The following is a 72089-nucleotide window of genomic DNA, read 5'->3' on the forward strand; positions in this document are numbered from 1 at the left end:
ATGGCTATGTGGAGCTTTGTTATATTATCTCTGCTTTTGTGTATCTTGGAGATTTTTCATAATTAAAGTTTAAAACAACACACAAAAAACAATACCCATGTTGTGGGAAGACATTGAAATAAAAAGATACACATTAAAATGGTACCTATAAGGCAGAAGAAAGGAATGGGGGTTGGAGATGGTGAATAAAAGGGAAAGGAAAATAGAGAAACTATTTGGTGTTCCATCAGGAAGGCCCAGAAAACTCAGGATGCCCCCAGTGGAGCCTGGGATGCATAAGGGCAAAAGCGGGGGGGGCGGATGTATGTTTGCAGGCAAACAGGATCTGCACAGCGCCCATGTTGATTTCCTCACGGAGCCTTCTTCCAACCACCAAGGCTTGGTCAGGCTCCTCCTGTGAGTTTCTGCAGCAAGTGGGTCGGGTGGCAAGGGCGCAGGAGTGGGGAGGGGTCTTTGTTGGCACCTCTTCACAACATCTTAAGATCTGCTGACTGCATGGTCTTCCCCGGCAGACTGGGAGTTACAGGGTGTGGGGCTGTGTGTTGTGTTTTGCACAGCAGTGCATCCCTGGCACGTGGTACAGGGTCCACCACACCAGTGTACTCTACAACTTCCGTTGATTGAAAAACAATAGCCAAGGCTTGTTGAGCATTGTCTCATTTTTATGTTCACAAACAACGCTATGAAGTAGGAAATAGTACTTTCCCCATTTGGTCAACAAGAACATGGAGGCTCAGAGAGGTTAAGAAACGTGTTCAAAGTCACACAGCTAAAGCTCGGCAGAGCAGGGCCCAGTTGGACCATCTGCCATTGGAACCAATACCCTCAATCACTGTACCACACTGTCTTGAGGGAGAGAGTGAGGCCACTTGTGTTACAAGAAGCAAACACACCTGCAGCACTTTGCAAGCACCAGAAGACACTCCCAAACCAAGAGCTAAAGGTGGTGGTAAGGCCCTGGGGTACAGGCATGGTTGAGAAGGAAAGAGCCTGATTAGGGAGATGGGAAACCAAGGGAAAGAGCTTGCTAAAGACAGCAGTGGGAGACCAGCACGTGATTGCAATTGAACCCAAGCACATCTTCTTCAAATTGCTGTGGGGCTGAGATGGTAGGCTGAGCCCAGCCCTCCCCCTTGGTGTGTCTCTTCCCTTCTAGGTAGTTCTTAATCAGCACTTCTGAACTGGGGGTGGCTTTGCCTTCCAGGAGACATTTGGCGATACCTAGGGGGAGAGTGTGTGACTAATGGCATCTAGCGGGTAGAGGCCAGGGGTGCTGCTAAACATGCAATGGTGCCCAGGGCAGAGGACAGTCCCCACAAGCAAGAATGACCTGACCCGACGTGTCAACAGCACCAAGGTTGGGAAACCCTGCCCTGACTCTATCAATCACTCTTAACCTGTAAGAAAGTTCTGACAATTCACCCCCTCTGCTTCCTACAGTCCCCCTCTCTCAGCTTCCAGAAGCTCTAAATACAAGGACTTGGCCAAGACAGGGTTTGTCAGAAAAACCCGAGTGAGGGCTGGGTCTGGGGAGCTTCACACGTTGGTGGCATTTCTCTTGATGATTCATTACAGCCCAGCGTTGGGGCACCGTGCTGCCTTCTCATGCTGATACTTGGGCCTAACAGTGTGCTGGTTAATGTTTAACAGCCGGCGCTCTGCGAAAACAAGCCATGGTTTGCAGCATTTGACGACTTCCATGGTGTAAATATTCTAGCCTCTGCCAATTTCAAGCTACTGTGAGACTTGCAAAATTCCCGAAAATGGATCAATCAAGTGAGCTGGTAGGAGCCAACTCTCACATGCCACTGCTTGGTCCCACCTTCAGATCTTCCATTTTCTCTATTAAGCTACGCAAACACTGACCTACTGAACCAGTGGCTTAACAAATCAAAGTTTATTTCTCACTCAGACTCCAATACGGGTATTCCTGATACAGCAGCTCAGGACCCAGGCTCCTTCTGTCTTGCAGCTACCTTCCCCTAGGGCAGTGGCTCTCAAACTTCAGTGTGCATCAGAATCAGCTGCAGAGGTGAAAACGTGCTTCCCCAGAGTTCTGACTCAGCAGGTCTAGGGTGGGGCCTGAGGATGTGCATTTTCTTACAAGCTCCCAGGTGATGCTGATGCTGCCGGACAGGGTACACATGCTGAGAACCGCCGCTCTAGGGCAATACCTCTTAACCTTGGCTACAGAGAGGGATCACCCAACTCCTGATGGCTGGGTTCCACTTCCTGAGCTCCCGATGTAATGTGTCTAGGAGGCAGCCTGGTCCTGGAGATCATTAAAGCTCTCCAGGTAATTTCATTGTGCCGCCAAGGAGGAGAACCACTGCTTTAGGGCCTTACTGTCACTTCCTCCATGCGCAGGTGGTTGTGGAAAGAGAGTGAGGACTTTACATGGAAGCGTTTATGGGCCTGGAAGTGATCTATTGGAGCCTGGCTGCATCTCACATGGCAGGCTGGGAAGTGTGGTTTCACTGGGAGCTCAGGAGGAAAGGGGGCATGGTTTGCTGAAAAACTAGTGAGTTGCTGCCGTAGCTACTTCCTACCTGCTGCTTTGGAACAAGTACACCTGGAGGGATGCCCACACACGTGGATCCACGAGTCTCTGTGAGCCGAGATGAGCGTGTAGGAGTCCCTGGCTTTAGGGTACGTCCGGATAAAATCCACCAATGGCAACATGGGGCGCTTTTATGTCCTTAGAGGAAGGCAGCCTGATGTGGTAGAAAGAATCAAGGCTTACACACCTGTGCTCCCTTCCTCAACCGCCTTTTACAATTGACAAATCTCTCCGAGCCTCAGAGTCCCTTCTCTGTAAAGTGGGAACAGTATCTATCCATCTGCTTCAGAGGATTAAGTGAAATTAGTATAAAGCCCAAAGAGTGCTGTAGGCATATAGTATCTGTCCCATAAACATCAGTTCCCTTTCCTTTAGAAAATACTGCCCTGTTAGCACCAGAGATAAGGGAACTGAAACAGGTGACCTGCCGAGACTCTGGGTCTCTCCCCCAGCACACGCATGTGTGGTGAAGCACTGGCTGTGAGTGTTTCGCTCTCTGTTCTTTGGGAGAGAAACCCTCACAGAACTCATTATAGTAAAGGATGAAACTATATTTCTGGGACAGTATTTTGTTGGCAATCATGTCCTCACATGTCTGTCATTTTAGGAAAAAATTAAAACCCTGCAACTAGTTTTAAAGGGAGCAATTATTTCCACTACAAAAAGATTCTTTGCGTTACTCAACAACCCCTTCAAATAGCTTTGCTTTCCTGCGCACAAATTAAGCACACCAGGGCAGCCAGGAATGCTGGAAGGGAGGGATCCTTCCTTTCTCTAGAAGGCAGAGCTGGGAAGGGCAGTCATCAACGCAGAGCCTGCAGGACGTAAGGGACCCGCCATCCTTCAGCTCACAGTTCTGCCACAGCCTGGGAAGCAGATCTGCCACTAGCCTAACGGGAGAGGCAGCACAGAGATGGCCGGGATTAGAGCTGCCTGCCTTCATGCTGCCCAGTTATGCAAACTGCAGGTTTAGTTACCCAGCACCTCCTGGGGGCAAATCCATTTGAGTAACTGTTCAACAGTGTGTGCTTAATTTCCAAGAAACTTTCCACGATCTTATGTTTTAGCACCAACTCTAACCTTCCCTATTCTTTGTTTTCCATAAAAACTGCCCTTCTCCAGTTCTTGGCCCCGGCACTAGCCTTCTGTCACAATGCCAACACATCCGTAGCACTTGCTAAATATGGGCCAGGTACAGAGTCTTAGGAGTCTGGGCTCCGAGCTCAACTGTCTGGGTTCAAGGCAGACTCGCCCACCTCTGCCACTTCTTAGCTGTGTGACTTCAGGCAAGTGACTCCACTTCTCTGAGCCTCAGTTTTCTCATTTGTAAAATGGTTGTAGTTTGAGCCATTGCCTAGCCCACGTAGCTATTTCTATTCCGGGAAAACCAAGTCTGCTCTCCTAGGTTTGTCTTCAGGGGACACTTGGAGCACAGTGCAGATGCGCTGGTGGGCGAGTGTGGGAAGTGAGTTACCCTTTAATGAACGCTGATTAAGAGTCGGGCTCTTTTCATTTAATCTTCACAGCACCCTCATATGGTAGGGGAGGCAGTTGCCTCCATTGTGCAGGCAGAAAGAGAGGTTTGGAGAAAGTCCGTTACTTGTCCAGATCTCCCATTTAACAAGCTGAGGAAACAGACTTCCCAAACCGCTGCTGAGACCACTTCTCTCTAGGCACACAGGCTGAGAGGGACAAGGAATAAAAAAGAAACCCGGGCTTCCCTGGTGGCACAGTGGTTAAGAATTTGCCTGCCAATGCAGGGGACATGGGTTTGAGCCCTGGTCCGGGAAGATCCCACGTGCCGCGGAGCAACTAAGCCCATGCGCCACAACTACTGAAACCTGCACTCTAGAGCCTGTGAGCCACAGCTACTGAGCCCGAGTGCCACAACTACTGAAGCCCACGTGCCTAGAGCCCGTGCTCCACAACAAGAAAAGCCACCGCTCGCTGCAACTAGAGAAAGACTACACGCAGCAACAAAGACCCAAACACAGCCAAAAATAAAATTAATTAAAAAAAACCCAAACAAACAAAACAGAAAAAAAGAAAAGAAACCCAGCTCCTGAAACTCTCTGAGCCCAGATGCCAGGCAGCCTCACAATCAAACGCAAGCCCACCCAGGAGGCTCTTCACCTCTGCAGCTCTGCGCGCCCGGGTCGGCCTCCCGGAGGGCAGGGAGCAGGAGACCCACCAGCTAAGCCTTGCCTCTTCTTCTCAGCTACACGAGATCGTGGCAAGTCTCTCTGTCTCTCTGACCTTCTCTTTATTTACGACACATCAAATGATTTTATTTTATTTATTTTTTATTGAGGTATAATGAACATATTATTAGTTTCAGGTGTACAACATACTGGTTCAGTATTTGTATGTATTGTGAAACGATCACCACAATAAGTCTAGTTTATTTAGCCTTACATAGTTACAATTTTTTTTTCTTGTAATGAGAACTTTTAAGATATATGATTAGCAACTTTCAAATATGGTCTACAATATTATTGACTATAATTGCCATGACATTTCTTTTATAACTGGAAGTTCATATCTTTTGACCCCTTTCACCCATTTCACTGCCCCCCCTCCCCCACCTCTGGCAACCACTAATCTATTCTCTATCTATGAGCTCTGTTCACTGTTTTGTTTTGGTTTGCAGATTCCACATTTAAGTGAGATCATTTGTCTTTGAGTCATTTCATGTAGCATGATGCCCTCAAGGTCCATGTATGTTGTTTCAAATGTCAAGATTCCACTCTTCTTTATGTCTGAGTCATATTCCATTTGTGTGTGTGTGTGTGTGTGTGTGTGTGTGTGTGTGTGTGTATATCAAAGGACGCTTAGGTTGTTTCCGTATATTACCTACCAAGTTGATCCTTGAACAATATGGGTTTGAACTAACTGTGTGGGTCCACTGACATGTGGATTATTTTTGCTAAATATGTGTACAGTACTATACCATCTGTGGGTGGTTGAATCCATGGATGTAGAGCCTTGGATACAGAGGAGGAACTGTGAAGTTTTATTCGGGTTTTCAACTGTGTGGGGAGTTGTCACCCCAAACCCCATGTTGTTCAAGGGTCAAATGTGGTGCTGCAGTGAACAAGGTTATGCATTTATCTTTTCAAGTTAGTGTTTTCATTTTCTTTGGATAAATACCCAGGAGTGGAATTGCTGAATCATATGGTAGTTCTATTTTTAATTTTTCGAGGAAACTCCACACTGTTTTGCATAATGGCTACACTAATTTACATTCCCACCAACAATGCACAAGGGTTCCCTTTTCTCCACATCCTTGCCAACACTTGCTATTTCTTATCTTTTTGATAATAGCCATTCTAGCAGGTGTGAGGTGATAACTTATTGTGGTTTTGATTTGCATTTCCTTGATGATGTTTCAGTGATGTTGAGTACCTTTAATAGTACATATAGGCCATCTGTATGTCTTCTTTGGAAAAACGTCTAGTCAGGTCCTCTGTCCATTTTATGATTGGATCATTTGTGTTTTTGCTATTGAGTTCTTTTTTTATTTTGTATATTAGCTTCTTATCAGATATATGATTTGTGAATATTTTCTCATTCAGTAGTTTCCCTTTTCCATTTTGTTGATGGTTTCCTTCGCTGTGCAGAAGCTTTGATGTAGTCCCACTTGTTTATTTTGCTTTTGTTGCCTCTGCTTTTGGTGTCAAATCCAGTAAATCAGATTGATGTCAAGGAGCTTACCACCTATGCTTTCTTTTAGGAGTTTTATGGTTTCAGGTCTTTTTCAAATATTTAATCCATTTTTAGTTAATTTTTGTGTGTAGTATAAAATAGTAGTCCAGTTTCATTCTCTTGCACGTGACCATTCAGTTTTCCCAACACCATTTGTTGAAGAGACTGTCCTTTCCCTACTGTATACCATTGGCTCCTTTGTTGCAAATTAATTGACCATATATGCATGGATTTATTTCTGGGCTCTCTATTCTGTTTCATTGATCTATATGTCTGTTTTCAATGACAATACCATACTGGTTTTATTACTATAGTTTTGTAATGTAGTTTGAAATCAGGACACATGATTCCTCCAACTTTGTTCTTCTTTCTCAAGATTCCTTTGGATATACCAGGTCTTTTGTGGTTTCTTGCAAATTTTGGGATTATTTGTTCTATTTCTGCAAAAAATGCTATTGGAATTTTGATAGGGATTGCATTGAATCTATTCATTGCTTTGGGTACTATGGACATTTTAACAGTATTAATTCCTGCAATCCATGAGCATGGAATATTTTTTCATTTATTTGTGTCTTCTTCAATCTCTTTCATCAGTGTCTTATAGTTTTCCATGTACAGGTCTTTTACCTTCTTAGTTAATTTTATTCCTAAGTATTTTATTCTTTTTGATGCCCTTGTAAATGGAACTGTTTTCTTAATTTCTATTTCTGATAGTTTATAAGTGCATATAAACACAACAAATTATTTTATTTTATTTTATTTTTTTTTGCGGTACGCAGGCCTCTCACTGTTGTGGCCTCTTCCGTTGCGGAGCACAGGCTCCGGACGTGCAGGCTTAGCAGCCATGGCTCATGGGTCTAGCTGCTCCGCGGCATGTGGGATCTTCCCGGACCGGGGCACGAACCCGTGTCCCCTGCATCGGCAGGCGGACTCTCAACCACTGCGCCACCAGGGAAGCCCAAACACGACAAATTTTTTTATGTTGATTTTGTATTCTGCAACTTTATTGAATTTGTTTATCAGTTCTAACAGTTTTTGGTGGCATTTTTAGGGTTTTCTATGTATAGTATCATGTCATCTGCAAATAGTGACAGTTTTACTTCTTCCTTTCCAATTTGGATGCCTTTTTTTTTTTTTTCCTAATTGCTCTGTCTAGAACTTCCAATACTATATTGAATTAAAACGGCAAGAATGGGCATCCTTGTCTTGTACCTAATCTTAGAGGAAAAGCTTTCAGTTTTTCACTGTTGAGTATGATGTTAGCTGTGGGCTTGTCATCTACAGCCTTTATTATGTTTAGATACGTTCCCTCTACACCCACTTTACTGAGAATTTTTATCATAAATTGATGTTGAATTTTGTCAGATGCCTTTTCTGCATCTATTGAGATGATCGTATGGTTTTAACTCCTCATTTTGTTAATGTGGTATATCACATTTATTGATTTGTGGATGTTGAATCATCCTTGAATCCCTGGAAGAAATCATCCTTGATCATGGTGTATGATCATTTTAGTATTGTTTAATTCAGTTTGCTAAAATTTTTTTGAGGACTTTTGCATCTATGTTCATCAGGGTTGTTGACCTGTACTTTTCTTGTGGCATCCTTGTCTGGTTTTGGTGTCATGGTAACACTGGCCTCATAAATTATGTTTGGAAGTATTCCTTCCTCTTCCATTTTTTGGAGGAGTTTGAGAAGGATTGGTATTAATTCTTCTTTAAATGTTTTGTAGAATTCACCAGTGAAGCCGTTTGGTCCTGGACATTTATTGGGAGGTGTTTGATTACTGATTCAATGTCCTTACTAGTAATAGGTCTGTTCAGATTTTCTATTTCTTTATGAGTCAGTCTTGGTAGGTTTATATTTTTAGGAATTTATTAATTTCTTCTAGGTTGTCCAATTTGTTGGAGTATAATTTTTCATGTCTTTTATGATTCTTTGTATTTCTGTGGTATTGGTTGTAATATCTCCTCTTTTATTTCTGATTTTATTTATCCAAGTCCTCTCTTTTCTCTTGATGAGTCTAGTTAAAGGTTTACCAATTTTTTTAATCTTTTCAAATAACCAGCTCTTAGTTTCATTGATTGCTTTTTTTTTTAGTCTCTATTTCCTTTATTTCTGCTCTGATCTTTGTTATTTCCTTTCTTCTAATAACATCAGGCTTTGTTTGTTCTTGTTTTTTGTTTTTTTTGTGTTTTTTTTGGCTGCATTGGATCTTTGTTGCTGTGCACAGGCTTTTCTCTAGTTGCTGTGAGCAGGGCTATTCTTCATTGCAGTGCGCAGGCTTCTCATTGCAGTGGCTTCTCTTGTTGCAGAGCATGGACTCTAGGCATGAGGGCTTCAGTCGTCATGGCACATGGGCTCAGTAGTTGTGGTGCGCAGGCTTAGTTGCTCTGCAGCATGTGGGATCTTCCTGAACCAGGGCTCAAACCCTTGTCCCCTGCATTGGCAGGCTGATTCTTAACCACTGTGCCACCAGGGAAGCCCTGTTATTCTTTTTCTAGTTCCTTGAGGTGTAGAGTTAGGTCATTTATTTGAGACTTTTCTTATTTCTTGATATAGTGATTTATTGCTATGAACTTCCCTCTTAAAACTGTTTTTGCTGCATCTCATAAGTTTTGGTATGTTGTATATCCATTTTTATTTGTCTCAAGGTATTTTTAAATTTCTCTTGATTTCTTCTTTGTCCCATGGTTGTTCAGTGGCATGTTGTTTAATCTCCACATATTTGTGAATTTTCCAGTTTTCTTCTTATAATTGTTTTCTAGTTTCATACCATTGTGGCCAGAAAAGATGCTTGATATGACTTCAATCTTCATAAATTTATTAAGGCTTGTTTTGTGGCCTAACATATGATCTATCCTGGAGAATATTCCACGTGCACTTGAGAAGATAGTTGCTTTTGGATGAAATGTTCTGTATGTATTTGTTAATTCTATCTGATCTAACATGTTGTTTAAGTCAGTCTTTCCATATTGATTTTCTGTCTGGATGATCTAGCCATTGATGAAAGTGGGGTATTTAAAGTTCCCTACTATTATTGTATTGCTGTCTATTTCTCCCTTTAGGTTTGTTAATATTTAGGTGCTCCTATGCTGGGTACATAAATATTTACAAATGTGTTGTCCTCTTGTTGGATTGACCCCTTTATATAATGTCTTTCTTTGTCTCTTATTATAGTCTTTGTTTTTAAATCTGTTTTGTCTGATACAAGTATAGCTACCTAAACTTGCATGGAATATATTTTTCCATCACTTTACTTTCAGTCACTTACATCTGAAGTGAGTCTCTTGTAGGCAGCATACAGATGGGTCTTGTTTTTGTTTTAAATCCATTCAGCCACTCAATGTCTTTTGCTTGGAGCATTTAGTCCATTTGCATTTATAATAATTATTTATAGGTATGTACTTATTGCCATTTAGCTAATTGTTTTCTGGCTGTTTTGTAGTTTCTCTGTTCCTTCTTTGTTCTCTTCTTTTATAATTTGATGATTTCCTTTAGTGCTGTGCTTAAAGTCCTTTATGTTTTGTGTACCTAGGGCAGGTTTTTGCTTTGTGGTTACCATGAAGCTTACATACAAAAATTATAACAGTCTATTTTAAGTTGATAATAATTTAAGTATGAATGCATTCTAAAGCTCTACATTTTTAGTCTCCTCCTCTTGTATTTTATGTTTTTGATGTCACATTTTACATCTTTTTATTTTGTATATCCCTTAACTAATTTTTGTATTTATAGTCATTTTTACTACTTTTACCTTCTAACCTTTATACTAGCTTTATAAGTGATTAATCCACCATTTTTACAACATTAGATTATTCTAACTTTTACTATATGTTTACCTTTACTAGTGAGATTTATACTTTTATATGTTTTCCTGTTATAATTAGTACCCTTTTCAGCTTAAAGAAGCTCCCTTAACATGTCTTGTAAGCCAGTTTTGTGATGATGAACTCCTTCAGCTTTTTCTTGTCTAAAGAACTCTTCATCTCTCCTTCAATTCTGAACGACAACTTTACTGGATAAGAGTATTCTTGTTTAGAAGTATTTCTTTCAGCAATTCAAATATATCATGCCACTCCCTTCTGGCCTGCAAAGTTTCTGCTGAAAAATCTGTTGGTAGCCTTATGGAGCTTCCCTCGTACCAACAAATTGTTTTTCTCCTGCTGCTTTTAAATTCTCTCCCTGTCTTTAACTTTTGACATTTTAATTATAATGTGTCTTGGTGTGGGTCACTTTGGGTTCATCTTATTTAGAACTCTCTGGGCTTCCAGGATCTGGACGTCCATTTCCTTCCACAGGTTAGGGAAGTTTTCAGCCATTATTTCTTCAGATATATTCTCTGCCCCTTTCTCCCTTTCTTCTCCTTCTTGGACCTCTATAATGTGAATATTAGTCCACTGGATGTTTTCCTATAAGTCCCTTAAGCCATTGTTGTTTTTGTTTCCTGTTTTTTTCTATTTGCTGCTCTGATTGGGTAGGTTCCACTGTCCTGTCTTTGAGTTCACTGATCCTTTCTTTACTTCGTCTAGTCTACTGTTGAACCCCCCTAGTGTTTTTTTTTCGGTTCAGTTATTGTATTCTTCAGCTCTGTGACTTCTATCTGGTACTTTCTTATATCTCTTTGTTGAAGTTCTCACTGTGCTCATCCATTCTTCTCCCAAGTTGGGTGAACATCTTTATGACCATTATTTTGAACTCTTTTCAGGTAAATCACTTATCTTTATTTCCTTAAGAACTTTTTCTGGGATTTTATCTTGTTCTTTCATTTGGAACATATTCCTCTGTTTCTTCATTTCCCTTGACTTTCTGTTGACTTTTATGCATTAGATAAAACAGCCACCTCTCCCAGTCTTGAAAGAGTGGCCTCGTGTAGGAGATGAACCTTATTGTTCAAACTTTCCCTAGCTCTCGGTTGTCTCTCAAACTTCTGTGATTGCCTAAGCAGTCTATTTTTAGTGGCTCCCAGTAGTTAAAGGTATGCCAAGACCTGTCAGTGTCCCAAAGGAAAGTATCTCAGCACCTAGATTCAGGCTGACTGGAAGCCAGACCCTCAGGCAGCAGATTTTTTTAAAAATTTATTTATTTTTGGCTGCATTGGGTCTTCATTTCTGTGCGTGGGCTTTTTCTAGTTGTGGCAAGCGGGGGCCACTCTTCATCACAGTGCGCGGGCCTCTCACTATCGCGGCCTTTCTTGTTGTGGAGCACAGACTCCAGATGCGCAGGCTCAGTAGTCGTGGCTCACGGGCGTAGTTGCTCTGCGGCGTGTGGGATCCTCCCAGACCAGGGCTCGAACCTGTGTCCCCTGCATTAGCAGGCAGATTCTCAACCACTGCGCCACCAGGGAAGCCCCAGGCAGCAGATTTTAAAGTATGCAAATACTATACAGTCCTGTGGGACTACAAACGTAAGTCCCACTGGCCATTAGAGCCAGGCGATGTGGAAATGTCCTCTGGGTAGCCGTTGCAAAAATGGGGGTGCTAAATGATTGTATAAGTTCCTTTCTGGGAGAAACCAGTTACCTGGAACAAGGCAGAAGGAGAGCACAAAGATGGCCTCCATCGTCCCTCAAATGCACCTTAGTGGGCTCCTAGATGTGTGCCAGACCAGAAGTCTGCTCCTCAGGCTGAAGCTCCCGGACAAGAAAATAGGCCTCTTCCTCAGAGCGACTGGGTGTATATTTCAGTCTGCTGTTTGTGCTGTGCCGTGGGGTGGTAGCCAGCCAAACGCATTCTCTCTGATTGTTATAGGCCTGTGAAGCTCAAGGATGCAAGCCTTTCTGGCCATGAGAGCCAGGCCATCAGGGAATGTGCCCTGGGCACCAGACCGAAAACCTGGGGCACCTGTCACGTGCAGAAGCTCGCCTCCAGGAGATACTGATGCTCTGAAGTATGCAGATGGAGGATGTAAAGCCAATGCCCGTCTCCTGAGATCTCTGGAAAGGATTTCTGTAGGACCTTAGATGTGTGTCTAATTAGAACCCTCAGGCCACAGCCTATAGGCTTCTTTCATAGGAAGACTGGGCTCCTTGGACTGTTGCCTCATGCCATGCCCTGGAGGTGGTGGCTGTTTAAAAACTCTTTCTCCCTTGGTTAGAGTTTTGTGGGACCCTTGAGCATAAGTCTCAATGGCCACCAGAGCCAGGTGGTCTAAAGTTGTTCCTTGGGTGGCAGCCACAAAAATCAGGGTGTTGGAGGGGAGGGTACAGGTTCCTTCCCGGGAGATACTAGCAAGCTGGCAGAGGAAGAGCGCAGATGGTGCCTGCCAGCAGCCTTCATCCCTAGGAAGAACCCTGCGGGCCCTTAGGTGTGTGTTAAATTAGATGTCTGCCCTCAGGCTGATGCTTTAAGGCAAGCAAATACGCCTCTTTCACATAAGGTCTGGACGCCTCTCAGTCAGCTCCACGCTGTTCTCTGGGGTAAGTGAGTCCAAACATATGAGCCCTTTAAGAGCTGTTTCTCCATTCATTATAGCCTGTGAGTCTTGTGGACACAAGCCCCGTTGGCTTTCCAAGCTAGACGTTTTGCGGGCTTGTCTCTCAGATGCAGGTCTTAAAGTTGGGGTGCCTTTGCTCCTCAGGGAGAAGCTCTGGACTTTAGATTCCTTCCTGATTGTGGGTCATCACACTGAGGGTAGAGTTTACGGCCAGATTGTGTCTCAGCCTTTCCTCTCTGCTTCAATGTGCTTTGCCTGATGTGTAGGAGTTGCTCAGCTAGTTTTTAGGGTTTTTTTTTTTTCAGAGGAAATTGTTCCATATGTAGCTGTAGGTTCGGCATGTCTGTGGGAGGAGGCGAATTCAGGATCTTCCTACGTCGTCCTCTTGAGCCGGAACCCGCCCTTCTCTTTAAATAGGGAGTGTTGGCCACTGTGCTAAGTGCCAACTTCTCTTTTTAAGGCGCTGAACTGAGCACCAGGGATAAAATGGAAAAGAACAGACCAGCTCCCAGACCTCATAGGGCTTATAGGTTAGCAGGCAAAAATGGATGTTAGATTATTACATAATTGAGTAATAAATAGAACTGTGAGTTCTATGAAGCAGCAGAGTACTAATCAGCTACCTAATAGGAGATTCCAACCTAGTTGGAGGGTGGGAAGGGTCTCTTGTGAGATTATTTGAGGCTCAGGACAGGGATTTGAAAGCTCTGGAACCCAGGCAGGTCCGAGGACCTGTGTCTCTTTCAGTGTCTGTGTGTAGATCTCCTCACCTTGTTTACCTCTTGTGTCACTTGCCGTGGTCTCCTAGTCCATTTCTGGCCATCCTAATTCCCTCCGTGACTAAGGGTTATGTCATGAGGGTTAAATGCCACTGACAAACAGTAATTGGTATACATTTAAGTGCTCAATAAATTTGTCTATCAGGAGGAGTTTGGTCATAGAGGGAGATGGTAGATAGATTCAGAAGGGAAATGTGAGAATTCGTTTAGAATGAACAGTTTCGAGGAAGATAACAACTGAAAGGGGTGTCCTCCTTCCCATTCAGCTGCTAGAAAAAGAGGTTTTTTTTTTTTTTTTTGTGGTACAGGGGCCTCTCACTGCTGTGGCCTCTCCCGTTGCGGAACACAGGCTCCGGAGGCGCAGGCTCAGCGGCCATGGCTCACGGGCCCAGCCACTCCGTGGCATGTGGGATCTTCCCGGACCGGGGCACGAACCCACGTCCCCTGCATCAGCAGGCAGACTCTCAACCACTGCGCCACCAGGGAAGCCCCATGACTCATTCTTAATACTCTCTGATTTCCAACTTCAGAGTCTTGAGAGATGGAGAGAGACCCTAACTCAGATCTCTGGCAAGCCTGGGCATGGATTTCCTTTGGGTGGTATCAGTTCTGATCCAGAAACAGAGACTCAAGAGATGAGGGTGAAATGTTAAAAATATGGCTGCTTGGGCAGCAGAAAAAAAAAGCCTGGTAAAGAGCATGCTTTAATTCATTCAACAGGCACTGATTGTGCCAGATGTTGGGGTGGGTGTGGCCTGATCCACACACTCAGGAACTCTAGTTCCCTGATAAGGGAACAAACCAATAAACAGAGGCCTAGGGGCTAACAGTAAGGTGTGCAAAAACGAGGGCCCATTGAACCTTTCCCAGGGAACAAAGGCCTGAATAGTATCTGCAAAGGTGAGTCGGTTAGCCAGGAGAATGCAGGTTGGGCCAAGGTTGGGTTGGAAGGGGGATGCCAAGGGGACTTGTAGGATGGCAGGGGAAGCAGTGTGGGGCACATTTGTACTGCCCAGGAGTTTGGATGGCCGAGCAGAGATGGGTTTCTGTGCTGAGGTCAGGGATGAAGACATGCATTGGCGAGAGGCAGCCAAGGGGAGTTTGGAAGATGGCGTAGGGCAATGGTTCTTAGATTTTGACGTGCATCAGAATCACCTGGAAGGCTTATTCAAACAGATCCCTCGTTCTCTCCCCACCCCCCCAGAGTTTCTGATTCAGGAGGTCTGAATTAGAATGCACTTTCTAGTAAGTTCCCAGGTGGTGCTGGCCTAGAAATGACACTTTGAGAGCTGCTGAATTAAAGGCAGAAAGTAAGGAGACCAGTCAGGAAGCTGTTGCCGATGCCCAGATGTGAAAGGCAGTGGTGGCAGAGAAAAGGATTTATGGTGCCAGCCGCTGTGCTAATCCCTTTACATATAATCTCACATAATCCTTTTAACAACTCTGAAACACCACCCTTATGCTAGAGTAAGTGAAGCACAAAGAGACTAAATTCCGTGCCTGTGGTCGACAGGGCCACTGTCCAGGGTGTTAAGACACAAAGCCCAGGCTCTCAGCCACCACACTGGAACCAGCAGTGGCTGGTGACCGGCAGGGTGGCGGGGCCACAGCAAGGTAGGGGAGAGAAGCCTCCCGTGACTTCCAGGGTTCTAAAGTGGCAACAGGGCGACAGATGTCTTTGCCTAGAGCATGTTCATTGTGAGGGACCTCAGACTCGGGTTTGTTACTGGGGTTAAGACTCTATAGGGTGCTGTGCTCTTTCTGAAAAAATACAGATGTCCAGGAGACAACTGGATTTATGGGTCTGGGGCTCAGGAGGGAGGACCAGATTGGAGAGTTGGGAAGCATCATGGAGGTGGTCCGTTGTGAAACCCCAGGAAGAATAGGAGGCGGGAGTGGGTGAGGACCTCCCGAGCAGCCAAGGGGCAGGTGGAGATGAGGGGAAAGGTGAGCAGAGGGCAGAGGTGATGTCGGAGAGACACGGCGGCTGTTTCAGGAGGCGTGTGATGGAGTCACAGGTGCTGCAGAGGCCAAGGAAGGACCGGGGCGTGCCCAGTGGATTAACAGTCAGATCAGTGACGACCTCAACCAGGACAACTTCGGTGGACCAGTGTTAATGGGAGCTGGCAGGAGGCAGAGGGACGAAGTGATGGGCACTCTCCTTAGAAGCTTGTCCATCAAAGGAAGGAGGGTGAGAGCTAAAGCGATAAGGAAGCAGTAAGGATGTTGGAAATGGCAAGAGCTCAGATTATCGACGTGGCCAAAGGGGCAGGTGGTCGAAAGTGTTGGGAGGGCATCACAGAGGGTGACCAAGAGGGCATGACCCTGGGGATGTCTGGAGGGCATTGCAGGGGAGGGGAGGGTGGGAGTCAAGGGGGCTCAGCTGCGTATTTGTGGGGTAGACCGCTTCCATTGTTCTGGAGCAAATCTTAGCTCCTCCGGACGGGGCTGAAGTTAGTGGGTGAATGTAAAGGCGTATGAGGAGGCCCGGGCACCTACTCTTGCTGCGTGTAGGAAGCCTGGAGAAATCTGGCCCTTTGAGGCCTGGCTTTGGTGCCAGCTTTGCCCGTTGCTTATCTGCGGCCTCTAGATCAAACGTTTGGCTTGTAAAACTTTTTATTCAAGGGATTGTCAAACAGAGAAAGGGCAGAGGTATTCTGGTGGAAAGACGGCGGGAGGTTCCGCTCTGCCCTTGTCCTGCTCTGCCTTCCCCGCCGTGTTCCCAGAAGTCCAGGGCTGCAGAGGCCTGGCCAGAAAGCTATCCGGGGTCACCTCCAGAGTCTACGGTCTCAGGCTGCTTCAAATGCCTCTAGGTAGGGAATACCCATGACCTTCATCAGGGGTGTGTTCACTGGTCAGCTGTCAGGCGTGCCAGGGAACAGACGTGCAGGGAGTAGAGGAGAGGCCAGCAAGCCTCTGACAAGGCTGCGCCAGTCTAAGCACGTGGGGCAGCCTCATTCTTGCCCTCAGAGCTATGTCCTCAGGGAGGACTCAGGAACCACCGGCCCTGAGCCTGAGATCTGTTAGTTCTTAGCTTTATCCTAGTTTCCTTATGTTCGGCTGAACAAGTGTCTCTTTAAAAATGACTTGCCTACAGGCACAGAGATCATCCTGGAAGAAAGTGCCCCGAGAAAGAAGGGAAGACTGGTGGGTTGGACTAAGGCGGCACAGACCACCTGGCCCTCCCAGTGCCCCTAGCAGGAGAGGCTGGGGGTAATGACTGGCTGGGATGTGGGCGTCAGCCGTTCCCTTCCCATCTGCACAGCTTGGAAGTGAGCACAAGAGGCATGAGCTTTTCAGAGAAAAAATACTCGAACCCAATCTATGACCACCTGGCAGGCCATGATCATTGGTGCCCGAAGTAAGGACTCCTCATTGCATTGGCTTGAAGCAAGGACAGCCTTCAAGTACAGGTAGTTAACAGCACGCAGGATGGATTACTGAGCGATGGGACTTGAGGGGGCCTTTTACACTCACTCTTTGGAAGCCGGAGGTATACTTGACCTTGAAGTAAACAGATCTTTCACCTTTTTTTCTTAAGTAGCTTCTGGAAAATAAGCGCTCTGAAATGGAGCCATTCGATGCTAAATTAGGAACGAGTTACGTGGAAGGGAAGCTCTTTGTGATGTCCTAACAGACTGTGCACAATAGGTAGGTTTCTGCTTCTCAGACAGATCTTCGTCTAGAGACACTTGAGGCTGTCGTGGTGGCGGTGATGATCTAAGAGACCACAGGTGGGGCTGTGACCGGGACGGGAAGAGGAGGCCCTCCCCTGAGGGTCTGAAAATCCTTCTCGTGAAGGGTGTGTCCGTCAAGAAGCAGATGTGAAGGCAGCAGGGGGAGTTCCAGCCATACCACCCGCAGTGGCCCACGGGAAAATGGGGAGGTAAGCTCACCTACTCAGACCACGAAAGCACGGGCAGAAAGCTTCCCCTTAATCTGTGGTCCTTAAACTTGAATGTGAAATCAGAATCACCTGGAGACTTATTAAACAGATGGCTGGTTAGCTTCCGGTTCAGTGGCCCCGGCTTCGCTGTGCTAACAAGTTCCAATGATGCCGATGAAGCCCCTGGCCAGGGACTCGTGTGCTGGGAACCACGGCTCCAGACCGATCACATAAGACAATCTGGACCATGGAAGTGATGAGGGCATGAGACCAATTCCATTATAATAGCCATCTTTATTTGTAAAAATCCAGATATAAAATGTATTCTTTCAGTCTTTCCGAGTTTTCCTTTTTACAAAAACAACAAGGCACATAAAAACCTTCCCCGATGTTGTTCCCACAGACGGATGTTTCTCGGGCAGCCCTCCCCCCTCCCCCCCATATAGCTACATGCTTCATTCCGGGACATCTCGCTTCTTCCCCCACATGCTTCGGTGCTTTCCTACCAGGGTAGAATTCCGAATTCCGAGACTGAAGTACACAAAGAGGGGGTGGGTGGTGGGTGCAGAGTGTGTGGCGTGATGCTCCCCGGCGTGCAGGAGGGGGTCTAGTAGTAGGTCTCCTTCTCTACCCAGCCTGGGGGAGGCCACAGAAAGAGAGAGAGATAAGCGACAGTGAGTCTTCCTCCTCGGGAGGGGGCAGAGGGAAAGACAGAAAGAATGGACCTCAGGGGAACAAAGCCAATGGCGGGGTGGGGTGTTTGACCCAAATTCAATCTGGGCCCTCAACTGTATTTATTTAACTGCTTTTAAGAGTAATGTGTTAATTGGAAAGATGGTTTCGATTTCTGACCACGTTTCCACTGCATCCTATTCGGTTTGTATTTGGTCAGTTCTGAAACCTCAACTGAGATCTCCATTCTGAAGATGGGCTGTGACTCAAGTCACTTTACAGTTGGCTTCCAATGGACTTAGCCAAGCAGACTGACTGTGGAGGAGCCCAAACACTTCAAAGGAAACAGAGCAAAAGCCAGCGGCCCCACAGGCACCCCTCCGCAGCCCGCACCCCCAACTACAAATGCCTGTTCTTACCGCCAGGGCGTCGCCTGATGATGAGCTTTCGGACTTCGTCATACACGAAGATGAGAAGAGAGTAGGGGAAGGCACAGAACCACCAGGTAGGTCTGGAAGTAGAAGCAAGTGACAATTTATACGTGTACGCGCAACTCAAAGGAAAAAGAAACCGCACGTCAGCATAGTGATCATGAACTAATCAGCCTGAAAGGAGGAGCCAAGTACAGTCATGGGTAGCCGGCCGAGCACGGACGCAGAACACATGATGAAAACAGCCCGCTGCTGCGCGCTCAGGGCCTGGAGCGGCAGAAGAAAGCGGACTGCCACCTTCAGTTGGGTTTTCCATGAGAACTGGTTTGTAGGTCAGCTTAGATTTTTTTGTTGTTGACGATTCCAGAGCAACTGGACATTTTCTTTCTTCCGTTTCTAAAGTATTTAAGAAGCTCGCTCAAGTTTATCTGTCTGATGTCCTGGCACCTGAGGATAAAGAACTGCCGGTGTGGGTCACAACCAGCTGAACCATCCCCCGAATGTAGTCTCTGACAGTGGGGCAGTCAGGAGTGCGCTGAGTCCCAGACCTGGGGAACGAGAAGCTGAACCCTAGCAGAGATCCGAGGCCTTTGGGGGCCCAGGGGCTGCTGCCACAGCCCCCAGCCTGGAAACAGGCTCCCCAGGCGGCCTCCAAAGGAGGCTGACGCTTTCTTGCCTACCAGCTTCCCGCAGCAACCACTGGAGGAAGACTGTCCCAAGGCAGAGCTCTGGCATCTCCTCCTCCTCTTCCTGTCCCGTGTGTCCTCCACATGCTAGAAGATGACCTCGTTTGACTTGGGGACCCTTGTAACTAAGCCACCTTCCACACTGGGTAGAACCTATTGGGACATAGCAAAAGATGCCCCGAGGCACCACCAGCCCGTTGTAGGCTGAGATTTTCCACTTGGGCCTTTTAGAGAGCTCTGATCCTCCTGGCCTCCTCTTAACAAACAATGGCCTAAGATGACAGGATTCACCTTGGATAAGACTTGCCCCTGTTTTGTGCCAGCTCTGTACAGGGGGCTGGAGACACAAAGTCAAAACAGATGTCGTGGTCCACGCTCTGAAAATAACAATCTATGCGAGCAGAAGTGACAATAATGGCAAAGGAGGGCTGCTGCTGCACATGCCCAGGAGGGTGAGATCACATGGGGACAAGCCCTGAGAAAACCAACCTTGAAGAACGATTGGGATTGATGGGGTGAGAAGGGAACAGCCTTCCCAAATATGTAGGCAGAAGAGAAGTACTGAATTCACCTAACATAAGCCTGGATGGGTATAAGGCTAGGAAGACAGGCTGGCACAGTAACAAGACCCTGGATGCCAGGCTCCCCTTGCACCACAGATAGGCAGTCAGGGAAGCCAACAGGGTTTGGTTACTTTTGGGATGAGATCAGTGAGAGGAGGTGAAGGGCAACAGGCCAGTCGAGAGTCCCTATGGGTCTGAGCGAGCATGGGAAGACTGATGTTTAGATCAAAAGCTTGACTCGTAGGGTCCCATTTTCTGTGGTTTAGCATATTTTAATAGGTTGTAGCTGCCTAACCTTAACCAGCTGGCAGACACCACAAACGCACTCAATGCTTCAAAACACTACTGGAGTTTGTGGCAAATCCTGTATGTGAAAAGTCAGGTGTATCAAAAGTGCAGTCATTCACCATGTTTAAGGCCAGTCTGGTTCTGGCCAAAGACTAGTGGTCAGTCTCCTCCGATCCTCCACCCATGATCTCCTAACACTACCCGTGCTCGACTGTAAAGTAAAAGGACCTCGGATCTGCTCCACCATTGTCCTTCGAGAGCAGAAGAGTCAGAGGCCCACAGAGGTGAGGGACTTGCCAGGCGACGCAGTGACTGGGTGGGCCAATCAAGACTGGAACCTGTGTCCCCAAACTCCAGCATATCCCCCACTGGCCTCAAGACGACGGGGCTGTGGCCATGGGGGGACCTGAGCGCTCAGTGCAGTTGGCTGGTGAGCAAGCCCAAGGGCCAGAGCCCGGCTGGCCCTAGTGACAGCAAATCCTAAGCACAGTCTGGGGATTTGCTGGTCTGCATTACTGAGTCAGCCTTTCCTCATTTTCCAATCCAGAGGAACTCTTGTACACATCACCCAAGAGTCCCCAAAATAACAGTTACTAACGTGTGTCATGAGAGGAAAAGCCACACTTACTTACTATTTCCCACCTTCTGGAGCTAGAAGAGGATGGACTTACTTGAGGGGATACATCCTCAGCGCAACACCCATTCCAGGGCAGTAGGAAAGGAAAGCAGCAAGGGCCGTCTCTTCGAAGAGGCCAAATATTAAGATCTTGTTCCTAAAAAAACAAGGCGTGGGGAAAAGTTAAAAAACACAAACAGAAGTGTATCTATCTTCTAGTGATACGTGTCAAACGGCAGGTCGATGTCTTTATGTATTATTAGTTGTACTTAGGAACCTGACTGAGGTCAGATGAAAAAACCTAGAAAACATTCTGCTTCCCCAATTTGCTCCACAATAAGTTTCCAGAAACTCTGCCCTGGGTGTCAGGTGCTGGGCTTTTGGCAAAGGGTTTAGATGTCACCAGACCCCTTCTTTGAGCCAGAACCCCCTAACCGTGCCCTACTCACTTCATCCCCTGCTGGAAGACAGAATTCCTCCTGGTCTTGCAGATGACCAAGTCGGCCCACTGCACCACCACGATGCTGACAAAGAAGGCGGTGTGGCAGGTGAACTCCACGATCTTCCTCTGTTCGTAGGTCTGAAATGCATAAGGCAGACAGATGAGCATGCGTGTCCGGAGGCCATGTGGCCCCACCCCGTGGGGCTGGAGGAGCTCCGTCCAGCACTGGTCAGGCGGGCAGCCCTCACTCACCCACTGCTGCCCGTAGCTATCTTCCACGTCGTTGATCCAGCGGTCATCCCAGTCTACTCGGACGCCCAGCAGGTGAGTCGGGAGGAAGCCGTTCTCAGCCATAATCACAAAGTAAGTGAAGAAGCCCCCCAGGGCCTGGATCATACCTGAGAGGTTGGAAAGACAACTTGAATGCCAGGGCCTGGAGGAAGGTCTTGGTTACTCACAGGCTATGACCGGTGGGACGGACGACCCGGGACACACTCTTTGCTCACACCTGCTCCACTATGAGTCACTTTTTAGAGCTTAAAAGATGGTACCCGGGCCTTGCTCTTCAACACCCGTCTCTATTACTCGATCATCTGCTTCTATAAGGGCACAACCCTTGGGGGTAAAAATCCATTTCCCTACATTTTAATTTCTGAAACATTATGACTTTCCCTCCCATGTCTCAACACGTTTGCACACCGCCTTTTTCCCAGCCGCTGTGGAGATCATGAAAGCGGCACTTTCTGACCTAATCTTCCTCCTCCCCCACTTTCAGGGTCGTTCTCCCCAGGACCCAATCCAATCACTATGCCCTCAACTTCCTGGGGTGGGATTTCATCCCACGCTCTGGACACAGTCTTCCTTCGGCTCAAAATTAGGTCTTTCTGGCCATCAGCCAATTACTTTGTTGTCAGCAACTGTCAAATCAATCTTTTCCACGTTTCCATAATGTACTAATCTGTCCCATTTTACCCGAGTGTTCGCAGTGATGTAACCCATGACTCCAGAAGAACAAGTTGCTAATGGTGGCTTCACCAAGTTTTCCTAAAGGCAGAGGATTTAGGATCAAAGGGTATTTTCACTGCCCACCGCCTAGACCACCTGTTAGCTGGTCATGCGCCACTGGTGGAACAGAAATCAAGCACTGGGGGTGGGGAGAGTGGGTGTGCGGAGTAGCCACTTGGCAGTGACCTATTAGCCAAACCTGCAAACTCTGGACAGTGAGTTAGCGTTTGCAGAGTCAAATGAGTGACAGATACTAGGCTTCCCCAGGAAAAGCCGCCTTTGAGTTAATAGTGCAGCTCCCAGGAACTGTGCCTGGCACTGGAAAGGCTCTGTGAGCAGGGGCATCCTCAGTCCTAGGGCAGATGAGCTCAGTCGCAGGTGCCCAGTCTAGAGAACTATGGGTTCTTGGCAGACAGCAAAAGATTTATTCTCACTTGGAAAGGAATCTAAAAAAAAATCCCCAGTCTCACCCTAGGTCATGGCTCATCCTAGATTTGAAAGTCACCCAACACTTGCAGTCTCAGAAGGCAGACACCACCCCTATGATACTTTAAATCCACCGGCTCACCAATCTGTCCGTAGGCCATGCTGATCAACCGCTCGTTCACGAGTTTGTCCGTTTGGGGGTTTCTGGGCTGTCTCTTCATGATGTCGCTCTCAGCCTGCTCGTAAGCCAGGGAGATGGCAGGAACCTGGGGAGGAGGGGCGAGAAGGGATTTAAAACGATCAGAAACCAGCAAGCTGATGTTGTGAACCTTTTGTTTTAAAATTCTTGCCCTCCCTTTAAAAAATGTTTTTCATGGGCTTCCCTGGTGGCGCAGTGGTTGAGAGTCCGCCTGCCGATGCGGGGTAGACACGGGTTCGTGCCCCGGTCCGGGAAGATCCCACGTGCCGCAGAGCGGCTGGGCCCGTGAGCCATGGCCGCTGAGTCTGCGCGTCCGGAGCCCGTGCTCCACAACAGGAGAGGCCACAACAGTGAGAGGCCCGCGTACCGCAAAAAAAAAAAAAAAAAGTTTTTCATAACATGAGATATTACGAGTCCCACTTTAAAAAAAAAAAAAACGGGGGGGCAAAATTATACAAAAGGGAAGATTTCTATCTGATAAATAGATGTTGTCAGCCGTCTTGAGGAATGATAACACTCAGTCTTTGATGCTGAGGCTGCCACACGTTGGAAATGTCACTACCGAGAATTTCTTTTCCTTACAGTGGCCACGGGGACCCAGAGGGCACAGCGGTGAATGCTAATGCCACACCTTAACACTATGATGTGTGGAAGCCGCGACAGTCACTCACCATGTCTGTTCCCAAGTCGATGCAGAGGATGGTGACAGTCCCCAGGGGTAGTGGAATGTTGGCAATAATAAATATCAGGAAGGGGGTGATCTCTGGAATGTTACTGGTGAGGGTGTAGGCAATGGATTTCTTCAAGTTATCAAAAATCAGACGACCTACGAAAGCAGAAGACTGTTTTTACCGTAGAGCTTAATGGGAGGGACCAGACCCTGCACACACCCCTTAAGCGCACAGACACGGACACGGCTCGGCAGCATCTGGGTGAGGTTTTGGTGGTCGCTTTACACGCAGCACTCTCACCTTCCTCTACTCCAGTCACAATTGAGGCAAAGTTGTCATCCAGGAGAATCATGTCGGCAGCTTGCTTGGACACATCTGAGCCAGCAATCCCCATGGCAACCCCAATGTCAGCCTTCTTCAAAGCCGGAGAGTCATTGACACCGTCGCCAGTTACAGCCACAATGGCGCCCTGCCGGAAAAAGGAGGGATGCGGGTTAGGAATCGTGTAGTCTAGCGATGGGTATAAGGGAGGTGCAGCCTCCAGTCGCCTCTCAAGACAGACACAGCTCCTTTCCCACTGAGACTCTACAGAGACGCGGAACCGTCTCAGCCAGGAATGCACACAGCCAGAGTCCAGGAGTGACAGCAGATGTGTCCCTTACCTTGTTCACAAGGGCTACTCCAAGTCATGACTTGGGTGAGTGGCGCTTTGGAAAGCCCCCCCACCCCCACCCCCAGGTCTTTCCCAGGTCTGGGATGCGAGTCTCCTGGACAGTCACATCTCCAGTGTACACATTAGGACCCTGCTCTGCTACTCCAGGCGAGTGCCGAAGCTCTGGCCGTGGGCCACAGCGAAGACCTGTGCAGTGGAGTCCCTGTCTCAGCTGAGCCGTGAGCCAGTCACCACCCTTCTCTCTATGCCTGGAGTGTCTCACTGGCACGTGTATACCGAGACTGAGAGAAACTGGCTCATGTTTCCACCACTGTTGCTTTGTTTTTTGTTTTTACTGGAACTGCCTTCACCGAGGTCAGTGGCGCCTGAAAGAGCCCGGCCCCGGCTGTGCGCTGACCTGTCTCTGGCAGCCTTCCACAATGATGAGCTTCTGCTGCGGAGAGGTCCTGGCAAACACGATCTCCGTGTGGTACTTCAGAATGTCATCCAGCTGCTCGGAAGTCATGTCCTTCAGATCACTCCCATGTACCACGCAGGCCTTGGCATCCCTACCATTAGGCCCGAAAGACAAGTCACCTGTCACGTCACCAGCACGGTGCTCATCCCCAAGAAGGAATGTTGCCACACTACGCAGAACACTTCGTAAACACCACGAAGCCAGAGGGAACTGTCCCCATTGTGTATTATCTGTGCAGTGTTTTACAGGTTACAAAGCATTTTCATATATATTATCTCATTCAAGACTCACAATAATCACTGGGCAGGCCTGCCTCTCATCTTCCTTTCCCCATCTTTATAAGACGCATTGAAATAACATAACTAAGTTTTAGGCGGTGACAGAGCTGACGGAAAACCAAACCCAAAGTAGGGTTTGGCTGGGGGTGAGTGGGGGGCGGCCCTAAACCTGAACAAAACATTAAAAACAAAGTTGTCTCAAGTTATCTATTCTACTTTATTACCAAAATCTCCCTTTCTGGCCTGAGCTACCTGGACAATGGTGCCTTGCCCATTTTATTTTGTTAGTGTGGACCTGAAAATGACAAGGTGCTGGGTGCAGGGCCATATGCGCAGTGGTTAACAGTGTGAACTCAGAAGCTAGACTGCCGAGTGTACTGCGTGACTCGGCCTCAGCCTCCCTGCTCCGCAAGGTGGGAGTATCACCCACCTTCACAGGTACCGCAGCAAGTGCTTAGAACGGCAGGCACCATCTAAGTGTTGCTTATGGTGACCGCTCTTATTGAAAACCCTCCCTAGGAACAAGGCTGTTTTCTGGCACTGGAGGGGCGTCCCTAACCCAGAGCAAGCCTAGAAGAAAACTGTGTAGAACCAAGCTGAAGATGCCCAACTTCCAGCACCTGCACGTTCAAGGCAACAGGGGTCCGACCTTCCTGCCTTACCTGGGGTTCACCTGGCTCACTGGAATGTTGAGGCGGGCAGCGATGTCTTCTACAGTCTCGTTTCCTTCCGAGATTATGCCCACACCTTTGGCAATGGCTTTGGCTGTGATTGGATGGTCTCCGGTGACCATGATGACCTGTGACAAGGAAGAGGACGATTTATTGAACGCAGCTGCCTAGCAAATGACCTTGAGAAGTCTTACGAGTACGCAAGAATAAATGTCAAGGATGATTCGGCTTGTAATATCAAAGGGAAAGAAATGCAAATATAAAACCGATAAACACGAACTAGCCCGAAATATAGACGTGAGTTCACAGAAGACACAAAGCAATACCCAGCTTTCATCTTGGCGCACAATCACACAGAGTAAACAGTATCTTTGTCCTTTTACACCATCACAGAAAAATACTCAAATTTACTGAAACCAACAACAACAAAAAAAAACGATAAACATCTGATGCTGGTGAGTAAAGGGTCAGCATTCTGAAACTGGCCCAATCTGGAGGGAAAGCAGTAAGTAACAAGAATTCAAATCAGTCACTGCTCTTTCTGACCGCAGATTATATCTAGAATACAGTCGAGGTGGTAGGAGGATAATTTTTACAAAGTTTTCAGGGCAGTAGTACTCATGAGAATGAGAAGGCGGAGAATCAAACAGCCAGCAACAAGACAGACCACACGAACTACACTGAACCACGCTGTATCAGCGCACCTGAACAATACTCTGCAACTTAAGACCAATACAGAGTACACCAAACATTCCTTCCAAAACCAGTTAACTGAAAACACACAACACATGCCATTCACTGCATGAAGTGTATTAATTTAGAACAAGGCAAATATTTCAAAATAACACTCTATGACATAAATCACAGCAAGATCCTTTTTGACCCACCTCTTAAAGAAATGGAAATAAAAACAAAAATAAACAAATGGGACCTAATAAAACTTAAAAAGCTTTTGCACAGCAAAGGAAATCGTAAGCAAGACGAAAAGACAACTCTCAGAATGGGAGAAAATATTTGCAAACGAAGCAACTGACAGAGGATTAATCTCCAAAATATACAGGCAGCTCATGCAGCTCGATATCAAAAAAACAAACAACCCAATCCAAAAATGGGCAGAAGACCTAAATAGACATTTCTCCAAAGAAGACATACAGACTGCCAACAAACACATGAAAGGATGAGCAACATCACTAATCATTAGAGACATGCAAATCAAAACTACAATGAGGTATCACCTCACACCGGTCAGAATGGCCATCATCAAAAAGTCTACAAACAGGGGCTTCCCTGGTGGCGCAGTGGTTGAGAGTCCGCCTGCCGATGCAGGGGACGTGGGTTCGTGCCCCGGTCTGGGAAGATCCCACATGCCGCGGAGCGGCTGGGCCCGTGAGCCATGGCCGCTGAGCCTGCACGTCCGGAGCCTGTGCTCCGTAATGGGAGAGGCCACAACAGTGAGAGGCCCGCGTATCGCAAAAAAAAAAAAAAGTCTACAAACGATAAATGCTGGAGAGGGTGTGGAGAAAAGCGGAACCCTCTTGCACTGCTGGTGGGAATGTAAATTGATACAGCCACTATGGAGAACAGTGTGGAGGTTCCTTAAAAAACTACAAACAGAACTACCATACGACCCAGCAATCCCATTACTGGGCATATACCCTGAGAAAACCATAATTCAAAAAGAGTCATGTACCACAGTGTTCACTGCAGCTCTATTTACAATAGCCGGGACATGGAAGCAACCTAAGTGTCCATCGACAGATGAACGGATAAAGAAGATGTGGCACATATACACAATGGAATATTACTCAGCCATGAAAAGAAACGAAATTCAGTTATTTATAGTGAGGTGGATGGACCTAGAGACTGTCATACAGAATGAAGTAAGTCAGAAAGAGAAAAACAAATACCATATGCTAACACATATATATGGAATCTAAAAAAAAGGTTCTTCAGAACCTAGGGGCAGGACGGGAATAAAGACACAGACATAGAGAATGGACTTGAGGACACGGGGAGGGGGAAGGGTAGGCTGAGACGAAGTGAGAGAGTGGCATGGACATATATACACTACCAAACGTAAAACAGACAGCTAGTGGGAAGCGGCCGCATAGCACAGGGAGATCAGCTCGGTGCTTTGTGACCACCTAGAGGGGTGGGATAGGGAGGGTGGGAGGGAGATGCAAGAGGGAGGGGATATGGGGATATATGTATATGTATAGCTGATTCACTTTGTTATACAGCAAAAACTAACACAACACTGTTAAGCAATTATACTCCAATAAAGATGTTAAAGAAAAAAAAAAGTGCCTATGTAACTTTGTTGAATATGTTAAACCATACTACTTTTAAAATAAATTTATTTTATTAAAAAAAAAAAACTTACCAAGTCTTCTGCTCTTTTTAATTTGCTACATTACATTTCCCTTAAAAAGCTAAATTTTTTTTTTTTTAATCCCTCTTCTGCAGTTTACACCAACATTTTAATACCACTTGGTCTTCTCTGGTGGTAACTAAAAAGCTTTGGAGATGAGAAATTGATACTCCAGGTGAGAAACACCAGCTGCCACATGGACCCCACAAGGCAACATCACTAAGTAGGGTGCCCCGAGCTGCTGAGAGGTGATGCCAAAAAGGGGGGCGGGGCATTACCTTAATTCCAGCACTTCGACATTTGCCCACGGCATCAGGGACGGCAGCCCGTGGTGGGTCGATCATGGAGATGAGCCCCACGAAGCAGAGATTATCAACAGGGAAATTCACATCATCGGTGTCAAACTGGAAGCCTTCGGGAAACTGTTCATCTGGCAGGGAAAGGTGGCAGAAACCTGCAGGAGGGCAGGGAGCCTGTGAGGACTTCTAGTGGCAGAGGCAGCAGCAGGACAGCGGCTTATTATTCACTTAGTTTGGAAGGTTTTTTAAAGTCTACTTTTATAACCAAGTGAGTTTTATCGATCGTTTATGAATGACACAGAATGCCTAGAAGAAAAACTGTGCAAAAGACAGACTCCATCACTAAGCCTCAGAGGAAGAGGCTTTGTTCAATGTAGAGCAGACTGACTCTGGCACCAGGGTTTCCGGCTCCTAGACCTGCCCACTCAGTTACTGAGACGTGGCACGTCATGTCATTATTTGTCTCCACTTCGGTCTCTGGGAAAAATCAAGGCCACATCTCTGCTCACTGTTCATCTAACCAAAGTATACCGCTGAGCACCCACGTGGGCCATCGTGCCAGCTTCTTTGAGGATAAATGCAGATCAGACACGTTCTGCCCAAGGGGTTTATATCTAGTATTACTGTTCACACAAGAATCATGATATTCAGGATATTTCTTTCGATGTTGTGTGAAGGTTACAGTGTACTTTAAAGTGGTATCAAGTGGCGTTCATATAAGAGAGGCTGCTTCTACTCTGGGGTGGGAGGTGCAGAAACAAAAACCACTTAAGAGCGACCCTTCAGTTGGATAGAGACTTAAGACACCTCAAGTTAGACGAGAGCAGGTAAGAACATGAGTAAGGGACCAGTGCTAAGTTACCCAAACTAAGAACAGAAGAATTATATCAATATGAATTTTTATCTGTCAACCTACAAGATTATAAAGGCCACTTTCTCAATGACACAGTGGGTGAATGTACTTCTAATCCGAGGTGGCTGACAGAGCAGGAAGGACAGGTGGCATCCTGGGCCCCGAGTTTACCGTTCATCTAATTTATGCGCTGGCGGCACAAGTGCCCGTGTAAATTCACAGCCATTCCGTGGCAGTCCGGAAGTGGCTTTATTCTAGATGCCCTAGGGAATTCCTTTTCATTTCGTTAAGTTTACAGATCACGGGCACAGCAACAAAAGCCAGATCATAAAACTCTTTTCCCCTGTTTTTTTGAGCAAACAGAACTGACCAGCACGAGACCAAAGGTCAAAGTCCGAGTCAGAAGCAAACCAGCAGCATTTTGCTGCCCAGTGTCTCCAGCGCTTATTGTTTTCAAAACAATAGGGGGCAAGTAAAGGGAAGTTAACGAGAAACAGAAGTTAACCCAGTAACTTGCAATCGTCTCCCAGACTTGTTTGCGGCCCTGTTGCCAGGCTATCTGCATACCCAGGACGCGCTCTCCAAGACCACCCAGCTCCAGGTAGGCGTTCTGAAAGGCGTCCTTCAGCTCCTCGTCCAGGGGCTGCTCCTTGCCGTGGATGAGGATGGAGCTGCAGCGGTCCAGGATCCTTTCCGGGGCACCTTTCATCACCAGCAGGTGCCGGGGCTCAGCTGTGTTGGGGTTCTTGTGGATGGACAACTGTGAAGGATGGTGGAGATGCAAACGATGGACGGCTGGGCCGGACAGCCCAGGGAGGGAATTTTTTTCTTTTTTTGGCCGCGTCGCGCAGCTTGTGGGATCTTAGTTCCCCGACCAGGGATGGAACCCAGGCCCCTGTTAGTGAAAGGGTGGAGTCCTAACCACTGGACCACCAGGTAAGTCCCTAGTAGTTGTTTTCAAAAATATCCAAGATGCCCTATTTCTGAACTTTGAAGTGTCTCGCACCTTGTAACACACTTTGAATGCTACAGAAGAAACAAACGTGGCGAGGTGCTCATACATCCCTGACACGTGTTCATGTACACGATTTTTCCGAAGAAAATTCAGAAAAGGGACTGGCACACGTGTGTGCACCTGCAGCCCCACCCAGCCCCTCTCCAAACGCCCACACCCACTCCAAGCGACAAGTGAGAATTCAAAAGGGCCCGGACGACGTATTAGAAGAGGCTTCATTTATCCTACTAATACTCAAATAGATTAGGATTTTCTATACGGAGGAGTCAGGGTAAGATGTAAAGTTAAAGCATTCATAAAGGCTGTGACTCATTCGTTTCTAGAAAGCAGTTCAGCGTGGAAAATTCCAAAAGGGATGATGGATCTTTTTCCAGCGTATGTCCTTCTCGTCTGTCCCCTCGGGCCCCCCACAAGCTCCCCAGACCCTCAGACCTGGTACTTGTTGGTGGAGTTGAAGGGTATCTCAACGATCTTGGTGTATCTCTCTCTCATCTCCTTCACAGAACCGCAGCACAGCTCAATGCACTTCAGGAGCGCGGACTCGGACGCGTCGCCTGCAACAGCCCGCTGTGAACAGAGACGCCTCTGTTAGTCACCCTGAAAGCGCTCTACCCAGGCATCCCTGAAAGCCAGAGAAGACTCAGAATGTCTTCCCACCCGTCAGGAGGAGAGGGGAGCTGGCAAGGAGGAGCACAGTTGTGGCGAGTGACCACGGCGTCATAGCCCCTAAACTCCAACCTCCTCCTTGCCAGCCTCCTGGCCTCCCACCCCACCCAGAGGCCCCCCCCAAACCGGCGCAAGAAGGTGTCACCTACGCTTGGGAGAAGCACAACACACTCTTCCAGCCTACTCCGGCCTTTTTTTTACCTTCCCTGGGCCTGCTGAGAAGTCTCAAAGCCAACCATTCCCAGCCACCTATTTCTAGTTATGAATCTGAAAATACAGAGTGAGAATGTAAATATTTACGGTACCCTTCACTGCCCTGCAATTTAAAAAAGAAAACGCCTTGGGTTCTCAGGACGGCGGGCAAGCTGTCTGTGTCAAGGGCAAAACAGGACTTCACATTCTAAACTAATTCAATTGTGCAGGATTGTCTGGGCCTGAACGATACGAACTGAAAGCTATTATTAGCTCCAACGGTAATGTAATCAGCCACCATTTTAGTTAATGCGTACATGTTCGGTAACACATATATTTTGTGTGATACACTGTAACACTTATGTTTTGACATACTAAAAACATTTTTGGCTACAGCAAACTTCTACACAGATAAACATTTTAGAACTCTGGCATGCCAGGCCGCACGTGCAAATAGCAAGTTTATGCTCACTTACAAATATAGTAGCCCTGTTTAACGAGAAATCTGGTGAAGTTTGGTAAGAAGCATGAAATAAGTGGGATCACTTTAATAAAGGCCAGTTACTAAAGCAGAATAGGGCTGCATGCCTTTTTTTTTTTTTTTTTTTGATAATGCCACTAATGGCATTATCCCCCTGAAATAACTTAGAAATAACATCTCATGCTACCTTTCTGGAGCTTTTAAATGAGCAAGACTGGATATTTATGAGTCCCTGTGCTCAAAGACTAGAAAATTTCCACTTTGAAGTAAGAAAAACGATGAAGCTGGCATCTCAAGTTTTATCCCAAGATCAACAACATCCTCCTCAAAACAACATCAATTCAATGCCAAGAGAATCTCCTTTAAAGAATAAAGGAATCCTATCTTCACAACAGAAGCCATCTCGGTTCCGTCGGAGCCACATTCTCTTCGACAACCCAGTTTCGACCCAGAACCACCACAGGCAGCTTTGGGGAGAGGGAGCCGCCCAGAGGGCCCCATGCAGCTCCTCTTGTCCGCAAGGACCTTGTGCAGCTCGTGACCTTTCTGGGACGAAGTCTTTACTGGGCCACACAGAAAAATCTCTCAGTCATTTCAAATTTCATGCAAATTCCACCGGGTACGCTTAGCTTATTTCTGCAACATTAGTAGCCAGCTAAGAACAAATAAGATAAGAGAAATAACTGAGCTATTTTAAGAAAACAAATGGCTTAAGGGATTGACTGGAATCTGCTGTATCCTAATATGCAAATGCAATTCTTAAGTCACAAAAGTAGCCCTCACTGTCTGCTAGGTTAGGTGATCATCACATAAACTCAAAAGAGGAGTAAAGCTGGATTTTACTAATTAGGTTTTTCACCAGTAAAGATTGCCTCCCACCTCCCCCAACTCCTCTTTGGCCAGTTTTTACTGTATATTCCACTTTTACTGACCTATATTGACCACAGGGTACTGAAAGTGTTTGGGGTCTACAGGCAACACAACTCAAGTTACACATAGCAAAGCAGCCCATGGACCATTCCAAGTGTCCCAATTACTCTACAGCCCCCAAAGGTCACGTGCTCTTCAAACAGAACCCTCAGGTGGTGGTTCCTGGGTGGCATCTGCACACCTCAAAGGCAACCTTAACAGAACTGCTGAGCCGACCTTCAGGATAGGCAGGTTCTCCTGGTTAGCCTGGAACACGGCCCTGTTACAAAGCCCTGCAATTCTGGACAGAGCGAGCCAGGTGGCCGAGGTCTTGTCGAATGAGACACCTGGTGGAAGCAAAAAGAGGAAAATGATGCACTGGCTTTGTACTAAGGGCCCACAGAGATGTGAGGTGACACGTCTCATTTCCCAATGAACAAAACTAGTCAGGTTTTAGGCATTTTCCAACCATGTTTGTACTGACATGCAAACAAAACCCCAAAGGACAAAAAACCTAAACCATCTAAAACCCTGACTCTTTACCAAATGATAAAAAGCAAGCAAGCAGGTAGGCTCAGGTGTGGGCCGGGCCCTGGTCTTACCACTCTGATTCTCCGTCGTGTCGGCCTCGTGGATCTGATTGTCGAACCACATGTGGGCCACTGTCATCCGGTTCTGGGTCAGGGTTCCGGTTTTGTCTGAGCAGATGGTGGACGTGGACCCCAAGGTCTCCACAGCCTCCAGGTTCTTCACTAAGCAGTTCTTCCTGGCCATGCGCTTGGCGGTCAGGGTCAGGCACACCTAAAGCGTTGGGGCCAGATTACTTCTAACTTGACCAGGCGGCCGTTCCATACTAACTCTGGCGACCCCCTAACATGGGAGAAATTTGCCTAAAACTAAATCTCTCCAAGCTTCCTCTGAAGTTGGAGGAAATAATAATGGTAACGTGTACGTGGGGCTTCCCCCACCCCTCTCCAAAAAGCAGACTATTAAGAAAAGTGAAAATATCCAGGATGTACCAGTCTGTTTTCCCTACTTACCCCCAAGTTCTTCTCCTTTCTGTGCTACACTGTTCTGGATCATGTGATAAAATTCAAGGGAAAAAAAAGTATGCTTCTGGGTTACTATCTTCCGTATAAAAACATGCTGAGGTCTTTTCACTGTCTAACCCTACCAGGTGGCTCTGAAGAAAACCCACATACAAACACATGCAAAAAAACCCTAAGTCGGCAGCCCCCGCAGTCCCTGAGGAAAGGGTAGCGGATGACTCTCACACTCAGGCAGGCCGTCAGAGCGAGCAAGCATCGCCTTCCCCAAGCCTCTTACCGTGACGGTGGCCAGCAAACCTTCTGGCACATTGGCTACAATGATGCCGATGAGGAAGATGACGGCCTCAAGCCAGGTGTACTCAAGGATCAGAGAAAGGATGAAGAACGACACGCCCAGGAACACGGCCACACCCGTGATGATGTGGATAAAATGTTCAATTTCCGCGGCAATGGGAGTCTGGCCCCCTTCCAGCCCAGAAGCGAGCGTGGCGATTCTGCCCATCACAGTGCGATCCCCCGTGTACACGACAATGCCACGTGCAGTACCTTAAAAGGAGGAGGAGGGGGAATTGTACTAAATTTTACCAATGAAGCCGCAGAATCTGCACAATTACCTGGCAGGGTTTAAAAAAGAGACAGAAACACACATGTTTTTAAGGGCCGGCTCCTTGGTGGTACACGCCATCTGTTCTAAACTATAGGGACTGTGGCAAAGGGATTTCTCTCCATTAGCAGGACAGCGGCTCCGAACCCCATGCTAGCTTAGCACTGCCAACAGAAGAGGCACGCAGAGGTGGAGGGAAGAGGGAAAAAACAGCCCCGAGGCCTCCTGGGTCTTCCTGCCAGCAAGTCAACTGCTTCTGCTCTGTGCCTAACTGAAGTGGTCAGAAATGGGGCCAATAAGACAAAAAGAGAAATCGTGGCCGTGGGTTTATTTTGGTGGTGGTTGTTAATGCCCAAAATAAATGCCACGCCGTGCTGAAGAGTGCTTGAAAACGGTCTACCTTCAACGCAGTTGGTTGAAAAAAAGGCAATGTTCCGTGTCTCCAGGGGGTTTTCATTGGTGAAATCCGGAGACCTGGTCTGCGGTTCTGATTCTCCAGTGAGTGAGGAGTTATCCACCTGCCCGTGAGAAAAGTAAGACGCGTCATGTGAGCAACACGAGCCTCATCCCGGGCTGCTGGCCCACTCAACTCACTCTGTCCGGAACTGTGGAGACTCTGTTTAAACCTACCTTGCAGCCGTTCGCAGAGATGATTCTGAGATCAGCAGGGATTCGATCCCCTCCTTTCACTTCCACCAGATCCCCAACGACAACTTCTTCTGCATTTATGCTCATTTTTTCACCATTTCGAATCACGAGGGCTTGCTTTTGGAAGGAGAATACAGTTTACACCATTCCATCAGATAAAAACCAATACCAGCAAGAAGGTAGTGTCAAAATTACAAAATGATCTGTAATCCTAATTATCTGAATGTACAGCAAAGATATCAGTCTATCTACTTATACAAGTTACAGAAGCTTGCTCGAGTTATCTATGAGGCAGTCCGCACGTTGCCATCGTGCTGTGTACATTCAGAGGGAAGACACGCACTTTTTGGGGTATAAGAAAAACAGATCTGGTTTTGGGTGTGGGGAGAAGGCATCCCCCTCTCTCTGATGGAGCCACTGAATATTTGGAAAACCTTAACTTCACACCAGCTCACATTCTTGGGGCTGTCAAGTCACCTGATGGGGAAGGACAAAGCGGCAGGTACCTGAGGAACCATGTTTTTGAAGGACTCCATGATCTTTGAGCTTTTAGCTTCTTGATAGTAGGAGAAACACCCAGTTATGATGACGACGGCAGACAGCACCACACCAAGATACAGCTGGGACAGAACAAACAAGTTAGGATGCATGGCTCTTGGTAAAGAATTGGGAACATTCAGTTAATTTTCGACTGAGTAAAAACCAGACTTTTAACAGAGATCAAGGCTTCAGAAATACAGAACTCATGTCTTCATGTTTATCTTCCGCGAGACGGTGTATAAGAGTGTCAGAAATGGAGTCACACTGACGCTTGGTCACTAGCTTGACAGACTTTGGGAAATATTCTCCATGAATCAGTTTCTCCTGCTTTATTAAAGAAAGATATTTTCAAAACAACTTGTGACTTCTGAAGAACGGCTACCAAACATTTCTGGACATGTGTAATGTTCCAATATTAAAAGCTGTGCTCTTCCGCTCAGTGGCAGCAAGACCTGAGCCAGGGCCCGAGCAGAGCTGCTTGTTCACAGAAACAACATGCAGGGCAGAGGCCCAGCTTGGAAGAACATCTACACACAGGGCAGGAGATGGGAGAGAACTTGAAACGAAGAAGGAAGAACGGATGGGCCTTGAAGGCAATCGTTGCTGATGCTACTTTTCCCCAGTGTTTAAAACCATCAAGTAACCAGTGGTAACTGAAAATAAGTAGGTGGCAAAGACAGAGGATACTTTATGCATACCTAATAATCCAAATTAGAAACGACGGCACTCACATTATCATTTTGAGGTTCCTCTTCTGTAGCAGCTTGGATGCCATAGGCCAAGAAACAAAGAATTGCTCCAATCCACAGCAACATTGAGAACCCCCCAAACAGCTGCCGACAGAACTTGATCCACTCGGGGGTTGTGGGAGGAGGAGTGAGGGCGTTGGGACCGTCTCGGGCCAGGATCTCAGCAGCTCGGGCAGTTGTTAAGCCCTGAGAAATAGAGGAACATAAATAAGACAAACTGCTTCAGGACTTACAAGCTAATATAGCCACCTGACAGCTGGGAAGCTGCAATAAAAGAGTTGAGGAGAAAACTAAATGTCCCAGGGCAATGTAGAAGCTGGAAAATTCTGATGATTCCCCGCCTAACCCCCGCCCACGTCTGCAACGGTTCAGGCAGACAACAGCCCAAGTTTCCTGAGGAACCTACAACACCCAAACTAAAATTCTTTTAAAATTGATCCACGGACAGACTGGAATCTGGTCCGGTCTCTTCTGAGTTTTAGATAAGGGATTCATGCCAAACTGCATTTTTACCAAAAAGATATCAATCTTAACTAATCGATTCAGTTTTGCAAATTAAGAGCTTAAGAGTTTCCTATGTATTGAATCTGTCAGGGACGGCGGGGCGGGGGGGGGAATCACTCTATTAATATCAAAGGAGGAAAAAAAAATATCTGTCAGAATCCAACCTGTTATTGGGTTAACTTGCCAAGCTTCCGTATAGAACTTTATTCTTTGGACGGCAATTAAAATACTTGTCTGGGGCTTCCCTGGTGGCGCAGCGGTTGAGAGTCCGCCTGCCGATGCAGGGGACGCGGGTTTGTGGCCCGGTCCGGGAAGAACCCACATGCCGCGGAGCGTCTGGGCCCGTGAGCCATGGCCGCTGAGCCTGCGCGTCTGGAGCCTGTGCTCCGCAACGGGAGAGGCCACAACAGCGAAAGGCCCGCGTACCGAAAAAAAAGAACTTGTCTGGCAGGGAAGGGTTCACACATGTGCGTATTTGAGCTAACCCCCCGGACACCTGTCAGTTGAAAAGTATTCACTGGAAGAAGCATCCACTGTACTGAGGCCCTGCTGCTTTCTAATGGGCCTTAAAACCAAGATGCAATGACAGCAGACAAGAGACATGAGGCTCCCGGCCATGAGGGGAAAATGTGATTACTTTCATCATAGGATACCAACTCATAAAAAAGACATAAAACACATTTTTGCCTGAAGTGTGTACATATATTTTGTTTTCATGTTATTTTTAATATTGGAGTTAACTAGGGAGTATAGGGAAAGGGATAAAGAACATGAAATGGTTCAAGGAAAACAAGGACTTATTTAGGACCCTCCCCTGCCTCAAGTTCGTGATGTGGTCCCTGGACAGAATAACCACCACCACCACCAGCCATCTGAGCTGTCTCTACTTGTCGAGCACTGAGTCAATCCAGTGCTTCCAATTAATTGCTTAATTCTCACCACAACCCATTTTACAAGTAAGAAAACAGACCCTAAGTAACTTAGGGTCCCAAAGAACATACTTCATAGGAATCTAATGAAAACTCCAGTGAGATGACCCGTGTGATGAGTGCAGAGAGGAACTGCCTGCTGGGTCTTAGAGTCAGGCCTCCTCTCAGAGCTTAAGGCCCCCAGACTTCTCAGAACTTCTTGATAATTTATTGAAACAATAGCTACATATTAGCTGGCGCTCTAGTCATTCCTCAGACTTTCTAGTGATTGTCTAGAAAATAACAAACTCCACCCCTGCGCCTGACTGTTTACTTTTATATTGTCTGTGGCAAAGTTAATATCAAAATCCCCTCGATAACAAGGATACACAATACATACTTTATTTAAAGGTTTCTTTGAGCTGTTCAAAAAACAAGTTTCAAATAAATGATAGAATAAACCAAAGGCTCTGACAAACAGCAATGAGCTAGCTGATAAAAGTGCAACAATCTGAATCGTTCAAGATTCAACTAGTTGAAATAACTCAATTTCACAAATGTAGAAGAGTAAAGAGAAGATGTGTAATCACAAGGTCAGGGGATGAGCATGGCTTTGGAGCTTTTCAGTTTCAAATCCTGGGACTCCCACCTAGTGGCTGTCACCTGCTATAAGATGCGGAAAGTAACATGCACTTCCAAAAAGTTTCAGGGGAAACAAAATAGTAAACAGCATATAAGACCCCCGGTCCTGGGACTTCCCTGGTGGTCCAGTGGTTAAGACTTGGTCTTCCAATGCAGGGGGTATGGGTTTGAGCTCTGGTCAGAGAGCTAAGATCCTACATGCCTCGCAGCCAAAAAACCAAAACGTAAAACAGAAGCAATGTTGTAACAACAACAAAAAAGGGGCCCAAGCTTTGTGCACGTCATGTAGCAGACACTCAGATGGTGGCTGTCCTTGTTCTCCTTGAGTCCCTAAGGTTAGGCCTGTGATACTGGGGAAAACGGGATAGGCAAAAGCAGGATTCTATACAACCAATTAGAACCTACTCGGCTCAAGTCCGTTCCGTATTTGCGATGAAGCTCATCAAGGCTAAGTTTATGGTCATCCTAAGAGAAAACAGAAGGAAAAGAATTAATCACTGTACCATTAAAACAAACAAACAAAAAGATTTTAAAACGCATCAATATCATCACTCCTCACTATCATTAGGCTCAGAAGACAAGTTTTTCTTCAGTGCACAAGTTAGTACACTTCCACCATTGCTGCCCAATGGCTTGGCAACCATACAGCTGCCTACTGAATAGTCTTCACTGGAGAATGGCCCAAGCTGTGTGATGGCAGCCCGACTGTCTGCCACCTGTCGTCAGAGAAACCCAACAGTCTTAGAGACCTACGAGACCTCATCTACCTTCTCTGATGACAAGGCAGATTATAGACAGGTCGCATCTGTGGACGCCTCCGCGGCCTGCAGAGGTTGGAAGTTCTCCGTGTTCAGTATGATGCAGAAACACAAAAGCAAAGGCCCACGATAATATCATCCACAGTTCCTCTGTGGACCTTTGGTTATGCCGGAGTGTTGAGTAACTTGTCCAACCCTCTAACGGCTTTTATAATGAAATTTTTCCATAGCAACGTCTACAATTCAGTAAAATCTGTACAACTGCTGTAATCTCTTTACTTTGAAAATGAAGCAAGTCTCTGACTGAAGGATGACTGGGGGGAGGGGTACCATAACACTCAAAGGAGGTAAGACACAATTAATTTTTAAGACGAACAAAGAGCAGCCTTCCTCCTAGTACTTTACCATGGAAACTTCCTTCTTCAGCTCATCCATATCCCTCTCTTTCTTGGCCTTCTTTTTGTCGCCATGCTCTGAAACAGCTGCGGGTTCATATTTATCACGTCCAACCTACAGAGGAATGTGGGAGACGTGTGGTTGTGAATTCAGAACAGCATTTCGAAACTCAAGATTGTGGAGAAAGGACCTTCAGCAGTTTTAGGAGACATCATTTTGAAGAGTCACTGGGCTAATATCCATGGAAATACATGTTCTAAGGCTGCATACTCAACAGCAGTCTAGGATTAATACTGCCATCATTAGCTCAGGTCAGGCCATCTGCACCCTAGGGCATTAAGACCAATGGGAAAGTCCTGTCAGGCCTCAGAGTGGCCCTGCCAGTTGCTTCCATTTGGGGTAAATGGGGGGAGAGGGTTGTGCTGTCATTTCCATGCCATGGCCCTCCATCTTCCCCACTGAAAGAATGAAACTATCTTCACACCACTAACTTAGAGTACAGTATAGTACTTATGCACTTGGATTCTGAATCCAGGTTCATACCCTGGGCTCCACCACTTAACAGCTGTGTGTCCTTGGGCAAGTCACTAATTCTGAAATTCTTCTGTTCTCTTCCCTAGAATGGAGCTAATGGCGCCTACCTCCTTAGAGGTTTGAGAGGATTAACTGATACACACACCTAAATGCGAATGACTTTTATTATGACGTTTAAATTCTTATCTTTGCAAAGAAGTCATTTCGGATCAACTTTAAATATCTTTAGGGTTTGCCTTAAGAGCACTGACCTTTTCATCTTATTAAAAAAAGTCAGCCCAAGGATCCTTCAAATTCTTCAAGTGAAAGACAGAAAAAGGGAGTCCCCACCCCAATCTGCAGCCCGAGAATAAAGCCCCCAAATGCAAGTCCCTGGAAATATTTTGACACAACCAGGATGTAGGAAAAGCATGTGCATTATCTCACAGTTCGCAGGATCCACCTACGCCTCTTGAAAACTGGAACAGTTTTTAGAGAAAACGTTGATTCCACAGTTTAAATTTAGATTGTTCCACTCCCCCACCTCCTGTTGAAAACGCCTGAGCTCAGCTACACAAAGCCTGAACTTGGTGCTCCCAAGGCTAGTAGTCCCTGGAGAGAAGGCGCCCCTCACTCCAGAGGCCCCCAGCCCACAAACTGATAATATCACCTAAGAAGGGCAAAGAAAGGCAGTTATAGTAGCAATTTTCTTACAATGGATGCTATGCGGTGCTGTCTGTATTCATTTGTGGCTCTCCCTTAATCATTTCTGATTTTCAGGAGTGCCTCACCAGCTACTAAAGCAACAAGTAGAAACACTGTCTAGATTAAAATTGTACTGTGCTGAATATAAAATAAATTTAAAAAAATCAAAGCATATAGGTGTCTTTCAGTCATAGCTGATATGGTTGCAAATAAATACAATATTCACTTGAATTTGAAAATACCTTCTTAAGACTCTAAAGAGATCCTGGCCCCAGGTTAGTTAGTGTTGCCAAAACACAGAGACATGTACAGTATTCACGTTGCTCAACTTGTGTGGTCACATTTACAGTGTTCCCTGCCCATTAACTCTTTCAGAGTGTTCTTTAGTTTCTGTATCTTATCTGTTAAGAATGAAGCAAGTCTAAAGATAGTCAACATTCTCCACATTCTCTCCACTACACAGCAACCACACGTTGCTGAGAGCCTCTCTGGGAGAGCTCTGGGGCCAGAGTTAAAATGAAACATCATCACACACACTGGAAGCAAACAGACAAACAAAACAAAGGACGGGGCTCCCACCAGAGAGGAACTAAAGTGGGACTTCCTTCATATATTTAATAAGGAAGCACAATACTTCCTTCATATATTTAATAAGGAAGCACGTCAAAGACATTGACTAGGGATCTCTAAAAGACTCACATGGCCCGTCTGTATTGATTTCTTAAATCCAGTTCACAAATTCTCATTGAGCAAGTTGAGTATCATTAAAACATATCTAACTTCAAGATATGAAAATCAGAGTTAAAAGCCCTCTGCCTCACCATCTGTAGGCTTTGGTTATTCTCCGACTTTCAATATTTTCCACTCCAAAAGAGGGGGAGAGAATTATTGGAGCAGCTAGACCTTGGACATGTTCCAGAGTTTTATCCCCATTTACAAAACAGATCTCCTGCCTGAAGCTTCTCAGTTATCAGTGGTTAAGGTAGCTGGAAATCAAGATTCCCTAATAACCCTCCCCATTCTTCATCCCTTCATGGCATATAAGGGGTGGTGGTTTAAAACAGGATATCTGTGAAAGAGACAGGGGAAGTGCTAACAAGCGATATTTCTTCTCCTTCAAGTTTTAATTGTTTCACTAGGCAATGTCCAGAAGACCAGGCAGCTTATGCAATTCAGTGCTTCCCTACAAGTAAAACAATACTACTAGCTTATCTTGATGGGAACCAAATATTACTCGAGTCCCTACCAATCTCAAATACTAGTTTCAAAGCAGAAAAAAAATCTGTGTGTGTGTGTTTGGGGTGGGGTGCAGTGGTGCAGGGTAGGACAGGGAACAACCTAAAATTGGGTAGACAGCATTTTCTTTAATATTTCTTTTAAAAGCATTTGGGAAAAACAAAGGTCATGAAAAGGGGAATGATAACATGGTCTCCCGCATCTACTGCGATGACCTGCCCACTCCTCTGGGCACTGGGCACACAATTCCCACTGTTTCCATTAGGAAATGCAGGTCAGTTCTCCTTCCTCCACGGAAGACAGGCAGTGACCGGGCTCCCTGCAACAGCACCCTTGGGCACCGCTGTGCGGTCTCTGAGAAAGGGGAAGGGTACACAATGGAGGCTCAAGGCCACTGTCATACCACCCCCCCAAAAGGGCCACTTGTGAACATTTGTTTATCCCTTTCTAATTTAGGAAGTGGGAGGTCACAACAAGGGCAGGGGCTTGCCCAGTGTGACACAGCCTAAAATAAAGTGTCATTACTTCACCCTGTGCTTCCTGGGGATTTCATCCTCTCAACGGTTCACTATGAGTTTTGCCACCAGTTGATCTGGGTAGAGGGCAAGGGTGCTCAGGAGATGGAGTGAGAAAATTCTTCACAGGAGGAACCAAGGTTGAAACCTGGAGCAAGGTGCCCTTGTTTATTATTATTATTTTTTTTAGTTGTTTCAAACTAGTTTCTTTAGGGGTTCCATTTTCACTCCTCAATGGATTTTATGCATTTCTCAGATGCTTCTTCACTCATTAGTTCATCTAGTTCTGAAGGGTTACTGAGTGTCACCTTGATCAGCCAACCATCTTCATAACAAGATCTGTTGACAAGCCCTGGGTTTTCTGCAAAAGCTTCATTAATTTCAGTTACTTCTCCTGATAGAGGAGAAGAGAGTTCACTAGCAGCTTTTTCACTTTGCAAAGCACCAAACTCCTCATTTGTTCAATTCTGTCCCAGCTTCAGGGAGACTACAGTCAGTAAACATCTCCCAAAGCTTCCTGTGCAAAATTGCTGATTCCCACCATTCTAACACTATTTTCTGTTGTCATCCATTCACGTCTGTCTGTGAATTTATGCACAGAGTGGGGCTGGTGTGCAACGCTGGGAAGGTACCCACCCTCAGCCACCAGGGCTGAGGCCCCAACGTTCACTTTTTTAAAAACACAGACCAAATCCTTACAATGAGCAAGGCCTGCTAGGGCTGGAGATGCTCCTTCCTCTTCTTCAGTAATTAACAATTTAAAGGGGGTGGCGTGGGAAGCGGATATGACAGGTGCAGAGAAACATCCCAAAAATTTTTACAAAGGCGCACAAAGAAGGTGCAATGAGTTTAGGAGACAAGTTTCCATCCTGGACGTGAGTCACCTGACGTCTTCGTCAGCTGAAGCTGCCCCGAGGCCTTCGGACCCATCTCAACCGGCCCCCATCAGGCCTTAGAGGCTTTCTCAACTGTGCAGTGTGATGTCTGGCCACGGCTCCCACCACATCAACACAATGCCCTGTGGCCAGCCGGGAGGTCAGAGGTCTTCAGACTTCCGAAACTGCTGCTGATAAAGTCTGGAGGGTACCTGGAAGCAGAGATGTCCACACCCTTTGGACAGGACTATGGATGGTACTTTTAAGTCAGTCCCAAGTCACTCTAGCTCTGCCATGTGCCAGCTACACGACACTGAACAGTCAGCCTCACGTTCCTCGTTGCCTAAAATGGGAATAACACTCGGTGAAACTACTAAAGACTCTAGAGAGGCATTCTGATGGATGAATCAAGGGGCTGCCATCAAAGCCAAAGACAAAACACCTAAAAACAGCACTGTTTCCAAAACTGACAAAGCTTTGGACTAGCAAGAGGGGCCAGAGGAGGGTAAAAGTAATTGCCCCAAATGCAGCGCATTTCAAAGCTGGCCAAGAGGGTTGTAGAAAGGATACCTCTGAACCCAATTTGGCAAATTCCACCTTAGCAGGAAGTTGGAGGGATGGTCTCCGATCCTCACTGGTTACCTAGAGGCACTGCCTAGTCTGGGCTACATCCTTCCTTTATGTAAAAAGGGGGGCGCGGGTAGGCTTTCCAGTCTCCCCGGGATGATATATGATTAATCATTATCAAATACAAATGTGTATGTGAAGGTACTCTGCAAGGCACTACACAAAGGTTATTATAACTTGGTTTTAATGAACATGTAAATCACTGCCACTCGTCACTTACTATGAAAAGTCTTTATGAATTTTAAAAAAAAACACCTCATTTGGGGCATTTTTTATTTCATCGTCAATTGAAACTTATAAAGATATAAGACATGACCAATCGCAGTTCCTCACACCTCCGATGGCTCCTAAATGATTAAGCAGTTTAGTTTATGCACAAGGATTTTCCATCCAGGGAGCTGAGGGTGGAGACGGCTGGGGCTGAAAGAGGATGGCACTGCAGGGCTCTGCAGCCCAGAGCAGCGTTTAGGGCAGAGAAGGAAGAGGACGTGATCCGAGGGACACCTGGCCTTCACAGTCCTTCTCTCACTCACCTAAACCTGCTGCGAGGTGGGGAATATCAAGTAGCCAGGCCAAAGCAGTGGGTCTCTTTGTGAGCCCAGCTCAGTCCCTCCAAACTTGGGCTGCAGCCCATCAGCCAGCAGGGGGCAAAGAAAACAGCTCCAGTTCTAGCCAGCGGGTTCCCTCAGCCCAAAATGAACAAGACTTAACCTTCCTCCCCAATCTGCCTGCATGTGAAATTTCAACGAGACTGCCAGTCCACCCTACCTGCAATAGTTAGTATACATCCATGATCATTCAAAACGATTCTATGGGGCTTCCCTGGTGGCTCAGTGGTTGAGAGTCCGCCTGCCGATGCAGGGGACACGGGTTCGTGCCCCGGTCCGGGAAGATCCCACATGCTGCGGAGCGGCTGGGCCCGTGAGCCATGGCCGCTGAGCCTGCGCGTCTGGAGCCTGTGCTCCGCAACGGGAGAGGCCACAACAGTGAGAGGCCCGCGTACCAAAAAAAAAAAAAACCATTCTAAACATCTAAATAATCAATATACTTTAGATTTATGACCTCTTTAAAAATGTGCTTTTTCAGTTAACTAAAATTAAAAAAACTTGTTTTTTCAATGGGGTTTTCTACCTCTACATTAGGTACCTGGGTAATGAAGAGTTAAAATGTTCTGCCTGTTTCCACCCATTTGCTGCCCTCCTCATGCCTTTTTTCATTTTGTCAGGCCACTCTTTAGCTGGTGCTACTCAAAAGAAGTTGTTGGTTTGAGAGACCCTGGCTTAATAACCAGCACAAGCATTAAAAGGGGACTGAATCAATTTCCAGTAAGTCCTGATCACTCCTCAACTGGTACCTTGAAGCCTAGGGTGGGAAGTAAAACAGCTGCTGGGCTGAAGAGGACAAAGGCAGTGACAGGCCCTAGAGAAATAGGGAAATAGAACTCTCAAGAAATAACTTGAGAGTTCTGCGTATCACGCAATGTTAGGGAGTGAGTGAGTGTTCAGGCTGGGAGACCACCGGCTGCTCACGAATCAGGAACGTCTGGTGGGTCACTAGAGAAATGCCACCTGAGTTGAAACCAATAAAACCAACATGGCACCTTAGCAAGCATCTAAGCATCATGTGGAGGATAAAGGAAGAACACCAGAAGATAACACCCCAAGTGCGTGAGGCCCTGCCCTCACCACGATGACAAACCGGCAGGATAAACCAAGCACTAAGTGTCAACGATCCACAAAACCGTAACACGCTGATCATCAGGCCCCCAAACAATCCAGGTCCCAAAGACAAAAACACAAGCCATCAAGGGTCAACTTTTCAGATCACCAACCAAAAACGTCTACCAGCCGTTACTGGACAGGGTTGGAATAAAACCAGGTACAGAGATAATTAATGCTCAGATATAATCCACTGTAAAGTCACAAAGGAACTAAGGAATGGGGCCCACTGGCCAAAATCCCCTTGGCTCAGGATCCAAATGAAACCAGAGAGAAAAACTGCAGGGTGGGTTGGGGGGTAGAGTGGGGTGCTTCTATTCTCACTGACAGAATCTGCTATCTGAAACATTAGTCAAATAAATGTGAAGAACTGCTTGTGGATTCCTGATGACAGATTTAAACACAACTAAGGAGGTGACTCATAGGCAAAGAACAGTCTCTCTATGACTACAGCCAAAGAACACACTTCCTCTCACACACATTCGATTCATAGCAACGTGAGAAAGTTCAGACCTGACTTGGTTATGGCTCCTTTTCCAAAAATATATAAACGAAGGAGAGTTTTAAAAAAAGTAGTGGATTTTAAAATTCTCTGTCCTTCACATTATCACTTACTGGACACGTAATTTCAGCGGAATCCAAAATTGGACAGCTCTGGCAGGGATGGGGAAACATTCTGCCCAGTGCTTTGCTGGCCAAAAGCAGCAACTCTGATTACTGTGAGCCCATCTGATCTGACACTCGTGTTTCTTCTTCTGGCCTGCTGGCTGGCAGAGCGCCCTGGGCGTCTAGAAGAAGGTACCACAGCACAAATGTTCACCCTCCTGTCCCTCACAGAGGGCTGAAAAGCCCATTTCATTTCACAAGACTTTGACCAAGACTCTAAAAATGCCTTTTACTTGGAAAGTGAAAGTAAACGAGAACTCGAAGATGCCGTTAATAGCATCCCAGCAGTGTCCAATGACACTTCCCCTCAGCTTCCCTTTGGAGGGTAATTCATAGTATTCAATATTTCCCATTCTTTTCAATCTTCAGTAGTTTTTTTTCAGCTGAAAGAAAAATCATTTTCTAGTTTTGAAAAGACTTAAGACTGACGAACAGCAAAAACCCATAGTTTATAAAGATTAGATCTCTCAACGCCAAATGCTTTAAAATCCCAACAACAGCTGCCGCTCACACTTCCCCTGTACCCTCTCTAAACGGAACACAGGTGACTTTCACTTGGGTGAGTACTCTACCTAAGGGCCAGATGAGAAACTGACACTTCAGGGCTTTAAAAAACTTTGTTTTAAATAAAGAAACTAATTTTACTTACTTTTCCATACAAAATCCTTCGAAAACTATTTTCCTTAAAGCCTCTTTCACTCTTAAGTTTGGATATGCTATGTGAAAGAACATAGCCTGGACTTCGCTGGTGGCGCAGGAGTTAAGAATCCGCCTGGGGACACGGGTTCAAGCCCTGGTCCGGGAAGATCCCACATGCCACGGAGCAACTAAGCCCCATGCACCACAACAACTGAGCCTGTGCTCTATAGAGCCCGCGAGCCACAACTACTGAGCCTGTGCGCCACAACTACTGAAGCCCGCATGCCTAGAGCCCGTGCTCCACAAGAGAAGCCACTGCAGTGAGAAGCCCACGCACTGCAACAAAGAGTAGCCCCCACTCGCCGCAACTAGAGAAAGCCTGCGCGCAGCAACGAAGACCCAATGCAACCTCCCAAAAAAAGGAACATAGCCTGACTGAACAGAAAGTCACTTATCTGTTCATTTGTTGCTAAAATAATCAGAAAACAATGCTTTAGAAGGGTTCTGGGATGGAGAATGGATGGGTACCCAGTCTATTGGGCTTTATAATGTTGAATTCACTTTTTTTTTTTTGCGGTACGCGGGCCTCTCACTGTTGTGGCCTCTCCCGTGCTCTGGACGCGCAGGCTCAGCGGCCATGGCTCACGGGCCCAGCTGCTCCGCGGCATGTGGGATCTTCCCGGACCGGGACGCGAACCCGTGTCCCCTGCATCGGCAGGCAGACTCTGAACCACTGAGCCACCAGGGAAGCCCGAATTCACTTTTTTTAAGTGCAATTTAGGAATAACACTTCCAGGGGTCTGGATATTTTAAGTTTTATTCCTCCCCTAAATAAACATTTTACTGGATTTTAAAAAATTCCTCGCCCCCTTTTGGGGACGGGGGTTGTCAGGCTTAGCCTACTCTCAATCTCCTCAGACTTATGATGCAGACCTCCCCCTTTCCTACCCTCCCACCCAAAGGTGAGTCACCAGAGTGTTACAAACTTCCTGGCAGAGAAAACTACAAATTAACAAACAGTAAGTTACCCAAAGAGAATACACCCTCAGAGCAGGGTACAGAAAGGCGAGGGGGGTGGGGGCTGTTCGTCACTTATACACTGAACACTTGACAGGGGCAAACGGTGTGATGCATCCCCAACCTTCTTCTCTGTCCCTAGGGCTAGTTAACCAGTTCCTCCCGTAACCACTCCACTTGCTCGGGCCAGGCCTGGGCAACCTTCCACTCTGAGGACTCTGCCGTGCGATGTTTTCAGTCTAAAGTACTAGCTTTATAGCAGCCAGAGGGAATTTAGTCACACTTTCAAGCTGAGCTCCCAAAGGGCAGCTGATAGTGCTACCGTACAACCAGGATTTCTGCTGACATCTGTATCCCTTGTGCAATCTTCACCTGCACCTTTTCCCAGGCTCCTCTTTAAATCACTACCCATAAACCATGGTTTCTTTTCTAGGTAACTAAGTTAATGTTCAAACGATGGAGAACTGCAGTGAAGGAGCAGGTGACATCTCCCCTCCCCTCATTTTTTGTAAACTTGAGAAGAAAGAAAGTTTCTTGCGTACCTTTGGTGAGCTAAAGGATTGTGGGTGGTAGGCCTAGCTGTGGATTTAAGCCAAGTGACTGGCAAAAACACCCAGTATGAAAAAAAGGACAAAATCCTATTTCATCCAGGAATGATTCAGCAGGAGCTGTTCTTCCATTTCTTTACCAAAAGCTTAGGAGATCGATTTTTAAGGAGAAATAAAATCACCTGAAATATCACCAAAACCTGGGCTCCCAACAGTAATGGGAAGGGGAGGGGAAGAAATTAACAATGACCTTAAAAATTAGCTGCCAGCACTGGCTTCCTAGTTAACCAATTATCAGCAGGGCTTCAGTCACCACTCCACCCACATTCTAATCCCCATGTGGAAAAATCCCAACATTTGAGCATAAAATATCCTTCTGAACATTTGGACTATCACCGTAAGTCACTGGGGACAAAGGGGTAACTTTATCCCAGGGGAATCACCCCCCACACACACACACACCACCCCCCTTGTTTAATTTATCAGAGTACCCAAAATACTAACTACAACCCAGCAGATAAGCAGCATATCAGCCTGTGTTAACCAGTTACAATTCAATTTTGTGTTTGCCAGCCACTAGGCATTTTATTAAAAATCCATAAGACATCTAGGTTGAACCTCCACGACCCAGGTATGTTGCTTTCTTTACCACCACTGTGCATGTGTGTGGTTACGAAAGGGACATATAGATCTATGGACATAACTTAGTTATTCAAACATCTCTCTGGTCCATTAATCCAGCCTCACAAACACCCAGTTTCATCTGAAAAATAACTTGAGAGTTCTGCGTATCAGGCAATGTTAAGGAGTGAGTGAGTTTTCAGGCTGGGAGACCACAGGCTGTTCACGAATCAGGAACGTCTGGTGTGTCACTAACCAACCATTTGACCTTGAGCAAATCACTTCACCTTCCTAGGCCCCGGGTACATATCTACGATCTCTACAGCCCCCCAGTCAGTAATGTGAGGCTCAAGAAATAAACTTTTTTTTGAGGGGAAAGAGACAAAGAAATGAGCTTTAAAAAGCTTGTTTACTGGAATGACTTAGGGTTTGATAGTGTGGTACAAGCACAGGCCACTAACCCAGTTTTCATCCTGGAAGTACAGAGGCTGGCACTCAGCTCTTTTCAGCTACTTGACCTGAGCCAGCCCTCCACATTTTGTGCTTTTAGAAGATGCCAGTTGTGCATTCCCACCTCTCCTTACTTTCTCGACCAGGTCCAAGCCTTTCAATGACCTCCTTCAAAATCCATTTAGAGTCCCCAAAGAATGCACCGTCCCTCTTCGCCCATCACTCACTGCACACCGAGGAGCCCTCAGAACCTTCAAAGACCTACTAACCGCCAAGGCACTGAGCAAGCCCTGGACACAATGGAGTGGATTCTCTCCTACCAGTATTCTCTTGACCTGGTCATTTTATCTCATCAACTTCTTTTGTATAAACTTTTCTCGACTGGACTTTGGCCCCGTTGGGGTTTGCCACCCAGTCTCTTGCCGTGGCTACGGGTTATCACAGCTGAAAGTTACAGAAATGCAGGAACCAGCCGTCGTTCTGGTATCCCCACAGCGCTCGCCTCTCCTGCCCAGGGGACCTCCCTCGTTCCTTCGGGAACACCCCTCTTCCGCAGGTCGGCACTCCTACTGCGTACTGCCCCGACTTCCCGTCCTTTTTCGTGTTTATAGTACCCGGAGACCCTGGTGGATCAGCCTGTGCTCCTTCCTGGATCATCCCTCAAAAAAATCTACACACACCCTCCCCACCATTAAGATAACCATCCCAGTTGCTCCAGCTGCCCCGGGCGCATCCCATGTTTATGGAAAGGGGCCCATTGAAGCTCTCAAAAGTATACCTTAAAGGCCATCCTAGGGCAAAGACACACCCTTTCTGGCACCAGCCTGCCCGACCGGCTCCACAGTAAGGGGAAGCCAGTTTTTTCCTTTAGGGGAGGGCGGCCGCCTCTGCGGGCAACTGGCTAAGACCGAAGCCTCCAGAAGGAGCCTGGGACCCTAAGGCCGCCCCCGCGTCGCAAGCCCCCCAGCGCCGGGCAGGAGCCGCGGCGGGAACGGCAGTCCGGGAAGTGGCCGAGCAGAGCGCCCCAGGATAAGGGGAGGAGCACGCCTTTCCTCGGGGCAAGAAAGGCGGAGAAAAAAAGGAAGGCGAGAGACGCGAGGTGAGGGCGGGCGGAGGGAGGGAGGGAGGGAGGGAAGGAGCGGGTTGGGGATACCGCCGGCGGCCCGCTCCTTGCCGGGGCCGCCCAGCAGCCGTCCTCCCTCCTCCTCCTCCTCCTCCTGGGCCCGCGGCTCCCGAGCGCCGCCTCCAGGAGCCCGGACCCCGGGCGCGCTCGGACTCGAGGGCCCGCAGCCCCTCTCCAGGGTGTGAGCGCTGCCCGGCGCTGCCGCCCTCCGTCCCCCCAGCGCTCCCTTCCCCCGCCCGCCCCTCATTACTGCGCTTCCTCCATTTCCAAAGTGCGTCGTCTTTTAAGCCTCACCGCTCTGCCAACCCATTCCGCGCCCCGCCGCTTCCTCCTCCTCCGCCTCCCGCTGGCTGTGGTCGCCCTCCTGACTTCCTCCTCTTCCTCCTCCTCCCCTCCAGGGCTCCCCGTGCCCCTCCCCTGGCTCCCCGGACACTCACCCCCTTCCCCATACTGGCGGTGGTCTGTGCCCCGCGCCGGGTCCTGTTGCTTGAGAATCAGAAAGAAACGAAGAGAGCGGCTCCCGGCCGAGCAAGCGCGACCGGGGGAGCGGAGAGAAGGGAGCAAGGGCTGCCGCGGGGCGGGAAGGAGGGAAGACGGCCGGCGGCTCGGGCCGATGCCTTTTCTGCCGCCGCCGGGGCTGCTACCGCTGCTGCTGCCACGTGTCCGCCTCCTCCCGCCGCAGCTCTGCACCCCAGACCCAGCCGCAGCTCAAGCCCGCGCCTCCTCCTCACTTCCTAAAATATGCAACCTGCGTGCTAGCCCCGCCCACGCCGCGACACGTCACCGTTACCGGAGCAACCTGACACCGGCCGCGGGCCTGGCTCCGCCCCCGCCCCAAGCCCCACCCCCCAGGCCGGGGCCGCGCCGGCTGCGGCCGGTCCGGGCTCCCGGCAGGAGGGCGCCGGGCCCTGGGGCGCGTGTGCCCACGTCCCGGGAGGCCGCGGCCGCGGCCGCGCCACTCCCGGGCGCGCCGGCTGGCTGGGCAGCGGGAACTCGGCGGCCATGCAGCTCCCGCGCCCCCCTCCCGCCGCCCTGCGTGACGGGCCTGCTTTGGAGGGCACGCAAGGTCCTCGGTGGGTGCGGGGACGTCCACGGAACTGGGTCCCCGAATCTCCGCGGACCCGGGGCAGAAACCTTGCGCGGAGGGGCCTTTCTGGGCATCGGGAAGCTCCTCTGGGATTAAGGGAAGTACCGGGATGGGGGTGAGGGGTCGGATGTGCCTGCAGCCAGCGCCCGCAGGAGGGACTGCGCCCCCCCCTGCGGAGTCCAGGCCCCCGCGCCCACCTGCGATGGCCTCCCCGGCCAGCCTCTTGGTGCCCTCCCGAATGCCTCCCGTGGTCTTGGTATCCCCGTTATCCATATTCCCCCAGGGCCTGAGCTGGCCTTGCCGGAGGTCCCAAGTGCCTTCTCCCTCCTTTGCTTCAAGACCCCCAAATGATAATCCAAAGGGCCTGCTGTGAATTCATTCACGCTACTGTGTGAATGAAAGCTGCTTTTCCAGTTTGGGGATTCATTTTGCGGGGGAGGAATAACTGAAACCTAAGGGAATGCATATCCTTAGCAAAAGGGGCTCCTCCGAGGAGGAGATGTTTGAGGGCCTGTCTCATGCCTCTCCTTGCCCCCAACCTGGCACAGCAGGGCCTTTGGTGCTGTGAAGGACCTGGGCCTGGAGTGTGGTGAGGAGTCCAGGAACCCCCCAGAGGGCCCTGGCCTGGCTGCACTGTGTGGCTTTCTCCCATTACAGCTTCTGCAGAGGCTGCAATGGCTGAAGGTCTCCTACAGTTAAAAAGCGAAGTATTATTAACAATGTTTTGGGGAAGTCAAGCATACTCTGGGAAAGCACGATTTGCAGGAGAAAGTCACTCCATGTCTCTGGGAATTCCGACTAGAAACAAGGAAAACATTAACTTCCTAAGCAAGTTAAAACCGGCCCTATCAACTCCAAGTATTAATTTAACGTGAGTAAAGATGTGAAACTTGAAAGAAACGGGGAAGGGGGGAAGGAAGAAAGAAAAACAAAGGGGGAAAAAGTAGCAACTGTGTTATCAGTTAGACCATTAGCCTAAGTCTTGTTCCTTCTTAGAAGAAACTGTTTCTTTCCTCTTGCCCAAGAATGCATTAAGGGCTGGTGCCTCCTCCAGCGACCTTCAACCTTGGTTAAATCAGTGCGGGCCCTGAAGAGCAGAGGAATGGCCAACTGAATTCAAATTCGTGACTGCTGGGGAAAGAACTCCCAAATCCAGAACAGAGTTCCCAATGCTGCTAATTCAACAGAAGGAATTTATGAAGAGTTATCAGGGCTCTGTCTCCAAGGGTCTAGGAAATGCTTTATTGACATGCCCTACATCCACCATTACCGCTAACCTGTAGGAAGCTTTTGCTTGCTAAAGATCTCTCAGCTTGTTTGAGATTCATTATCCCTTGGGCCCTGGTCTGCATGGAAAAAACACAGCAAGAACAACAACAAAATGTAGAAAGCAAAAGTCTGAACAATGGAGGTTTCTCCTGCTAGCGGATCACCTTTTCCTCCCTTCATAAGTAAAATTATCAATTTTTTTTCCCCATTCAACAACATAAACCTGATAAATCAAGGCATTTCCCTTGGTCTCTACAGCTGTTCATTTGGTAGCTGAAGATTACCGAAGGTCCTTTCCGGAGGACCTCAAAGTTCTAGCTATATGCCAGAGAGGGGAAAAGGCATAAAAATAAATATTAAAATCCAAAATTTGTCATCACCTCCACATAGCACTTTTACATATAAAATCCGCTAGAATTCTCACAAGTCCAAAAGGTAAAGGGCTTTAGCCGCACTTTCCAGCGTGGGAAACTGGAGGTTTGAGGACTTCCTTCTAACAAGGCCACTCAGCTAGCAATGGGGGAGCCTGGCCTCAAAATTGCAAGATGGGAACCCATCTTCCTGCTTGTAAAATGTGGTCTCTGAGCATAGCACCAAGGAAGTTTTGGTGGAAGAATACTAATTGCTTTCAACATGGCTGTCCTCACAAATACAGAGAGAGGGTTTCCACGTGCCTCTCCTCTCGGCAAGAGCCTTTTCTGCTAATTTCTGCTCTTCATCAGTCTACTGTGTGCATCATCGTGAGGCAGAGAACCATTTCTTTTATAAAAATGACTGATATAGATCAACAAACACTCCTCCACCACTGTTCTGACCCACCTGATCCCACCTCTAGAGGCAAATCCCATTCCATTTTCAAGTCATTTGATAATCCATTTTTCATTGCAGTCCCGTTGAAAGAAACATAATTCGACAAAAACAGGTCAGAATATCAGAAAGGGCCTTGCTATTACTCCTCTAAAGTTGATGTTTCTACAAATGCTACAGCCAAGTGTTATGGTCTCGGCACTTATGGGCAATTTTCAGGGGTGTTTTTAGGGGTAAAGTTTATTGCCAGGTGTTGAGGACAAATTTTAAGAGGTGAAGGGAAAAAGCGTGATAAGGAAGCAGGAGCTGAAAACTTTTTATGGGAAAGAATGTTGTAAAGAACGCCTGCCAGGTTGTACTATGGAGCCCTGAACACGCCTATAAAATTAAGACAAAGCGACATTGTGGCCAGAATTGAGTTGCAGACATCTCAGATGTGAGAGAGATGCTTTGGAACATAGGTGACCAAAGGGGGAAATATCCTTTTTGGGGGACAGGCTTCTTTCCTCCTCTTGGGAGAGGTTTCTGAATGGAACCTTGGAGAGTAAACATTCCCGTCATTTTACATGAAGAAACTGAGGCCCAGGGAGTGATTGGCACTGGATAGTCCCAGGACACTGGCAGCACTACTGTGCATCTTTTCAAACTCCCAGAGCAATGCTGAGGATAAAAGAAACTTCCAGAAGAGAAGGTAGGGCAAATTCTGCCTCTCTATTCTATCTACCTCTTACTCTATCAGCTCTTATTAAACTCCTAGCTTGGGAAACAATTAAACTGATTGGTCCAGAGACTCAGCACTTACAGCCCTCAAGGCTGCCAAGTGTGGATGGCTTTGAGGAGGATTTGACACACCATGGAGGGCTGGCCCAGTCATTGTGAATAGTCAGCAGATGTCTGAAAAATATGATGCAAGTCAGTATTTTGAGCCAAGTGTGCTAGCACTTTGAGTAAGTACTTGCTGAAATGAATAAACATGCCATTGCAATTAAGGGCTTTAGAATAAGAGTTGGAACCTACGTGAAGTTAGCATTTTTCCATTGGAAGCAAACATTTGCGAGATCAATGAGCTGGGGACCTGGAAGGACAGAAGTCTCTTTGGCCCAGCTTGCACTAAAGGTTGCATGGAAACAATCTTAAGCATGCATCTTTATCTTTTACCATTCCCTTGGTACCCCAGAAAGCCACTTAGCTGCCACTATCACTGTATTAAAGCCAACCCTTGACACCATTCCAAAGTTCCTCCTAGCCAATGTCTATCTCGCCATTGCAAATCTCTTTTTTCCTGTCTAGCAGCAGACATCTTACCTCCTGCTTTAAAAGCACAGTTCTAGGCAGACCACTGACCATCAGAAATCTGTCAGCTAAAGAATTCTGACCCCTGAAACTTTTCCTCCCTGACTGTGTTTTCCAGTCATCTCTTAACTCCCTATCAGAGCTCTTTAGTATGCTTGTAAACATATTTTCTTCTGTTAATGATTTTTGAAGCCCTTAGGTTTTGCCTCTGGTTATTTAGAAAAGTCAACGTTTTCTTGGTCCCTGTCTTGGAGGCTGTTATTAAACACACAGAGTCAAGTCCTCATCAGTCTTTTCCTCAGCATTCCTTTAATACAACTGCCACTTAAATAATTTGCTCTTATTAATAGCAGTCTTTGTAAATGAAACAATTATGAAGTTGTTCCCCAGGTGTTCTACACTGAGTCCTGAAATTCAGAGTCACGTTGAGTCTTCTTTTCTAGCACTCTCCCCACAGTACACTGCTACTCCCCTCACCCCAGTTCAAAACATTATTAAATTTTACAATATCCTGGAATGTAAAAACTCATCCCTTGTAAAACCCATGTAAAAACTCATCCCTTGTTCTCTATAAATCAACAACCACTGGGGCATTGCAAACAAAAATTAAATGGCAACAAACAAGGGATCTGGAGCTTAAAATAGTCTATTGCCAGAGTCCTATCTGTGTCCAGGCAGTAGAGACGTGGCTTCAGGCAGGCTTACAAGCCAGCACGGGCAAGCCGAAGGCAGAGAAGAGGCAGCAGATAAGTGTCATCGAACCCTTCTTGTTCTCAGGGGAATACAGCATGAGCACTAAGGAAATGAGTGCTACCATTGGGGTAGATAGATTTGCTATTCTTGGCCTTTAAATCCTGCATGGAAAAACAATCGAGAAAGTTCTGTGAAAGCTGGTTCCACTGAGAACAGCACTCTTCCCTAGATGACTTTGCACTAAAATTGGGTTTCAGGGACTGTGCAGATTTTCCCTTCAGCGGAGTGAAAAGCCACCATAATAGGAGAGAACACAAAACCATCCAAAAGTGGTTTGGTTCATTTACAAGAGTCTGGGAGTTTTTGTAGAAAGTAACCCAAAAATAGGTCAGGTACAAAAATAGTAACCAGCTCAATTCATTTCTAACAGCTTAGGTTTTACTCTGGAGTCTGCCATTTGGTTGATGGGTAACCTCTACATGTGAACTCTTACTGATAAGCCCCTAAGAAAGTCCCCTGTCTTTCTTCCCTTCTCCCGCCCCTACCTCTGGCACTCTACACTGTTTAACAGAAGTAAGAGCTAGTTCGTGCAAAAAAACAAACAAAACAAAAAACAAAACAAAACAGAAAAACCCCAAGAATAGCCATTACTGGGCATCTACTCTGAGCCTAACATGGTGTTTGCTGCTGGCATAAAACGACAACGAAGACGCATTCTCTACCCTCATAGAGTTCACCATTTGGCATAGAGAAAGACACGCAAAGAGATATTAGCAGCACAGTGAGAGGTGCTATATCTATGCAGCGTATCATGGGGGCATAAAGGAAGAAGTGGTCAGTTCTGCCTGCGGAGCTGGAAAGGCTCCCTTGGCTGGATCTTGAAAGATGGGTGGGAGTCCATTAAGTGGAGCCTCGTGCGGGTGCACGTGTGTATGTGTTTGTGTAGCAGGGGTTGGTTGCAAGCAAAAGCAGCAGCATGGGTTAAGACCCTCAGCACCTAAGCAAACTTAGTCTGTTGGAAGACTGGCCGGTAGTTTAAAATCGCTAGAGCGTAGGCTGTGAGAGAGAATGCAGCAGGAGATGAGCCTGGAGAGGTGAGCAGGGTCCAGATTGTGGAGGACTTGGGTGCCCATTCTAAGGGCTTGGACTTTATCCTGTAGCCCACAGGGAGACACTGCAGGATCTTAAGCAGGGAGGTGGCATGATCAGATTTGCGCTTTGGAAATATTCCGCTGGTAGTACCAGAACCGTGGGATAAGCTTTCACAATCAGTGCATTTACCAAAGCTCTTCTGATGGTAGTACTGAATTCAGAATCTCAGGACATCCACGTTTCCCCATATAGCTTTGAGATGGCATGTTAATTTTATTTTCTTCCTTTTTTGTGTACACACATGCATGTCTTGATCCCCATTATAATCCCAATCATTCACCGCTTCTCCCAAACAGAGGATTTCAAGTTGCTGGACACAGTGGAAAACTGGGATTTGGACATAATTTTAACAATCTGTTAGTATACAAGTCTCTGACCTTGGAAGATGGTTCAATCTGCAGGGATGGTACCAGCAGTTTACCCAGTTTTCCTAATATTTTTTTGCTATGCCGAATTCCAAATAGACCAAGGACTTGGTTGGCTTCCACTTCTCCCAGAGGCCAGTTCTTTTTTTTTTTTTAACATCTTTATTGGAGTATAATTGCTTTACAGTGGTGTGTTAGTTTCTGCTTTATAACAAAGTGAATCAGTTATACATAAAAATATGTTCCCATATCTCGTCCCTCTTGCGTCTCCCTCAGAGACCAGTTCTTGATGCAGTTCCACTGACTAAAGAAAATTTAAGCTGCCTGGCTCCCCATCTCACATATAAGAACCAGTAATCTAAAGGATAGTGATGATAGAGTAAGAGGCCAAATGAATGAATAATTTGGCTTCCATGGTCGAGACAGTTCAAATAAAAGATGTCCCCGTGTCAACAAATTTCAGCCCTTTATTTCTTTGACAACTCGCTGTCGCTTTGACACTTCGCATCTGGTAGTGGGCATGGCAGTAGAGACAGGGTGGAGATGCTGGTGGGGTGGTGATGACGGAGGTGGTGGGTAGGGGCAGCAACGATGCTAAAGGGGGTGGACCCAAAAGAGCTGATCCAATAACAGGCTCCCAATCGAATAATTCCTTCAAGCAATTGCATCTTCCTCCTCACATGAAGCTTTTGAGTCTATTTTATCTGTAACCATATCACCAGGCTGCCGTGAGAGTCAACTGACATGATACTCTTAAGGAAACATCAGGCCTGTTGCACAGTAACTGTTCAAAAAGTGTAAGGAATGATCTTGTCTTGATTTCAAATTCCTATTCAGCCTGGGAGAAACAAGGTTCAAGGAAGGATGAAAGCATCCATGAAAATTTGTCTAGAGGAGGAGGGAGTGAGAACAGAATCTGCTTTTTGCTGGCTTTCCTCTGCCCCCACCAACCTCCTGTATCCAACAGCGGGCCTGTCTGCGGACACACAGCCAGCTTGTAGCAGAAACCAGAGTACAGAGTGCAGGAGCTAGGTAAGCAAGGTTAGGGCAACACTCCACCTATCTGAATTGGTCTAGTTATCACCAAACCACAGGTGAGGACCGGGGAAATAAGCCCTGCACTAAAGCATTGCAGCACTGGCCTCATGGAGAAATTTTCACCTTCAGAATAAGAAGCTTGACTATCCATGTTCTGGACTGCAGGGGCTGATACAGCACAACCTCCTTGGGAAAAAGAAAGCATTTAAGAAAGCACTTGGAAGTGCAACTTAAAACCATCAAAGCCTTTTCTTATTTTTTCCTTTTTACATAAAAAAACAAAAAACAAAAGAAAGAAAGGAAGGAAGGAAGGAAGGAAGGAAGGAAGAAAGAAAGAAAGAAAAAGATAGATACCATCTGCTAATGCAGTTGCTAATCGGCAAGGGAGAGTTCTTCCTCTTCCTAAGAACAGGCCCAAGAGAATGCTGTGTTTCGGGGCCATCACTCCCGATCCTGGAAAAAGCAGCTGAGTCTTCCAGGCACCATGCTGCAGACTGGAGCTGCAGGGAACTAGGTGGGCCCAGGGATCCACTTCCCTCTCATGCCTTTAACCTTATCAACCAGAGTGCTCAAACTCAATGTATTCTCTTTCCCCTTTGCTTTTTTCATAATGGAAGAAAAAAAAAAAAGGTGATGTTAAAGTTTTGAATTAAGAAACAGTTGCCATCTGGGTAATTGACTTCTGCTTGAAGCAGCCCACCGGGTTCTCATCAGTGGCTCCTGACAGGTATGCAAGTGTCAGCCGAAGTCTTGCATTGACTTCTAAACGCAAGCTCGTGGTCCATGCACGATACAGAAACCTTAATTCCTGAATAGCGAAAGCAGTTTTCTCTCAGGTTACCTCAATGCATGGTAGATTTCTTAGGTAGATTCTAAATGCAGACATTTAGAATGAAAGCAGTCATGTTGGTCTCATCCATTCCTGGTCATATGCTGCCTTAAGAAAACAAAAAATGAAAAGCCAGTTTTCTTTGTCTTCCTGTTTGGACATCCACGCGATAGAAATATGTATGACTGAAATCACCTTGCTCTCTTAGAGGATTCAGGAGTCTGAGTGTTTCCAACTCCTCAAATAGTGGAAAGAGGGGTGGGCAGCCTGGGAGGAATATCAGGTGTCCATCTATGGGTTGGATGCCATGTCCTGCCCTTCTCAGCAGGCTTCACGGTTGCCAGCCACTCCTGTTCCCCAAAGGGAGGAACTATCAAGCAGCACGAATAGGGTTGCAGTCCCATGCCCTGACCTGAGATGCCCGCATGGCAGGAAAAGAGTCACTAGCTTTGCATACAACTCGCAGCCTCACCTTCTGTTTTCGTGCACAGCAGAGCTGGTGTCAAGCAGGACGGTTGGCGAGGACAAGATATAAAAGGAAACAGAATGCTGGGAACTTGGGTGGTCTTGAGCAAGTCCTTGTACTTTCCTTCAAGTCTGTTTCCCTGGATCTGAAATGTCTAGAACCGAGTACAATTAGGAGCCTGTGCTCAGGCAACATGGGACGCTTGAGTTGGGAGGGGAGCTCTGCATTGGACAGAAATCTCACTCGCAGGCCGTTTGGGTTTTACAAGGGACGCTGAGCTTATGAAATGAGAATTCTACACCACAGATAACCTGGTCTGCTCTCCTCTTTTACAGAGGAATTGAGTCTGTGAGGCTGCATGTGCTTTTCCCAGGGTCACAAACCACCTGCTTAATGTCAAATCGAGACCCCAGCCCCTTCTCTTTCCACTACACCGTGCTGTTTCCTTAAGCTTTAGGACAACTCGGAAACATCTACTTAAGGACAGAGATGTTTCGCTTCCAAACCAAGAACTGAGGGTTATCCAAAACATGCAATTTAAAGGATCAACTTTTTGAAAATAGAATTTTCCATGTTGCTCTGGGTACTCATATAGGTTCATCTTAAAAATCTCGCTCGACCTCTTTTCACTCGTGTCTCAATGGAGCTACGTCTGAATACACACACACACACACACACAGACAAATACACACATTATTGTTTTGAATTTGAGAAAATTCAAGGAAGCCTTGAATGGTGTCAAGGTAAAATTAAATTAAAATCTCTTGCAGGGGTCCCAGGTTCCTCAAACTCCTTTCCTGGGAAGCCTGCTCTGTGTCCGATGACAGTTTCCTGGACTCCGCATCACACCTGTATGGGGTTTCCTCGAGCTGCTGGGTGACCGGCTCCACTCCATGGCCCTCTTGGCTCCAACATCCGCAGACTTTTCTCTTCCTTCTGCCAACTGATGGAGGAGCATGCTGAAAAGAACATGGAGGGCAGTAGCATGGGGGCAAGGGCCTGGGCGTGGAGCTGGGGTAAGGCTTGGGCAGACAGTGGAGGCCGAGGGGGGAGTCCGAGGCAGCCAGAGCAGCCTCCAGTAGCTTGGGCCAACTCCCAGCAGGCTCCGTTCTGCTCCCTTGGCCTGGCTTAGATCTCTTTTCTTAATCCAATAAAGGGGCACTTGCCTAAATTTGAAAAGCTGCCATAAGATTATTTCATCCACCATATCCTGTCCTGAAGCAGCTAAGCTCCAATTTCCTCTTCAAAACTAGCTTCTGTCTGATAAGGCTCTTTTGATATTGATCTAGAATCACTAACATTTTATAGCCTCTAAGGCATTATTGTCTCTTGACTCTCCTGTTTCTTGCCAAATGGACAGTGTCTCAGATCTCCTTGTTCCTTCGCCCACTCTTGTTTCTCTCTCTGCTGCTACAACAGCCAGCTACCCACAGCCCTGCCTTTCCAGAGAGCAGCCTCTCCTCCTGGCTCCTCTGAAAATTCTAATCAGAAGAACTCCATCTACCTGCATCTGGATCATGCTTAATGTACAGAAAATCAGAGCCCCACACTTTAGAATAGTGGTGGTGGATGGTGAAGTACTGATTCTAGATCCTGTTGCAGGGGAGGCTGGTGGGACCTATGAGCCCCAGTGCCCTGGGGGCAAGAGTTGCTGCTATAGCAGCAAAATTCCTACCATTTTCAATGCATGGATCAGAGATTTCTTTGGTAACCTTATTTTCCTATTTAAAGCTGCCCTTCTTACCATAAATCATACCCCACCGATGATAAAAGGTTGGCTTTTTGTGGTAGAAACATATTGTGATTTTGCCTGGGTGTTGCCCACAGTCTCTAAAAACATCAAGAAAACAGATCTGGTGAAATATTGAACATTTTCACCCTAAGGTTGGGAATGAATGACTGTTACCCATTACCACCACTTCTACCATCATAACAGAAGTCCTGAGACCAGCTGTTCAGCCCACGCCTCTAGCAACTTTCCCCTCCACTCAGTGGCAGGCTATTCCTAAAACTCAGCTGTAGCTCAGACCCTCCTGTTTTTCCATCACTGGTGGACTGCAGGTTTCTATGGCAGCCACACCTCCAAAGAAGTCTGAATCTCAGCCTCTTTTAAGGGGGTCCTTTTTTTTTTTTTTTTGGCGGTACGCGGGCCTCTCACTGTTGTGGCCTCTCCCGTTGCGGAGCACAGGCTCCGGATGCGCAGGCTCAGCGGCCATGGCTCACGGGCCCAGCCGCTCCGTGGTATATGGGATCCTCCCGGACCAGGGCACGAACCTGCGTCCCCTGCATCGGCAGGCGGACCCTCAACCACTGCGCCACCAGGGAAGCCCTTAAGGGGGTCCTTTTAAGTGTCCAAGTATCTTCACATTCGCTATCCCTCTGCCCCAGAGGTCACAGCTGCTCTCTGCAGTGGCTCCTTCTGTACCCCTTAGATGCATCTTCTACTCTTTTGAGTAGTTATTCACCTTTTTACTAGCTGTAAGAGATTTTTTATATTAACATGTTTCTGTTCAAAGTACTGGTCTGGTTTTCAGCAATTCACTGGACTCTGACTGATACAAGACCTAAATAAATGCGGGAATAAATAATGTCCATGGATTGGAAGACTCACTATTGCAAAGAAGTCATTCTCCCTAAACTCAGCTACATATTTAAGAAAACACGCCTCTCCCAGGTGCTTCTTTTGAAGGTACCGGGGTGTTAGACAAATATAAAATATCCAAAATTACTTGGTTGTTGCTGCAGTACATTTCTGGAAACCACATGGAAAGTCCTAAATCTGATCTTACCCATGGAATCTGTCTTCTAATTGGATGTTGAATTCTTGACCAAAGACTTGGCATCAGATAAATCAGAGATACTAAATATATCATAGAGAAAAAGATTCAGAGTTTAAATTAGTAGTGCTCAACCCCGGATGAGCATTAGAATTATCAAGGAAGATTTAAAAAACAAACAAACCAGTGCCTGGGCCCTGCTGGCACCCAGCTGAAGCCAAATCTTTATAGGTGAGCCCAGGTAATCAATATATTTCGTTTCTTCATCAAGATCAATAACCAAAGGAGGGGCTTCCCTGGTGGCGCAGTGGTTGAGAGTCCGCCTGCCAATGCAGGGGACATGGGTTCGTGCCCCGGTCCGGGAGGATCCCACATGCCGCGGAGCGGCTGGGCCCGTGAGCCATGTCCGGAGCCTGTGCTCCGCAACGGGAGAGGCCACAACTGTGAGAGGCTCGCGTACAGCAAAAAAAAAAAAAAAAAAAAAAAAACAATAACCAAAGGAAAGAAATAGCTGTCATTTGGCACTTCAGGAAAAGAAAAAAAAAAAAAAAAAGAGCCACCTGAAAGCAAATCATAAGATTTATTGCTTCTCCAAGTGGAAATTTAGAGATCCCACACTGATGAATGAGTCATCGCACATGGTAATAAGACGTTGCGTATTGCACCTACGGTCCACCAAGTCTGAATGTGATCTCGTGCCCTCAAGGTACAATGTTCTAAGGCTGATGGTCAACGAGTTAATGAGTATTTAGAAAGATTCCACGGCAAGTGTAATATCACTGTATGAGGAATTTGCCTAGGAGACTCTGGAAGAGAATACACACAGTCCCTGTTCTTAAGAGGTGTTCAAGGTGACAAGAGCACAATGATTCTAAAGTTAGGCTTCCAGGAATTTAAAACATGGAATGTTGGCCTTTGCTGATGATAGCATTTATATCTGAAATGATCTCAACCAGGTAGATCCAGTTATTTGGAAATTGTGGTAATCCAGAGATACATTTCAGGATTCTTCCCTTCCCTTGGCAAAAGGCTGGAGAGGGCTGACCCAGGGAAGGGGAGCCTCTGCTCAGCTTCGGGGTCTCCTCCAGGTGCTGTCAGTGCAGAGAGGAAGGCAGTTCCCGAGAGCCAGCCACCAAGAGACTCCGAGGAGAGACCAGCCCTGGAGCTTATACAAACTCAAGAGATTGGCTTCTCTGTTATTTTTTTAATTAAAAAAATTTTTTTGGCTGCGTTGGGTCTTCGTGGTTGCATGCAGGCTTTCTCTAGTTGCAGCGAGCGGGGGCTACTCTTCGCTGAGGTGAGTGCGCTTCTCACTTGCAGTGGCTTCTCTTTTTTTGGAGCTCAGGCTCTAGGCGTGCGGGCTTCAGTAGTTGTGGTGCACGGGCTTAGCTGCTCTGCAGCATGTGGAATCCTCCCGGACAATGGATCAATCCTGTGTCCCCTGCATTGGCAGGCAGATTCTTGAACACTGCACCACCAGGGAAGTCCTGGCTTCTCTTTTAGATTCCAGTTCTCTGTCATGAATTATGTGATCTGAAGCAGGGCACTTCATGACACCACAGTATATCCACTTTAAAATAGAAAAATTGTGTCTATTCCTTACCTACCTCTAAAGATACTTTAAAGACAAATTAAATTCTATTGAAAAGATATCTGAGCATTTTAATAATTTTTTTTCTGATTATAAGACTGACATTTATTGAACAGAATATGGACATTACAGAGAAATATTTATATAATTAAGAAAATAAAACTCACCCATAATCACACTCATAATCCCACAATCACTATTTTAAACAAAACACAAATGAAGGACATTCTCTATATGCAGTTTTCTATCCTGTTTTTTAATATAAGATTATATAATGAACATTACCATAATCTTAAAATTTTCTTTAAAAGTACTATTTAATGGCTGCATAATATTCCATTTTATGGCAATAGCATGATTTGCTTATTCATGGTGAGATATACAACATGAATATTTTGAAAATATAAGGGAAAGTTAATAATCCAAGAAATTTTGGTTGCTATTATTTATAACAGTATATTTGGAGATTTAAAAAATATCCAGATAACAGTTGGAAACAATCTCAGAAGCACAGAAAATGAGATTTATAAAACACAATCAAGAGCAATTTTATTTTTAAAGGTCAATTCACTTACAAAGGACACAGAGAACATGCAATAATCTCCTATAACTACATTTCCATTGACTTCTGAGTGGTAATTTTATCTTTAATACCCCCTACTGGTTTGCCTTATGGTTGTAGTGTTATCATTTTCTTTTAGAAAAATATTGTGATTTCATTAGAAATCTGCCACCTTTCCAGTCCTATGCTCTTCATTCTTTCTCTCAAAAAATAAAGTGAGAGGGGTAGGAACAAAGGAAAAAAAGAATAACTGATTATTGCTTTATATAAATCCCTCCTCCCCCCACCCCCGACCCCCACCATATGCAATGAATAGAGGCTGGAGAAGCCCAAGAGAATAAGGACATATCCTCAAACTTTCTTTTAAGAACTTTGTAACTTGTTGCATTACTCATTCATTCAAGACCATTGCCATAGGCTCTACAGATTGCTGAAAGATAAACTCAGGAATGTGTGGATTCCCAGGAACCCAGGGGTTAAAGTCAAGTCAGGGCTAACATGTGTTCATCCTTCTTAATGCTAGAATTCCAGGCAGAGCAATTCAAAGTGCTTCTTGAGATAGCACTTAACTGAATAGTTGCTTATTATAGCAAGTTCCATCCAGCAACTCCACTTCCTGCCACAAAGGTCAGCTGATGCCCGTGTGTGATGTGAAGAAACAAGAAGGAGCTATCGCTCCATTTCTGATAGATCTGGGCTCCCTTCATTCATTCAAAAAGCATTCATTGAGAGTCCACTCTGCATGGCACCAGGTCTAAGCACACTAACAAGACAGACCAGGTCCCTGCTCTTGTGGAGTTTCTAGCCTAGTGGAAAAGATGAACAATAACAAAGCAAAAAGAGGGATTCCTATTTGTTTCAACTATGCTCTAAACACCTGCAACATCTGCATTTGAATACAGATAACTCTAGGTATTTGGGATTCTGCTCAAACTATCTCTTTGCAGAAGAGTATCTCAGCACCCACAGCAGCTTCCTCCTACACCTAAAAGACCAGATTTTCAGAGCAAGTGTTTTCTGGACTTCTTTAGAAAGCCCAGGGCCAGTGGTCATCTTCATGGGATGGAAGCTTCTCCTTTTAGCCACAAATTTTAAAAACCTCTGATGAAAGCATTTGGTTTCTGGAGACACAATTATAAATTGTCGTTGATGTCCTTGGCTGGTGTAAATGTGGTAGGAATTTTTAATTGTTGGGAACAGTTTTTGGAGTTCATAATTCTTTCCTGTCATTGCTCTCCTTTTGGCTACAGCTGATTTAAGTATTTTTTGCCTTTAGATTCAAATAGCAGGTATTGCCTCTACGTGCCAAATTCTGTGCAAGATACATCTATTTCTTCTTTGAATTTTTGTAATAACTTCATTAGTCCTGTGCTAGGAATGGGGAAGGAGAGACTCAGAGGGATTAGGGACTACTTCAAAGTCAGAGATAGAGGAAGGATTACACTCAAGCCTTTGGATTCCAAGTCCACTGTGTGCCCCTCAGGCTGAAGCTGTCTCCTCTGTCTATGTGCATATATACACAGCACTGAGCTAGAGCTTGAGGAAAGTAATGTGAAATGCAATGGGCAGGTATCCATCTTAATGAAGATTATGATCTCATTGGGACCACTGGCCACCAATGAAACATTAGGTTAGAGACATTTAATGTGTATTTGAATATATATTATATTGAATATATATTAATGTATATAATAATATTAAATATTCCCTCAGCTATTGGCTGCCTCTCCTCAAATACAACCTTGAAGAGACCACAGGAGTATAAACAGAAAATATAATATTAATTTATAAAATTATATCTATCAATATATGATATAATTTACATATACTATAAGTCCAATCAAAATCACAGCAGAAATTTCTGGGATTATGATAAACTGATTTAAAATTTTATATTGAAGAGTAAGGATCTTGAGTAACTAAGCAACTTTGGAAAAGAAGGACAAAGGGAAGGAACAATTCTACTTGAAAATGAGACATTTGAGAAAGACATAGTAACTAAAGTTATAAGATTTAGGTGCAGAACAAGAAAATAGATCAATGGAAAGAATAAAGAGTCTCAAAATGAAACTATGCATCTATGAGAAATATATGATAAAGACAAGTGTGTGGTAAAAGCATAGACTATTTAGAAAATTTGGGAGAAAATGATCTTACTATATGGAGAAAAATAAACTTGAATCCCTAACTTGACCCATTTTAAAAAGCCCTCAAAATGTGAAAGTAAAACTATAAAGCTAATAGAAGAAAATATTGGGGAATATCTGTTAGCCCTTGGATGGTAGAGACATTGCTAAAGAAAACCTCATACGTTTGAGGTGACAAGAAATAAATTGATGAATATGACAATAATAAAAAATGAAAGACGAGTTCAATGAAGGACTTCATAGACAAAGTTAACAGTGACAGGTGGCTGGTGACAGCGTAGAAGATATTTGCAATACCTAAAATCTTTAAGGTATTAACGGCCAGCATGTACAGGGAATTAGTGCAAGTCAGCAAACAAAAGGTAGAAAAAAAGGACAATGGATATGCAAAGGCATGTCACAGAAGAGGAATCCTGAGTGGCTAATAACCATACAAGGAGATAAATGTTCAACCTGACCAGCAATCAGAGAAGAACCAGACTGACCATCACTGAGATGTTACTTCACATCATCAGACTGGCAAAAACTCTAAAGTCTGACAATACCAAGTGCTGGTGAGAATGACTTGAAACAAACCTTTGCACCACTGGTGTGGGAAGGTCAACCACTGCAGCTCTTGTAAGGAACAATCTGGCAATTGTTATTGAAGTTATGTAGGCATGATCCTATGACTCAGCAATCTCCCTCCTGGGTACATACCTCAGAGAAACAGTCCATAAGGAGAAACTGCAACTTTCTCTCTATGGACAGTTTCTCTGACCAGCATAGAGACCACTGCAAGTACAGTCAATTTACATAGATGTTCATGGAAGTGTTTTGGAGGCAACCTGAGGGTCCATCATGAAGAATACAGGTAAGTACACTTTGTATGTGCATTTGATAGAATAGTATGCAACAGGCAGAAGTGTTATACTAGATTTACATGCAGCACATGGATATCTCTCAAAAACATGTTCGAGGATTAAAGTAAGAACTAAAATAAGATTTGTAGCACAATATTATTTATGTAATTTTAAAACAGACATATAAACAGTTTTTTATGGATGCATATTTATCTAAACAAATATATACGAGTCAGACTGGAAGGACACACATTAAATGCACCAGAGGGGTGCTGGAGAAGGGAAGGAAGTGGAAATTGAAGACGAGAGTGAAAGGGAGAAAATAAACAAAGATAAACCATGAAGGATATGCTTTGGACTGAGGAGAATGAGGAATTTTATTCTGCATAGGAACTGCAGAGAGGGGAAAGATCAGAGTGGTTTGGGAAGACCCAAAAGACTTTTCAAGGAAGATGTGAGATGTGAGTGGGTTAGGGGTAAAGCAATTAATGCATAAAGTGGCAACAAATTACTTCCAGCATTTCCAGAAAAAAAATTCCCACTAAAAATGAAATCAGAAAGACTCAACATATAATAGAATACCCTATATATGAAATGTTTGCACTTCAGTGACGTTATATATCTTTCTCTTCTCATCAATCTCATTTTTAAAAACATAAATTCAGGTACTTCCCTGGTGGTCCAGTGGTAAAGAAACCACATCCCAATGCAGGGGACGCGGGTTCGACCCCGGTCGTGGAACTAAGATCCCACATGCCGCGGGGCAACTAAGCCCACGTGCCACAACTACTGAGCTTGCGTGCCCCAACGAGAAAGCGCATGTGCTCTGGAACCCGCGCACCACAACTACAGAGCCCACGTGCCCTGGAGCCGTGCACCACAACTAGAGAGAGAAAACCTGCACGCCACAACTAGAGAGAAGCCCACACGCCACAACGAAGACGCAACACAGCCAATAAATAAATAAATATTTAAAAAAAACATAAATTCATTAAAAGTGGCTACTACTATGAAACAAAGTTGAATGTCAGTGCTTACTTTTAACAACTTTTCATATGTTAGAGATATGTTCCTGTGTTGATAAAAAATAAAAATGTAGATTTTTATTAATCTCCTATATTATTTTTATTATTTTTATTTTTTTATTTTTCGGTACGCGGGCCTCTCACTCTTGTGGCCTCTCCCGTTGCGGAGCACAGGCTCTGGATGCGCAGACTCAGCGGCCGTAGCTCACGGGCCCAGCCGCTCCGCGGCATGTGGGATCTTCCCGGACCGGGGCATGAACCCGTGTCCCCTGCATCAGCAGGCGGACTCTCAACCACTGCACCACCAGGGAAGCCCTAGTTTTATTTTTGAGGTACTTATTTTGTTTAACAAATTTCATGCACTGGAATTGAGTCTTCATATTGCTTATGGAAGGTATGAATTCATTTTGATTCTGAAAAGACAAAAATGTAATGATTTTTTTAAATCCCCCGTTTTTAGATATTTTGACATAAAAAATGAGGTTGCCAGGTAAGTAAAGTCTGTCATCTGACAGACAATATAAAATGTTTTTACAGGTGGCAACATTAGGTCTACACTGACAAGATAAAATTCAACAGGGATAAATGTCAGCTCCAGCATTTAAGCTCAATAAAATCAATTACTCAAATAGAGAATGGGAGAAACCCAGCTCCACGATAATCAGTGAGAACAGGATCTGGGGAATTTAGTTAAGTGCAGGCTTAATTTGAGGCTATAATATGATGTGCCTTCTACAAAAGTTGCTCAATATTTGCCTGCATTAGTAAAAGTGCAGCTCGTAAGTCATAGGCATCCACACTTACTGTACTCTACGCTGGTCAGACGTCATCCGGATGATTATGTCCAATGCTAGATACCAAGTGTTTTTAAATGATAGTTTTGTTTGTTATAAAGATAATACATATTGAAAAAAAGATTTACAAGTGGTCAATAAGCACAGGAGAAGACTCAATATCATTAGTCATTAAGAAATGCAAATCAAAATCATAATGAAATACCACTTCACAACCACTGGAATAGCTATAATAAAAATGATGGACAATCACAAGTGTTGACGAGAATGTGGAGAAATCAAAACATTTATAACTTGCGTGTGGAAATGTAAAATGGTGCACTTACTTTGGGAAAACATTTTGACAGTTTCTTAAAAAGTTAAATATAGGACTTCCCTGGTGGTGTAGTGGTTAAGAATCCACCTGCCAATGCAGGGGACACAGTTCGATCCCTGATCCAGGAAGATACCACATGCCGTGGAGCAAATAAGCCCATGTGCCACAACTACTGAAGCCTGCACAACTAGAGCCCGTGCTCCACACAAGAGAAGCCACTGCAATGAGAGGCACATGCACCACAATGAAAAGTAGCCCCAGCTCTCAGCAACTAGAGAAAGTCTGTGTACAGCAACAAAAACCCAACGCAGCCAAAAAACAAACAAACAAACAAACAAAAATACTATGTGCTGCCCCAATGCCTCTTTAAAAACAACAACATAAAGTTAAATATAGACTTCATATGACCCAGCAATTTAACTCCTAGGTATTTATCCAAGAGAAGTAAAAATATCTATCCATACAAAAACGTGTTTACAGAGATACACATAGCAATATTATTTACAATACTCAAAAAATGGAAACAACCCAATTTCTATCAACTGATGATTTTTTTTTAAAAAGGTGAGGTGATGAATATATTAATTAACCTGAGTGTGATAATCATTTCACAAACTATATATATGTCAAATCATCATATTGTACACTTTAAATATATACTATTTCATTTGTCAATTATACTTCATTAAAGCTGAAAAAATAATTGAAAAACCTTGTGAATGGATAAATAGTACAGTATATTTCCATACAATGAAATACTACTTCGCAATAAAAAGGACCAAAGTACCAGTACATGCTACAACATAGGTGAACCTCAAAAACATGTTCAGTGAAAGAAGACAGACACAAAATACCACATATTGTATGATTTCACTTTCACAAAAAAAGGAAAATATTTAGAGACAGAAAGTAGATTAGTGTTTTCTTAGGGTAGGAAGGGGAAATTGGGAGTAACTATAAATGGGCTTAAGATTTCTTTTTAAGATGATGGAAATGTTTTAAAATTAGATTGTTGTGATAGTTTACAGTTCTGTCAATATACTAAAATGCATTGAAGTATAGACTGGAAATGAGTGAACTTTACAGTATATAAATTATATCTCAGTAAGGTCATTGAAAAAGACAAAAAATATAATAAAAACTCAAGGAACATAAAAAATTAAGAGAATAAAATAAAAAACAATAATAAATAAAACATAAACAGAATTTCCCAAATTCCATCATCCAGAATAACCGTGGCCAACACTTGGGGAATATCATTCTGGTTATCTCTTTATGCACATTGACAACCAGTAGGAGAGACAGTTAGGCAATGGGAGAAAAATAATTTTGCACAATGGTATAATTTCATACATGCTTTTTCTTTTCTTTTCTTTTCTTTTTTTTGGTTAAATTTAAATAGGATCTTGCTTGAATTTAATGGAATTAGTGCAAGTTAGCAATAAAAAGGTAGAAAAAAAGGACAATAGATATGCATATGTCACAGAAGAGGAATCCTGAGTGGCTAATTACCATATGATGAGATAAAGTTCAACCTAACCAGCAATCAGAGAAGAACCAGATAGAGCATCACTGAGATGTTACTTCACATCATCAGACTGGCAAAAACTCTAAAGCCAGGCAATACCATGTGCTGGTGAGAATGACTTGAAAAAATTAACAGATTTCTGTAGAGCATGCCATCCAACAAGCACAGAACATATATTTTTCTAAAGTGCACATGGAATATTCTCCAGGATAACCATATGCTAGGCCATAAGGCAAGGCCACAATAAATTTAGAAGGACTGAAATTGTACTAAGTATATTCTCTAGCCACAAGAGAATGAAATTAGAAAGCAATAACAGAAAGAAATTTGAGGAACTCTTAAATATGTGGGAATTAAACAACAAACTCCTAAATTACCACTGGGTCAAAGAAGTTACGGAGGAATTTAGAAATACTTTGAGGTGAATAAAAATGAAAACATAACATACCGAAACTTAAGGATGCAGCTATAGTAGTGTTTAGAGGGAAACTTAAACATGTAAAAAAGATCTCAAATCAATACCCTATCTTTTCACCTTTGAAACTAGAAAAAGAAGAGAAAACTAAACCCAAAGGAAACAGAAGGAAAGAAATAATAAAGATAGAGTGGAAAGTAATGAAATAGAAAATAGAAAAGTATTAGAGAAAATAAACAAAACTAAAAATTGGTTTTTTGAAAAGATTAACAAAATTAGCAAATCTTTCATTAGACTTACCAAGGAGGAAAAAAGAGAGAAGACTCCAATTAATAAAATGAAAATGGGGCTTCCCTGGTGGTGCAGTGGTTGAGAGTCCGCCTGCCGATGCAGGGGACACAGGTTCGTGCCCCGGTCCGGGAGGATCCCACATGCCGCAGAGCGGCTGGGCCCGTGAGCCATGGCCGCTGAACCTGCTCATCCGGAGCCTGTGCTCCGCAACGGGAGAGGCCACAACAGTGGGAGGCCCACGTACCGCAAAAATAAAATAAAATAAACTGAAAATGAAATGAAAGAGGGAACATCATTACCAACCTTACAGAAATATAAAGGATTATAAGGGAATACAATTGTATGCCACAAAGTTAGATAATCTAAATGAGATGCACAAATTTCCAGAAAGACACAAACTACCAAAACTAACTCATGAAGAATTAGAAAATCTGAATAGACCTATAACAAGAGATTGAATCAGCTCAAAAACAAAACAAAACAAAAAACCCCACAACACAATACAACAAAAAAAACCCAGCA

The 72089-nt window shown here is 45.7% G+C and overlaps 1 protein-coding gene across 1 annotated transcript; it reads right to left on the reverse strand.

Annotated features, from left to right (window-relative positions):
- Positions 1-17820: 17820 nt before the first annotated feature.
- ATP1A1 (ATPase Na+/K+ transporting subunit alpha 1) lies at positions 17821-51018 on the reverse strand. The gene is made up of 23 exons (XM_030869154.3): positions 50718-51018; positions 39037-39141; positions 38279-38338; positions 35802-36005; positions 35037-35150; positions 34513-34647; positions 34283-34400; positions 33556-33824; positions 32832-33030; positions 32467-32576; positions 30414-30548; positions 29534-29726; positions 28093-28268; positions 25435-25571; positions 24435-24585; positions 23665-23833; positions 23365-23519; positions 22637-22760; positions 21316-21461; positions 21071-21201; positions 20677-20778; positions 18457-18548; positions 17821-18001 (listed from the first exon to the last, which is right to left on the reverse strand). Exons 1-23 carry the CDS (start codon positions 50727-50729, stop codon positions 17973-17975), a joined length of 3066 nt encoding a protein of 1021 aa, XP_030725014.1. The 5' UTR covers positions 50730-51018; the 3' UTR covers positions 17821-17972.
- Positions 51019-72089: the final 21071 nt, after the last annotated feature.

This window comes from Globicephala melas, chromosome 1 (assembly GCF_963455315.2).
Source record: "Globicephala melas chromosome 1, mGloMel1.2, whole genome shotgun sequence".
NCBI lineage: Eukaryota > Metazoa > Chordata > Mammalia > Artiodactyla > Delphinidae > Globicephala > Globicephala melas.

What these genes read in the sequence shown, in the direction of transcription:
- ATP1A1 (XM_030869154.3), bottom strand. An exon ending in AGGAACCTCAAAATGATAAT is followed by an intron (nt 35,151 to 35,801) that starts GTGAGTGCCGTC and finishes GTTCTGTCCCAG; the next exon opens with CTGTATCTTGGTGTGGTGCT. An exon ending in TCTTGGAGAGCGCGTCCTGG is followed by an intron (nt 28,269 to 29,533) that starts GTATGCAGATAG and finishes GCCCTCCTGCAG; the next exon opens with GTTTCTGCCACCTTTCCCTG.